The sequence below is a fragment of the Cuculus canorus genome, chromosome 4 (assembly GCF_017976375.1).
Source record: "Cuculus canorus isolate bCucCan1 chromosome 4, bCucCan1.pri, whole genome shotgun sequence".
NCBI classification, from domain to species: domain Eukaryota; kingdom Metazoa; phylum Chordata; class Aves; order Cuculiformes; family Cuculidae; genus Cuculus; species Cuculus canorus.
Window position 1 is genome coordinate 6,581,424 of NC_071404.1, and position 72,089 is coordinate 6,653,512.

A 72,089-nucleotide genomic window follows, 5' to 3' on the forward strand; every position below is an offset into this window, starting at 1 on the left:
GCTTTTAAAATGGTCTAAATAGTGTGGCTTTTAACTCACTGTGTGTATTCCATTATAAAATCACATAGCACAAAGCCTGTGTGTAACAAGTGCATTTGTACAGCCCAGAGCCCCTGGATGCTACCTCAGTACAAGTTATTCAAAGGTAGGCTGACTCAAAGCTCACTTATTATTACTCTTGCATTAAAAAGAGCGGATACAACTTCCTTTACCGTAAATAAACCTCATGCAGAAGCCACCAGGTCACTGGCCACCATTCAGAGCCCCCAAGGGGGAAGACCCAGCAAAGCACCACAAAGGTCTATCCAGCTGAATTTCACATTGACAATAGACAATGGGGACTTGCCTACCAAATATCCCGTTCAGATGTTCAGGGCTTGACACAAAAGAGAAAACAGCAGAGAAGCAAGAACATGAAGGAAACGTCGTAAGTAGATTATACATGAAGTATAACTATACTGATGATAGCTAGAGACGTTATAACAAAGCAGTCCTGGACCAGAACATTAATGTTACAAGAGCCTATCTAAAGAAATCTTCCCAAACAAGAAGCTGGGGGATTAGATTTGAAATGGGAACTCATTAAGAGAAACTTCCCTTATAAAATAAAATAAAAATAGTTAGAGGCTTTCTTTAGAAGTTGGCACTCCTCTGTGTCACAGACACTGAGGAGGTGATTTTTCAGACTAACTGTAGACTTTCGCAATATAGATTTGTACACTTGAATGAGTCTCCACAGATTCCCGTGAAGCCACTGGAGACAAATAGATGCTTCATCTCACTCTAAAGCACGTTGCAAAATATGGCAAATTAATTGTGCCCTAAAAATGTCTCTTTTTCTTCCCATCTACTGTGAAGAGATCCTTGGCTTATTAGCTGAGATGTGAGATGATTAGCTCACATCTACACTGTGAATATCTGATGTTTATGTAACACAAATATTACTTGAACTATTTGCTTATATCAACTGTATATGACAGTGTTTCATCCTATAGAGCTAATACTTTATGTGTCAATACTGCATATAGCTTTTAAGCTCATCTGCAGACATGGGCAGGAATGAGTTTCTGCATCTCATGGCATTGTTTGAGACACAAAAACATTTTCCCCTTAGTGTAATGACACAAAACCAAGATATTTTAAAGTTTTTCATAAGCCTCCAGGAAAATTAATATCAGGTAGTCAGCTGTGTGCCCTTTGGGGAACTTATCAAGGATTTTGGAGATCTATATTTCAATTTCTCCTCAGTTGTCCTAAAGGAGATATGGCTTTCTGATTTGGGGGTCTTTGCCTTTAGATTATTTTTAGTTCACTGGGAGAGGGATTTTTTTACATGAATTTCTCCTATCTGAGATGAATTCTCAGACCCCTCTGCTACTGTGAGCTCCATCATAAGATAACAGGAAAGATGGGAAGGGACACTTAAACAGGGAGTGTAGTGATAGGATGAATTTAGTGGTTTCAAGTTGAAAGAGGGTAGATTTAGATTAGATATTAAGAGGAAATCCTTTACTTTGAGGGTGGTGAGGCAATGAAACAGGTTGCCTGGAGAAGTCCTGGATGCCCCATCCCTGGAGGTGTTCAAGGGCAGACTGAGGCTTTGAGCAACCTGATCCAGTGGGAGGTGTCCCTGCCCATGGCAGGGGGAATTGGAACTGGATGATCATTAAGGTCCAGCCCAAACCATTCTTTGATTCTATGCTTCCATAATAACACTAGTCCTCTTTTCCCCTTTACTGCTGACAGAAAATTTCCGCCTTGAATCTAAGAAAAAGTTTTCAATTGAAATTTTACTGAAACCGGTACAAAAGGGCAAGACATTACAGTGCAGGTAAGTCATCATTTACTTAGGAATAATATCATTTAATCAGACGTAATAGTGAAGAGGCCCTTGTCTACTGATTACAGTGGGAGTAAAACAACTGCCTTAACTCATCTGGTGTTTCGAGTGTAAAGTGGGGCACCTTGTGAATGAAATAACAATAGAAATTTCCTAACCAGTTCACCCATTAAAAAAACAGTGATTTGTTTCTGCAGGAGGGTGTTTTGGTGGGGTCTGGAATCACCACAGGTCTTGGGGCAAGGACAGAAAGGAAGAATTGCTAATAACAAAAAAAAGGTATTCAGCAGCTCAAAGAATGAATGACATTTACTTAATTTTTCCTGGGGAACCTAAAAAGCTCCCTGAAAAACTGCATACTGCATTCCTTCACTTGCTTAGACAATATACTGTTGCTTTTTCAGCTATTTCTTAAATATTTTGAACTCCAGTTGTCTCAGTAGGGTTTACAAGGATGTCACATTGTCATCATGCAGCTGGAGGCAAGGGGAAATTCTGGAATCAGCGCAGAGGGAATTCAAGTTGTGGGGGAGGCTGGGATGATGCCTGCAACAGGACCGGGCATCTTGTGAAGTCTACTAATTTCTCTCATGTTTTTAAAAAGGAATTGCACACGTTATGGAAATTCCTCCTTATGTCTAGTCTGAATCTTCCCCTCTCCAGTTTATTCTCATTGTCCCTAGTCCTGTCACCACAAGCATTGTAAAAAGTCACACCCCAGCTTTCTTGTAGCCCCCTTCAGGTACTGAAAGGTCACTATAAGGTCTCCTTGGAGCCTTCTCTTCTCCAGGCTGAACAAGCCCAACTCTCTCAGCCTGTCCTCATATAAGAGATGCTCCAGCACTCTGATCATGTTTGTAGCCCTCCTCTGGACCCGTTCCAACAGCTCCATATGCTTCTTATGTTGAGGATTCCAGAACTGAACACAATACTCCAGATGCGGTGTCTAGAAGCAGAACAGAAGAGCTGAATTATGGAGAAGCAGCACATTGTGTGCAAAGTGCAAACTGTTCCTATCTAATCCATACACAGTCAGTGTGTGCTAGAAAGTGTACAATAATGTTAACAGACTTCTGTAGTAGACCTTGAGTAGTGCTTAAAATGCTTTCTTTTTTTTTCTCTTTACAGCTCCGCAGTGAGCTTCTTCTTCTATAAAAAACTACTATAGTACTTCTATAGCTTCTTCTTCTATAAAAAACTACTATAAAAAAACTTCTTCTATAAAAACTACACTGCGTAAGTATTTGTATTATTTTTTTTGTATTTCTTAGTTAATATTTCAAATAAACTATTCAAAACTCAGTTGTTTTGTGTTTTCTTTCTTCTCCTGCTGTTCTGAAATTATCTTGAGTTTCCAGCTCTTGGCTGAGGGCCAGCACCAAGAAGAATTGTTCAGCGCTAGGTTCACATACATGGACACTACAGACAGATGGGTTTACTGAGAGATAGTCCATCTTATGCTGCAAGGAAAAGTCCAGACTGAAGAAGGTTCAAGGTATTAATAGAAGCTAGATGTAATTAGAAATCCCTGAAATGTGTTTTCCTGCTAATATCTGGGTGGATTTGTTTGGGAATTACAATCAGAACACGGCAGGGCAATACTTATGTTGAGCAGAGCTTCAAATAGTTTTCTTTAATTACTGCCTGGAATATTTCTTTACCTGTCAGCACAGGCAAGACATTCTCCTTCAAAATATTTGTTAGCATGGTTTCTTGTCCTTATTCTAGAACTTCAGAGTCTTTCCGTTGTGTGTGACAAGAAAAACTGCAAAATAAAGAGTTCATTTTGTTAAGCAGCTGTAAAATTACAATCTGGAAACAAATACAAGAGAATAAAAACAGAAAGGAAAATAATATCAAGAATTACAATCAATGCATCTATTTTAAAAGGGTTGAAGAGCCTTGACACATAGCATAGTTGATATGTGTTAAAGTTTATAATAACTTTCCAGATTTTATGTCACTAGACTAGCAAGTCTTCCAAAAAATTATTTATTGTGAAGTCCACTAACTAAACATTGAAAAGCTGCTGCTCTGAGCTCCTAGACAAGAGCAAAATATAGATCAAGACTGATTTCAGTGCTAATGCTGATACAGTGTCTTATAACAATGAATAAAACTATGGAAACTGGAATATACTCCCAAGAATTTCAAGTACTGGGATGCAAAAGAACTTAATTAATTCTGGGCCTAAAAGGCCTATTCATCATAGTACAAGAACATTCCATTAAAGTATAGAAATACAGAGGACATTTATCAATAAGGAACAGTGAAGTCTAGAAGACTAAACTGTTTCCCCACCTTGTTCCCCCCCCAGGCAAAAAAAAGTCAGACAGATGCTAAACACCAATGCATGTTCAATGAAATGTGATCACATAAAGATGGAGCGCACACTTGAGCGAAGTACCCATCATGTTCATTGAAGTAATTGTCATCACAGGGAACATGACCTTAAACTGGCCTTGAACTCCTCCAGGGATGGGGCAGCCACAGCTTCCCTGGGCAACCTGTGCCAGTGTCTCACCATCCTCATTGTGAAGAAATTCCTCCTAATGTCCAGTCTAAATCTGCCCCTCTCCAGTTTATACCCATTGGTAGCGGAAGGAATAAATGCTTCATTCCACAAACCTTGATATTTTATTTCTGTGACCTAAGAGCAAAGGTCCAATTTTATATTGTTCAGGTTTTGCTTAGAACATTATGCCAATTCCGGATGAAGAAAAGTCTGAAAATTAGTCTATTAGTACAATGTGCTGTACAATAAAACATGGTTGAGATTTTGAAACAAATCTTGCAGTCATTGCTGCAAAGCAATGATTTGGAGGGACTATGCAGCCAGTTCAGTAAATGAGGCAAAATATTTGTGCATCACTCATCAGGTATGATATTTGGCATGGCTTGAGCTGATTATTTCTTCCACTTCTGAAGTGGGGGAGAGACATAGAATGCCCTTTGATCTACAGGAAGAGCTGATCATTAGAAAGGGACTGTGGGTGGAGGGATCACTGTCCTTTCAGAGATGCACAGGTTTAATTTCAGTTCTGAGAGAAGCCCACCTTTTGCTCTCTTTCTTCTCTCTCCTTGTGTTTATTTATTATCTCTCTCCTTGTGCTTATTTTTCAACTTTTAATGAGGGAAACTTCTCTGAGTCAAGAGGTGGCAGTGACTCATGGAGCAGTTGAGTGCACGTGGCAATGTCAGAGCCACCGTGCACTTAACACGGCTTCGGGGCAGCAGGACACCTATTTATTTCCCAGTGGAAAATTAGAGCAATTTCTAATTGCCCTAATAAGAGCAAAGACAGTTCAAATGCCCATGTGCTTCACCTCTGTGCGTGTACAGAAGTTTATTTCTGTGACTTTAGCTGCCGTGTTGGAGGGGAGGGCTGGTATGCAGGCTGTGGGATTTCCTATGCGATGGGAAAGTGCTGAGAAAGGAGAAGTGAAACAAAAAATCTTACCAGACCCATGCAAAACTTCAGCATCTGCCTTCAGTTTATATTACCTGCAAGGTCAAACTTTCCTTCATGCTAGACCCCATTCTCCTGTACAGTGAAAATGTGGCATTAGAGTCAATCTAATCTGCAGAAAACACCAGTTCCTGCATGTCTGCAGTGCGGTAATCTTCCTGTTTCTGTGCTTCAGGACACTAATAGGTCTGGAACCAAACAAAACCGAACAGTTGTTCTTAGTCGGCATAAACCTGTAAAACTCTCCAACAACAAGGAAACCTAAAAGTGTCTGAGTTGAAAGGAAAAAAACAGACTTTTTAAAAAATCTTAATATTTTGACTTCATGATCTAGAGCTGAGACACCAGCTTTCCTTGCCAGAGGTTATTATTTTCCTTATTCCTTGACAATGTGGTTAGGTGTAAAAACTCATGTGGCTACAGGTTGAGGGCCATGAAGCTGTGAAGTGTACCAGACCCCATTGCTGCCCTGGAGGACAACCCACAGAAGGGCTGGAGATATCATCTCTCCCTCTTGTGAAGGTGGTCCCTGATGCAGGACAGAGGAGGCAATCTCAGCAGAAAATGGGGTGCTGTTGTCCCGTGACAGGAAGGATTTTTTGGGGCTATGTTTCACTAGACCATTTCTGTTCCTCGACATGCGCCTGTTACCTTCAAGTCTCTTCAACATAGCAGGAGAAAATCCCTTTCAAAGATGTAATAAGCACACTCGTTTCCCTAATAGCCTCTCTGATGTTGCCACTGCAGCATAAAAATTCTGCACTTGTTTGCAAGGCTTTCATGCATCTTTTTAATGACCTCATTAACCAAATTGAGGCGGGATGGTTTGGTGGGTGTGTTCTTTCAAGTCATTTTTAATACCTTATGATCAGCAGAAAATGTATGTGCAGCTGGAATTAGAAGAAGGTTACTGTGCATATGTCAAGCAGAGAAATCAGCCAGGTATTCTGCTGCTGTCCCCTTCAGCCCTCTCTCTGCAGTGGCTATTGACACTTAAAAATGTCAAGCTATTATTTTTCCATGGCTCAGGAGGAATGTTTCTGGTTTGATATGTGCAGGCTTCTTTCCTTGTTCTTGCAGCTCTAACATCAGTTTGTCAACTCCCAAATTAAAAACGATTGCTGCCTGCCTCAGTCTTGGTGCCTGCTGCAACCCCGTGATGGGGCGGGTGGGATTTTTCATGAGCGCCTGAGGGACTGAATCACTTCTGTCAACCAGAGAGTGAGCAAATTGTATTTTTAGGGACTTTTCAAAACTCTAAGGTGATACCAGCCGCATGCCATCCCTGCACCTGCAGGAGGAGGAGGAGTTGCAGGGCCCTAAAGCTGTGAGCATCGTTTTTGTCTAACATGAACTGAACCAGCCTAACTGAGTCATAAACCTGAATATCCTGAGCCAGCAGCCTCCAAGGACGGATTCTGGTGATGCATTAGCAGGCGCTGTTCTTGGCTATGCAGCTGCTGAAGCTCTTCCAGCACTGCTTGGTATTTACTGCATGCATGACCTGTCATGACAGTATCTCAGTACATGTTCAACGGTGACTTTCCCCCCTTCCTCCCCTTTAAAATACTTGAAAATCAGCAGCAAAACATTCTTGTAAAACTACGCACAATGGTTTGATACATTAGATTAGTTTTGATATAGGCTTTATTCATTACTTACAGAATATTTGGGAAATGCCTTAGTTCCTGCAGATGTGTGATAGAAGCAGAAAGAAATTGTTCCCAATCCGTTATGCTGGTTAGATATCTGTTATTCTGGCAGGAAGGCATGGAGAGCAGACTTCAACTTGAAAGCTGGTGTGCTGCTCGAAGCAAGTTTAAACCGTAAACTTGTGATAACTGGTAACTGGTGATCTCTAAACCATGCATTCAGTAGCTCTGACGACAGGAGTTGTGTTTAGTATGTCTCAGCCTCAAATTTTGGGTCAAATTCATGCTAATTTAAACTGATATGGTTTAACTGAATGTATCGGAGCTGGGACAGTCCAGAATGGTGCAGAATCTGATCCAAATATACAGGTTTTAGTTCATTTTGAGCCAGTGAATTGAATTAGGGATTTGGAAAGAATCATCGGGGAGTTTCCGCTTGTATTGTGTGAAGCATGTGTCAGACAGGCCAGAGCTATTCATCAAAAAAACTTAAATAAAACATTATTTCCCCAGTGGAAAACAAGATTTCATCCTAGCAACTTGCAAAGCAAAAAATATGTCAATTACTGACAGGATTTTTCACCAGGAAAAAAGTGCATAGATGTTTCTCTGCCTTCATCAGCTCAGTTATTCTCAGGAGCTATGGTTCCAGGTTTCTTGTGATCTCCTGAGGACCCAGCCAAGCTACATCTTTCATGATGTTGCATTGCAGTGCCCCAGGAATAGATAGGTCTCAGATCTCGATCTTTCAAACTTTTATTTCTATTATGTTGGTGTGTGTTGCCCCCTGGGATATCTAAAATGTCAAAAAAGATAAGATGCAGAAAGTGAATATATGACAAGCAGCAAGATGAAAGGAAGAGGCAGAGAAGCAGCCAGAGTTTACAAACTTACTTAGATCACATGGAGACACAAGTACATTGTTGTGAATCATAGAAACGTATTTTAATAGAAGAACATGATCTGCTGATCCCTCTCTCTCTCCTCTACCCATTGTCTCTTGGGGATTTTTCTGTAGGTGTTTCAGCAGAACTTTCTTTCCAAAGCTTCAAAGGAAGTTGAAGAGTAGTTAATAACTAAGGAGTTTTGTGAAAGAAGCCTTTCCACCTTCATTGGTGGATGGTTAATGGTTAGTGACTACAAGGATTAGAGAGGAAAGGATTAAAAAGGCCCTTGGAAAACAGTCAACAACATTAAAACTGATGTGGAAGAGGCAGGGAGTTTGCACTGTAATGCTTATGAAAGGACCATCAAGCAATTTCCTATCTGCCACCAACCTAAAGCTGAGGTCCAATGCAGGAGCTGATTCACTCATAGGAATGCAGACTCACATCGAATTGATTCACACCTGTGTGACGTGGGAACATGGCACGAGCATGGCAAGAACACAGCATGAACATGGAGATGTGCTGCAGTGATTTGCTAAGCTGCGATATGTTCCTCCCTCTGAGCTCTTGCATCCTCAGGGGTAGCACAAGCCAAATTGCCTCTGCAGTCAATTCCTGGCTCACAGGGACTGTGTAGGTGTACGGTCCCTAATGAGCACTGGGAAAAAGTGGGTGGAACGAGGGGAGAAGAGCAAGCGCATGGTTAGGATAAGATTGATCTGATCACAGATTAAACACAACTAAACATGGTCCTGTACCGTGCACTGGGTGCCTGAATTCCCATCGCAGACACTAGAGATCAAGGACACAATTTAGTTGCTGAAACAAGTGATTTAAGAGGCTTCAGAGCATGATGTTTGGTCTCCAGCACCTTGTTTAAAAGGGCACAGGTCTCTCATTAATCCTACATCATATTTATTAGCCTGCACAGATGTCTCATCTATGCTGGGCTCTCCCAAATTACGCTAGGCAACACCTATGAACCTGAACAAAGCTTGCATGTCTTTCTCTAAGCCAGATCCTATCCTTATTAACTAACAGAAGTGAACTCATTTCTGATGATTTGCGACCATCAGAAGCTTGCATACTTGGTTTTGCTCCTGTTTATTGCTTCTAAACCACTGTCAATTAATATCAATATCTGCGACTGCAGAAACTCTCTGCAATATGCTGGTTTAGAGGGACAAAAAGGCAAGTTCCTGCTTTGCAGAAATATAGATGATGGTGAAGAACTGGAGTGGAAAGGGGTAATTTGTTTCTAACAGGCAGGACTACTTGAAAGATAATTCCTAGCCTTGGGCATCCAGCAACAATTTAGGACACTTCCAGCAAGAATTAACAGAAATACTTCACGCATAATCAGCCCTTGCAATTAAGCACAGCAATAACTCTGGAGATGCCAGTATCATTTGTCACATGAAGAGAGATATGTGAAGGTATCTAACCACAAAAAATATGTACATGGATGGTGGTTTAGGGGGTTTTGGATTTTAATACCTTATAACTTGGGCCTTTTCACTTACAGGTTGTCAAAGGCTTTATAAAAAGGAATTATTTATCTCCATAAACTCAATTAGACCTAATTCTGAAGCCGATTTCAGTCATTGGCTCTGTCAATTATCTTTTGGACACCAGGAGCAGAGACGGTGAGTGAGATATCCAAGTGCAATGTCAGAAGAACAAACATAGCCTAATCCTCATGGTCTCCCAAATTTTTCACTTTTTAAAATTTAAAATTTTTCCAAACACCTGTTCAGACATCTTAAAAAAAAAAAAAAATCCCAACCCTGGTCTTAAGTGACTTCTTTGATGTCACAGGGAGATGTGTGCTGGAAAACGAAGTGCTGCTAATTCTACAAAGCCATTTCCTTTAACACATCCTCCCACCACCTCCTACCCACTCCACGTGTCTGCTTCATCCATCTGTTTCATCTCATGAAATTCATGGATCATGAGCTCCCTGGAGAACGTCCAATTTTCTTGCTTCTGTAGTTGAACATTCACATTTTTCCTTCCTGTAGACAAGCATAAATATTGTGTAGTGAGCAGTTTGTCTTGTTTCCAATTTCAGCACATCATATTCTGAAGACTATGCATTATTCAGAAAGGTTCATGGGTTTACTTACCAATTAATATATAGCGTTATGATCTTTGAATTTCCCATTGGGTGTATTCTCAATGCACACTTCAATTGGTGTTCCTGTGCTATTTCTATGTAACTACTGAGATACTCATTAATTGCAGTTAAATTGCATCTGCATGACACTGAGGAACCAGTTACATTTAGAGGTATGAAGGCTTTTGCATTGCTGGGGCGTCTGAGCTTGAGTCTTCAGGTGCATCTTTGTTCTCAGCAACTCTTGCAACAACATTCATACATAGTGAGTCTTCCCCGTGATCAACACTAATGCAGGTGGCAGTGTGGTTAGTTTGCCAGTGAAACATGCCCTTCAAATTAAAAATGAGTATTTTGAGGTAAAGTTGATTCATTAGACTGTTCATAGAAAGCAAACAAAAGATTAGAAACAGGTAAATTAACTTCCTTTAAAAATAGAGGTAAATATGTGTGGAATACTTAGGTATTCACCCGGCTTGGCCAAGGGTGTTATAATCATAAATAATTCTTCTGACCTCCACGGAAGGAAAACACTAAATTTTAGATTTTTAGATTTTCCTTCAGATTTTACAAACACCAAAGTCTTGCTCTAAAGTGCAATTTTAACTGGAAGAGGCTCACTCCTCTTGGAAACAGCCTTGGTGCTGGTGGGAGGGTGTGTGCAAGTACACCAGTAATAAATTTCTCAGGCTTTTACCTTGGAATTTTATTTCCCTTATTGTTCATGTTGGCTGATGTACACAGTTGTTGCTAGGGTATACACCCACTGATAACCTTGAGAGAACAGAGCAGAGTCAGATGAAAAACCTGAATATGGAGGTTAAGATCTATGACTTTATTTTAAAAGAAAACCAGAGATATATTCAGCTTAGATCTGTCCATAGCAGTATTGTGATCTGAAGCAGTGACGGTTTCTTCTGATTTGTTTTTTAGATTGTTTATTTCCAGCAATATCTCTGTTTTCTTCCCTTTGCATTAAGAAAATGATCCCACAAACTCACATTTTGCTAATACAATTGATTCTGTAAGACAAGCACTGTGCTTTGCAGCTGGTGGAAGTGCACGGAAAAGCATCATCTTCTCTCCAGGCAATTCATAAGTCACCACAGCCCAGATGAGTTCCAGTTTGCAGGAGCTGCAGAAGATAAGATTATACGCTCATTCCCCATCTCCTAGGAAAATGAAGAAAAAGTCAGGGAGGATTTTGCAGACATGTGGGTCATGTGTTCCCAATAGCGATGACCTGATCCAGGTAGAAAATATTGAAAGTCAGGTAAGCAAATCTCAAAAGAGTCAGCGCAGGTCTTGCTGTTCAATGTCTAACTTCTTTTCAGAAGAATAAGACCTCTGCAGGGAACATGCTGTCAACTCCAGACTGCTGTTTGTCTTTCTGTGTTAATTTGTAGCTATCTCTTTTCTGGATCTTCATGTATTTCCACCCATCTAAATTACATTCACTGTAATCCATAAAGAAAACATCCTGGGGCATCTAATCTTTTTACTCTTATCATTGATGAATATCTACTTGTGACTCAAGAACACTTACTTTGCCAGGCATTCAATTAAAACAGAACAAGGAGCACGCTGATGTGGGCAAATACTTAGAAAAATTAGGAATTCACTCTGAACTACACAAAAGTGTTGTATGTCAAACAGCAATCAATAGAAACCTCAACGCAAGAAAAAAGCAGTGAAATTTAAATGTATTGAAAAGAAACAGATGCTTCTTTTGAGACCTTGAACCTGAAGGTCATATTCTCAACAAATTCCTGTTAACATCAGAAAGAAGGTCATGATCTACTTGATTTTGTACCTGTTACCACATATGAGCAAATAGAATTAAACTTAAGCCTTTAGTTTATCCCTCTGCGTGTTTCCAAGCCTTTCTTTTAAGGAAATCTCACATCCTGACCTAATAAAATCTGTGAGATGAATTAGGGGGAAAAAAGTATCCAATGTCACTCCATCACACTGCTATCACAGGAACTTGGGGAAGCAGAAACTTGGGGAAGGCATCCTGTCAAGTAATTTGTACTGATCTGCTTCAACCACAGAGATATAAATACTGAATTAGACACCTCTACACTTCGATCCCAGAAATGGTGTCAGACCAAGCAGTCAGAGAAACCAGGACTCTGAAAGATAACTGCAGTAAGCAAAGATGTTGGATATACCGAGAAGCTGATAGTAGGAAGTATAAATCACAGGTTAATCTATCACTAATAAAGAATTCCTGAGGTTGCATGAGATAGAACTGTGATTAGCTTCAGTTTGGAAATCCAAGAAAACGTGACATTGTAAGCAAATTCAAAACCAGAACACCAGAAAAGCCTCTTGTCATCACTGAAACCCCTTCCTCACAAGAGCAATCGCCTAAGGAGTTCCAGACGTAAGACTCCCAAGCTGCAAAAGCATCACAGCAGATGAAGAGAAAAGATTAAGGGTGCCTTGTGACGAGAACAGGGAAATGACCAGAAAACACCTTGGGGAGCAGACCATGCCCTGTGTTATAGCAGGAGATGAAAAAAAAACCCACCATAATTGCATTGGTTTGACTGGAATGTCTTGACTCCAGCTTTGCAATGCAGTAAACCTGAATGCATAAGCAGAACTTACTACCTAGGAACCCTGGACATTTTTCAGCACAACTAGGGGCACATGTAAATCCTGTCCACTGTTCCATCTCCAGCTTTCAGGTGTGTTGAAACACAGAAACCACATCCAGCTTAGGCAACCGATCATCACACTTCAGTGTAATATGGCTCTTACTCACAAAGTAACCCCCTCACTAGTAATAGGCTTTTCCAGAGTATGTACAACTTGCCTTCAGAAACAAAACTAAGTGTTTACATGAGCTTTCTGACCACAGAGGGGGATGGCCTCATCCCTTCTATGTCTCAGCTCCCTTGGATCCTGGCCAGGAAATACATCAGTGCGGATCTCAACAGTGACCTCTCCCCAAGGAGAGTGTGGGAGATTTACATTTTGCCATATAAAATTACCCCCTCGTCCCAAAATTCACAGCCTTTTTCTCCCCTCTGGACGTTAAACCTTTTGTTTACTCCCATTAACCCAATTTATTGACTGTATTACGTACGTGTGTCTCAGAGCACACACTAAGAATCAAGCATTTCTGTGTGATGTTTTGCTGCATTTATCTCTTGGCTGCTTTGCGTAGCAGAAGAGGATCCAAGGCATTTCCCCTGATGTTCTTTAGATTTTAGCTTCATGAACTGTGGTCTCATAGTGACACACTTGCACATCTCGGGATATAGCACTGTGGGAGCAGGTGAGAGAAAGATGTCTGCAGCTAATGGTAAAAAATACACAACTTTGGATTATGGAATATGTTTCCATGCTACTGTTAAATGCAAGTTTTCTGTTCTTCCTCAGGCTGGACCTCTGCTAGGAACTCATCAGTGTCTGCTATAGTGAGTCCAAGTGAGGTTGGAAAGCTGACAGAAGTATGGAAATTGGGTTTATAAAGACTTGAGGACCATGAGCTGTCCGAGATCATGCAAGAAAGAAATAGGATTAAAAATTCAAATAAAGTTTGTGGGAAGATTAAACAGATTGAGTTGATTTAGGCAGGACAGGAAATACGGGACACAAAGATGATGATGGGACTAGAGGTTCTTTCTCATGAGGAGAGGCAGTCTATTCAGCCTGCAAAAGGCTGAGAGCTTATAAATATCTAAGGGGTGAGTGTCAAGATCTCCAAACTTTCCAACTCCTACCATTCTGCGATTATGGGATTCTGTGAAAATGAAAAGGAGCACAGATGTGGCAATATGCAATAAAAACAGTAATAACGTAAGTTGTGACCACTCATTTTTTATGACCTCCAGTGTAATCTAGTGCAAGGTGCAATTCAACTGATGTCCACCTGTTGAAGAACAGGAAAACCCTCTGCAGATTGCTGCTAACAGTCTGTGTGCAAATACAGAATTCCTTTCTTAGCAGGTTAAGAATAGATTAGACAAATCAGCTGATCCTTCTACACAGTCTTTTGGGAGTGAATATGGTCTGTACTAGGGAAAAGGGATTCATCTGCCCTGAAAGTAATCACATAAGGTTCTCTTCAGCCGTCAGTGGAGGGAGACTGACACATAAGGCAATAAATATTATCTACATTAAAGGTTCAAAGTATTGTTCCCTTAGGTCATTGACTTATTCTCGTTGAATGCGAGAGTACTGAAGGCAGTCAGCTCTAGCTTAGACATCTACCTTTTGGGTACTTAAAATGGAGCAGATGCCTCCATACCAGTGTGCCTGGAATCCTGGCCTTGTCTTTCTGCTCTTCTTTGATGCCAGCTCCTCTCTGATTAATCTTTGTCCTCTTATTCCCTGCTTTATGATCCTGCCAACTGCAATACACAACATTGTCCCACTTCTAGTGCCACCTTGGTCCCCACAGCATGCTTCCTTTCCAACCCTCTCCAAATCCCATCATGCCAAGCAGAGTTAAATTGATTAATAAATCATTCACTTCATAAAACATTTGGTTGAAAAGCGAGACAAAGCTGGAGAATCCTGGTGGAATTACATACGTTTCGATGTAGGTTAACTTTCCAATGAGAATGTTAGTCTTTTTTTCAAGTTTCATTTACAGTCATTTTTTTCCCCCTTACCTGGATTCTTTTCAATAAATCAAAGTGTGCACATGGAACACAGGCAAGAATTCATCTTATTTCATTTACATATAAGGTTTTCACCTTAGATTCCCTTTCTATTAATAAAAAGAGGTTAGAAAAATAATGCCACTTCTGACCAGGGAAGTGATTCTCCCCCAGTACTCAGCACTGGTGAGGCCACACTTTGAATTCTACCTTCAGTTTTGGGCCCCTCACTACTAGACGGACATTGAGATGGTGGAGCATGTCCAGAGAGGGGAAACAAAGCTCACAAAGGGGCCGGAGAACAAGTCTTACAAGGAGCGGCTGAGGGAACTGGGGTTGTTTTGCCTGGAGAAGAGGAGGCTGAGGGGAGACCTTATCACTGCCTACATCTGCCTGAAAGGAGGTTGTAGAGAGGTAGGTGTTGGTCTCTTTGCCCAAGTGATAGGATGAGAGGGAATGGCCTCACGCTACACCAGGGGAAGTTCAGATTGGACATTAGGAAAAATTTCTTCACCAAAAGGGTTCTCAAGCACTGGAACAGGCTGCCCAGGGAGGTTGTAGAGTCACCATCCCTGGAGGTATTTTATAGATGGGTAGATGAAGTGCTTAAGGATCTGGTTTAGTAGTGGACAGGTACAGTTGGGCTTGATGATCTCAAAGGTCTTTTCCAACAAAGTGATTCTATGATTCTATATAAACGTCTATATTACGTCTAAGTAATCTCTCTGACCTGTTTCCCAAATCCCATATCAGGGCTTATTTCCCAAGTCAGGAAAGTCCTCTGGATACTTATTCAGAACACACTTCAAATGAACTGAAGTTTTATTGACATCCACTGTAGGAACATATGCATATGCCCAATAATTTCACTCTCTGCCTTCCCAATCAAGGCCTATAAAGTAATAGCAATCAATATATTTGGAGTGTCATAACTAGGTTTCAGAGTTAGCAATGTCTGGAAGCTGCACAGTTATCACACTTCTGAGATAACTCTTTACTTGATTAAGAGATCTTCTGGAGAACTGCCCATGTGAGAGAGAAATTAATTCAAGATTTGTGCCCAGCAATCCATCTCTTTATCAATTTATCTGAAAATTTATGTGTCCCTACTATCTGATCATGTGTATAGTATAGTATCCATCATAAGAAAATCCAGATTTTTCTATCATGCTGCTCTGAAAACATAAAAAAACCTGATCTCATTGAAGCTGGAGGAAAGTCCTCAGCCAACTGTCCTTTTGACATTGCAGTATTCAAGTAAGTGTTCAATAAAGCCCTAGGTGTATCTCATATGGATCTTTTTCAGCCAGAGAGGAAGGACTATGCATAATATTGAGCAATCTACGGAAACCAGCTCTAAGCAGATTTTTTTGAAAAAATCACTCTGTATATAGCAGGACCACCTTGATTATGCTTATTTCTGCATGGACTCACAGAGGCAATTTCTAACCACCTAAACCAATATGCAGATACCATGAAAGAGCTGAAAACCTCTGCAGACAACATAGAAAGCAGTAGATGATAAGGTTATTGTGGTGGCAGGACACCTGCCATAGATGCCTTCGGTCCTATTCTGCACTGCTTGGCACAATGTAATGCCCCAAAACCCACTGATCCTCTTCCAAAATATTTAAGAGCATCACAAAATAGTCGCCTCACAACAGGATACTTTATGGTAGAAGTATAACAAAATGTTTAAGGGATGTGAACCGGCAGTGTACTCCCCAGTCTTAATCAGATGAGCAAAACTCACTCCCTACACATTGGAGCCATTTCTGTGCTTTTTGAGTAAATGAGCAGGGAAAGAAACAGTAAGAAATCAGTGTGCTTGGATACAGCCATGTTGTGGTAGGGTTTCTTTGACATTTCGTTCCTGCACATATTCAAAAACTGGAGGGCTATCACACAACAATCGATCCGTGGATGGTTCAGTTGAAGCTCAATTCTTAAATTTTGCATTTGTATAACTGATTTTAAAACTTCATAATTCATGCTAAGTTGATTATTTAAAGATGCCATCCAATCAGGGAATTAAAAAAATAAATAAGTGCAATGCATTTAACTAGCTAGGATAGAGTGAATTACAATCAAATATACAATTAATATAAGAGTAAACCTCATGCAAGCTGAAAATAAGATGTACATATTTAAGGTATGATAATTAACCATTGGAACAAATTACTGAGGCTCACGGTAAATTCTTTTTCATTTGGGAGTTGCTAAATCAAGACTAAATGTCTTTCTAAAAAGATGTGTTGAGCTTGAAGTCATTAGGTGACAAGCAGCATTACTGATGAAAATCCATATTCACCATTTTTTAGAAAGCCCAATTAAATGTTCATTACAATCTTCCCTACCTTAATAAGAATTTGTTTACTTGTCTGTCCCTTTGCAATAGCAAGCAACATGAAAATAACCAGAAAGGTGATAAAAATGCTACTATTTCAATATAACATGCAGTTACATGATCAAAACAATACTGTTTATATGCACCTTTTGAATCACTGAAGTGACACAGCCTGATATTACTGGAAGGAACTATGCCATTAACGTCATTTTCATGTGCTCAAAAAGAAAATTTGAAATGTCGTCTTGCAAAGCATTTTTAGATTGTTTTCATATCAATTTCATCATAAAATTATGACATTTCAGTTGAGGTGGATATTCATTTCCTATCACTAAGCTTTAAATATATTACAGTACATAATGATAATAATAAAGTAGTACAAACACCAAACACTGAGCACTTGCAAACCTGACCTTGGCTATACTTAAGGCATTTATTCTCATGCAGCTATATATTCCTATCAAGTATTAATATTACATTAATTTCTTTTTAGCATACTAGCTTTACAGGTATAGGCACTAGCTTTTGGTCTTAATTTGCCTTATTGCTTTCTTAGTTGCCAAGCTATTAAAGAGCAAGACAAGATCATGGAATAGTAGAACCGTTAAGGTTGGAAAAGACTTCTATAGATAATCAAGTCTGACCATCAACACACCACCAATTAAACCATGCTGCAAAGTGCCACATCCACAAGTTTTTTGAACATCTCCATGGATGGCGACTCCACCTTCCCTGGGTAGCCTCTTTCAAAGCTCCAACACTCTTTCAATAAAGAAATTTTTCCTGATATACAATGGAAGATCAGATAATAGGAGATCTGAAAGACAGTAATTACAATGCAATAACAAAAGAACAAGATGCCCGAGTAAAGAAATACGATGGAAGGGCTAGAGAAAATACAGAAACTGGGAAGCATAAATATTCTACAAAAGCAGAAATTACACTGTCAGGCTTTGTGAAGGTAAGGAAGGAGTAGGGTTTCACTGGAAAGGTAATAACTCCCCACTGGACACACTGGGATAGCCTGGGCTATGGAAGAGAGAGGAATGTTGAAAGGTAAATTCCTACAGAAACCAAAAGACTTTGCTTCATACAATAAATATCTTATCTGTCTTGGGATTATTCTTCCATGCTGCAGTTGTTTCCTACCCAGCCAAGTTCACCCCTGATTTCCAGCCCTGAGCTTCTTGGCAGTTTTTCAGTTTCCACTATGCTAACAATTAGTGAGCTACTATTGGTGCTCTCCTGAGCCAAAAATTGTCGTCTTTATTTATTTTCCAGTGGGTTTAAAATTGCATGGATAGCTTGTGATAAGATTTTACTCAATGGGAGGGAGAAAAATATTGAATTCCACTCTTTAGTTCTGCCCAGAACAAACAGATGTAAGAGCACTCCCAGAGCATATGAGGTAAATTAGTGCCTTCTCTGTCCCAGCACTGGTATTTGTCTGGTTTAGTGACACTTGTTTTAAACAGTCAGAAGGGGGTCCAGGCAGTTCTGGAGCCGGTTCTCAGCTGGATTCATCCTTAAACGGCAGTCTAATAAAATTCCACTTTTACATTCAGTCTGTACTGAGTCACCATCAACTTTGGGTCACCAGAGGAGGCATCCCTTGAGATAAATAGTGCAGGTCACAAACGAGCTGCACAATGTCCTTGTGATGATAAAATACTAAGCAGAGCTGACATTTAAATTAGCATCCCTGCACATTTTCCAGCTAGATAACGATATGGGTAAGACAGCCAACACCTGTGGCACCAGGAGGGATGCAATTCCCAGGGAGCTGTGGCCAAAGGTTTGTCATAATCCCAAACCATTTATGTTGGAACAGTTTGAAAATAGGCTCAGACAGTCAGAACCTGGCTTTTAAACATGGGTTTACATGCCTCGGTTTTATTCTTTGAGCCTCATACCTCCTGGGACTCAGTTGGCTTCACGGCACTGAGGTCTTTGCATTGGCCCTAATGCCCAGGAAAAAGAGGGAAGAAAAGAGGAGAGAGCAAATAAACAAATGCACAAAATCTCTTTGCTTCTAGAACACAGGAGAATAACTAAAAGAAAAGGTCGCTACAAGGGCACAGAGCAATAATTTCTGAGTATTGGCTTTTAGTAGTTCTTTGCTTCACAAAATGGTTCCCCTTATCCTCTGCACCAAAATCAGCCCGAGGGTCCATTTGAGAGCTGAAAGCCAGGGACTCCCCCTGCCATAAATGGTAAAATCAACACTGTTCCAAAGGAATTATTTTTCCCCAAGCATTCTGTGATGGATTATGGCGAGGAGGTGGTGAAGTGGCTGTGTCCAGTTAGAGAGACTGGCCCTGCATAACCCCAGCTCCTGCCCACCCCCTTCCAAGCATCGCGGGTGGATTATCTGCATGCCCTGCTGCAAGGTGAGGCATCGAGGCAGGGTTATGGCACTTCACACTGCACCAATTTAAATGTGTCGTGAACTACAGGAACTGCCTCGCCTTCTCCCAGTGCAGCAAGGCTCATAAATATTATTAGGTATCAAGTTGGACTAAATGAATCTGCACAAATCAGCCAACTTTACCACACTCCAGTATCTACACTATAAAGAGGTGCCTGACCCTTTGACGCTGCCTGATTTAATTTGGAGCATATTGATGTTATTTATGGCCTAGCAGCTTTAACCCTTGTCAGACACTAAAAACAAGAATACCCGTACAGAGAGTTTCACATTTCATCTTCTATTGGCTGTAAATCAACTTGTTCAGCGAGTCAAGAAATCTCCCAGGGATTGTTTCTGATGGCAGGAATCACCTTGTGCAACCCTGCCTGGTAAACAAGGGGTGCCACGTGAAGGGAATCCTTTCAGGGCAATCCATGGGCAAGCCAAAAAGATTTCTTTTCTTTTTTTTTTTCACTTGAACTTGCATTTTGCATCTTTCTGGCTGCGGATCTTTCCCTCCAGCAAACCCCTGAAGCTGAAAACCTGCTTAGCCTTTTCTGCAACAGGCAGGGGGACAGCGGCGGCTGTCCAGTTTGAGAGAAAAAGGCAGATTTCAGTCAATTCAAAGCAAGGATGAATAGTGGAAAATTCTGTCTCCAGAGAGTGCAACCTGGCACCAGGGAAAGCGCAGGAGCATCAAAGTCAACTGGGTCAAAGCACATAGTTCTGAGTCAATTGTCATATATTCTTAGATATAAATCACACTATAGACAGCCTAAGTCCGTTTGAAACTAATGGCACCTGAAATTGTGTCCTCAGGTAATCCGCACCCACGCTGCACTAAGGCAGGCAGAGGGGTTTAGTGCTTGAGGAGCAAGCTGCAGGGGAGCTGTGTCACCCATCGCTCTGCATGCATGTAACCCATAAATAATAGATTTCATTTTAGCAGGCTAGACGTGTGAAAATGTGTTCATTTCCCTCCAACAGCACGATGCTTGGTATTTGAATATCATTATGCTGATTTAGCATCCTGACCCTAAGCTACAGATTTAGGAAAGAGAGTAAACTAAAAAAAGACTGCAATAAACCACTAAGTACAAACTGAATAGCTCAGTTAATCACTGGGTAAATGCAGTTTCATACAGCCGTCTGATTCCCTGTATTGCACTGGAATGAATTTGCAGTGGCAGATTTGATCCTTTGTCTTCTGTGCTTCAGTTCCCTGCCTATAAAAATCCCAGGGGTGTTGTGAAGATACCTAAACTTAAAATGGTGATTCTCACGTATTAGCTTCATAATATGCTACTCAGAAATCAGAAAATGCAAAGAAACACTAAGAAATCACCTCATAGCTTCAAGAGATGCTGCTGCTGAGCTTGAGATGAATGTACAAGGGACTGAGGGCCAAAGCACAACATCTTGTTTTAACTAAATGAAAGAAACTGATTCTCTCTGCTCTGGAGAAATAGTAGGGAATTTTACAGCTCACTGTAGGATGTCAGTCCTAAATGGGAAGCTGCTGTGGGACACAACCTTGCACCTAGAATTCCATTAACACAGCAGAGACGAGTCTGGTTGAGCCCTGGTCTTACCAAGAGTGCCTGTTGGCTTTGTTTCTTTTGAGAGCTGATACTGCAGATGTAAGAAATGAAGAAAATATCCCCTCGTCTTTCTGCATTTAGGGTCTAATATCAAGGTAGAAGTTTCCAGACAAGGCAGACATAGCTGGAAGGTAAGAGCAAGAGGAACTGATAGTGCAGAAAGGAAACAGGGATGATTCTAACAAAACTTCATTGGTGAGTGATCTCAGTGAAATATATCAGTAAGTCTTGCAAAGAAAGTCAGAGTGAAGTCGTGAAGTAAGTCGGTGATACAAAGGTGGAGAACAGCATGAATACAAAGAGAATTGGAAAAATCACACAGGAGTAGCCACATATCTTTGAAGCCTGTCAAAATAATAGAAAAAGGATTATGCTCTGTAGCACAAAATGATCTCATGCATCTTGGGATGAAAAATGGGGATTTCTGTTCAACAGTGTGATTTAGAAATGTCTGAGACACTCCTGGACTGAGCCACTGGTTAGATGCAGCCATAAAATAGGCAAAACCAACCTGTTGCTATGTCAACCTGTAGATATGTCATATCGCTGAGCCTTCGCCTTGTGTGCTGGAGATGACTGAGGTCTTGGATGTCAAAGAAAGAAGAAATCCAACAGGAAAAGGTGAGGAAAACATATTCCAGGGATTCATAGGATATTTTCTTTCATGCAAGTAAAATAAAATAGTTAACTCCTCCTTCTGTTCAATTTAGCAAAATGAAGCTTGAAAGGGATGAAATTGCAAATATCTCCTTCGGGATAAACAGCAGGGGCTAGGAAAGAACTACTTAAGTTAAAGGACAGACTTAGCAAAAGAGAAAGTAGGTGTAAACTGGCCAGAAATACATCCAGTCTGAAAGTTAGAGGGAAAGGCTTCTACCAGCTGTAACAGTGAGGTGCAGAAAGAGCATTCAGTCAGACAAAGAGGGAGGAATACTCAGCTGCTTTTAAAGTAGAGCTTGATGGATAATGAAAAGAGTGGAGCAAGAGACAGTACACTTCTCTTTTTTAAGGGTGAGGAAAGAGGAAAGGAAAGGGAAGGAAGCTGGGGTAACTTCAGTTCTCAGAAAACAGTGAAAATATAGACACTCTCTTCCTTAAACAAATAGTTGAGGAGTGTGTAAATAATAATCAAATAATCTTCCTGGCAAATAACAAAGAAATGGGTGTCAGCCAATACAGGTTTGCTAAGAAGAAATAATGTAAAGCAAATATTACCTCTCATTATGACAGGATAACAGGCCTGTGAGAAGGGACTGACAATGGATGTCTTTTTCACTTAAGACTTTTGACAATACCTCGATTGACTTCCTCATAAACAAGTGATAGAGCAAGACTCAGAAAGAAACAATCATAGAATTGGTGCAAAACTAGTTGAATAATCAGACACAGCAATGTTTGCTGCTAAAGTACTGTATTGAGCAGTTTTCCACAGGGTTTTTACTGGGTCCTGCAGTCTTCAGTGTTTTAATCAGTGAATACCTGTCCCACTTTGTAGCAACTAGAAGAGTGGAAAAACTACTTTGTGAGATGGACAAGCATGAGAAAATTGGTGTGGAGAAGTGCAAAATAACAACCCTCAGCAAAAATCAAGCTAGATATATAAAGGATGGGATCCAACTGCTTAAACCACTGCTCCTCAGCACAGTGTCTGGGAGACTTTGGCAGATTCAACCAGAACAAAAGTTAAACATTCTGCTGCTGCTAAAAAAGCCAAACACTATACCAGACCATAGGAAAGGAGTCACAAAGCCTTCTTAACTACTGGGATTGCCTTAGTTCTCTAGATTTGAGTTACACACTTTAAAGATGTCGAATAAACCTAGACAAGTGGAACTACAAGAACCCATAGAGGTTTGCCGATCATGTCCCATGAGAGAGGGGTTGACAGATCTAGAGCTGTTCCTACTAATGAGGAAAGGAAAGAAAGAGAGAGGGAGACAGCAAAAAAAAGTTCTGCTATAAAGAAGATAATCTATTCTTGGTGCCTCTGACAGGAAAGTGAGAATGAATCTCAAATTATATCAAGAAATACAGGCTAAGCATTAGGATAAATAGTCTAATGATAGGTGAAGGTTTTGAATTCATTATCTGTGTAAGATGTGAAATGCCTCTTACAGTAAAGACATTTAAAAATAGACCAGAACAATGTATGCCAGGAAAAACATGAGAGTGGTTGATCCTGGTGAAAGATCATGGGACAAGATGAACAGCTTCTAAAAATTCATCTTTTTCTCTATTTTCCAGGTTCCTGTTGAAACAGTCTGTGCAATACAACATCATGAGAATACAGGGAACTAAACTTGAGGTCCAAAGACTGAAGTTCACTTTGACATATGCACGTGTCATTCATACATAGCTCTTACATATGTTGCCCTGAAGTAATGCTGCCTCTTACCCTTGGAGGAGAATGCAACCACTGTTCTGAAACCGCAAGTGTGGAGGGTTTATGTCTTTTGCTAAGCTTAATCAATAGTGGTAATTCTTCAGCACTTTATTGTGGAGATTATGCATCAGAAGGAAGTACTTGTCGAAGGATTACGGTATTACAGAAAAATAATTGGTATATGTCTTTGCTTATTAAATTTGCCCAATGAAAGCGTGGACTGTTTTGGAGTATGAAGAAATTTATTTCTTCAGTACAACTTTGTTTCCAATTTAAAGGGTAATTGCTAGAGAACAGCCCATACCAGAGGTTTTGTTGTGGTTTTTTTTCACTCCAGTCTCAAACACCCTGTAAATGGAAATACATAGATAAATGAGTGGCCATACATAATTTAGAACAGTTGCTTTAACACCGACAAATTCCAGGCTCATTTTTCTCCTCTCCTTCTGACTGAACACTGATTGTTTGACCTTTCTCACGCAGACAAGATGTGATAGCTTTTGATCTGCCATAGGAGAAGCTGATTTATCAGAGCACAGCTGCTCATAGTCTCATATCCCTGCCTCACCACCCAGTTTGCTGGTGTTATCAAGATGGGTGTCAACTCTTTGCAGCAGTTGTGGGCAACAGCACTCTTTTGACTATGGGGCTCATTTTGCAATAAACTAGTGCATCTCCAACTATCCAACTTTCAGAAAGGTGAAAAATACTGTCTGATGTTCTGCTGCCTCCTTAGTCCTGCACTGTACCAGCACAGGAAAGGCAATATCTTTTCCGAGCCTACCACTTGAAGGGAAGGATTTGGAGTATCTTCTCCCTCTTTATTTAATTTCCTATCATCATGTCCTCCCCAAATGCAATTCTCCGGTATAATCTAAATAAAGAAACTGAAACCATTCACAGTGTGGCTATAATCTATTTAAATCGTTATAATGGCAGCAGATGTTTTCTAGTCTAAGATTTTTAGCACCGTGTCTTTACAGACCTCTGCTACTCAGCAGGAGGCTCAAAGTAGGCTAGGGGCTGCAGTCAATTAAGACTTAAAACCTTTTGTTAACATTCACCAGGCCACCAGGTCACTCTTCTACGTAACAGCTTCTTCAGTTGCTATTCATCATGGGCAGGTCAGACTGTGATGGACCCTGCTCAAAGCCTTCAGAGCCAGCCAACCATGGCCTGCTGGCAATGGCCACTACTTTTGAGAAGACAGAAAGAAACTACCTGATGCCATTGTTAGCGTAGAGACAAACACATAACCATTCCAGGTAGGTTATATGTGGTGTTTTATTTCGAGGCCCTGGGAACCAGGGGTATTCAAACCCAAATCAGGATCCAAGACCATCCCGGCGCGTCCGCAATTTAACCCTTAAGTGTTTCATAATCTAATGTATATTCAACAGATTACATCATTTCTTCATGCATATGTATTTGAAGATTGTCTCATCATTTGTGTGGACACCTGCATTTCTTTATCTTCAGTTGACTGCCCTTGGTATGCTTCTGGCCTTCACAAATGTAGACTGTGTTCAGATAAGGTTGTTAGTAAAAGCGTAGGCTTCGCTCAGATAAGGTTGTTAGTACATTCTTTCTAAGCACTCCCTAATATCATACTTGTGAAGGTTATATGTGGTCTGTGAGAAAACCGTCACTGTCTACAGAGACAGACACAAAGTCTGCACAAACTTAACTATAAAGATCAACAAAATTAAATGCTAAATACAATATATATAACCTATAATTCTAAACTTACTTAATTGAGCCCTAATTCTTCAGCTAAATTATCGTTTTTCCAACACCATCATTGACCTGTGGATCTGGTAAAACTGGGCAGGGTCTTCTGTTCTAGACCTGAGACAAGCTCCGGAAACTTGCTTCTCTCCAATGCCTATCCAGACCTACCAGTAACGCTGAGAGCATCAGAGGTACTTTGGGCCATACCATCCCCCTCATTTCACAGGTTTCACATGAATCCACACTGCCTTTCTAACATTTCACCTGTAATAAGTTAAAGCACCAACTTTCAGGGTCATTCCTGGCATTTCTTGATGTGTGGGCATGTCTTTCTTGCGATGAGATGTTCAGGCTGGATAAAGGATCGCTTGCTAAGGCCATTCATGAGGATCAGGTCAAGCATTACTGAAGGAGGACTGACTTACTGTGGTCATTTCCCTTGGTGCTGGCGTGCCACAGATAACATTGTCTCACCAGCACAGGATGATATCCTGATTTGAAATGAACTGAAATAAGGAACAGTTTATCCATCCAAACTCAAAATTCAGCTGAAGACAGCCAGCCTCTTGGCTAAAGAGCTTGTTATTTTCCTCATTTTTCCCACATCTGTTTTCTATTGAGTGTCCCTTTCATCTACCTCTGCTGTTGCCTCATTGCAGCATTACAAATTGCCATAACCATAGTCTGGCTTGTGAATTTCTATATATGTCTTGTTGATTTTCTGTGAGTGAAAGAGTTGGTATAAGACAACTTTATACGTGTTATTAAAAATAGACCTGAACTACTGCATTTAGCTATGAAACCTAAATCAAATTTCTACCAACATTAGTATTTGGACATGAGAATTTTCATTTTCTTTTCAACAGTTTTCAGCCTTTCTCAGGTCATCAGAGATCAACCATAGCTCGAAACAGAGAATAAGCCAAATCTATTGGTGGATTTCTAGAACTGAGATCACACACGCACCTCTTTTGTATTTCTCAGCACAAATCTGGGTTAAACAACTGCCCGGTTCAGAGTCTAGAATGGATTTTCTCCATCTGGTGTTGGCCTGGACCACTCATTTGTGTTTGGTTTTTTTTCTTTCTAGAATATTTACTCAGTTAATTACCTCCAGGGTCTTCAGCATCCTCTTGAATGATCCTAGGACATGGCTAGGTTCGGTTCTACCCCATATGCTTATACATTAAAGTTGATTAATTAGATACATTAAACTTGAAGACTGAGATCTAAAGTTTACTGTAGAGGACTAGAAAACTTCTGTAGATCTGATTATAACACTGACATATTTGGTCCATAAAACATGCATTGTGATTATATGGGATGCGTTCAATGCCCAAGATGTCCTTTCAAGCCCTACATTCTTTATTGTCCTATTCATGGGATAAACATTTGCATGAGCTAATAAAAATAAAGCATGGTTCTCAGGCTAAAGATCTTTGGGAATTTTACTTTCTTAATGTTATACTGGAAAATTATAATGCTGACTATTATGAATGCTAGAATGTGCTCTCTCACAGCGAGTCACTATCAAGGCTTGCAGTGTAGATGTGCATAACTATGGAAATAAAAGGAAGGAATAAAATGAACTTTGAATCTGTTCTGGGCAGTTTTAGCACTATGAACACCCAATTTTTCCATTATCATAGAATCACCAAATGATTCTGAAAGAAGCCTCTGGAGGTCATCTTGTCCAGCTCCCCTGCTCAAGCAGGACCACTCAGAGCCAGGTGCCCATCATCCTGGGAGTATTTTCTGATGTAGTGTTCTCTGGTTTTAGGATTTTTAACAGGAACATGCAGTGAGTCAGGTACAAATAACAGTTCAGCCAGATCAACGACATCACACAGTGATCTGCAAATCAGTTCCTGGAGTTCAAGGAGATGCAAAACACTGATTGACTTTAAGGATGACTTCAAAATGTAGATAGAGAAGAATAATCCTGTCTTAAATGTTACTGGCTTCAGTATGTTGCCCACATGCAGAGAACAGCAAAGTAGATGCTTTTGTTTGCCACGCCGTATTTAATGTAAATAACAAATACTACCTGTTTCAGTATTTCCTAGTACTCTGCAACTATTTCAATCTGTAATTTTATGTTCTAAACCAACTGATTCAGAATTTATGAGTAGGTTTTTAGTAATGATCTGCCAAGCATGAAATGATTGCTATGGTTGTTTAAATTAAAAAGGAGCGACTATTGTGACCCTGTTCTTCATGCTTTAACTCAGGCTCCTGCATTGCCTTTTCAATAGAGGAAGGAAGCACGTAATGGAGTGCAGAGAGCAGTGATGCTGTCTGTAATTTCTCCCCCAGGCTCCCCCCTGGTATTTGGATTTCAGTCCCTTGGTTTTAAAAGGTCACTTGGCAAAAAGAGAATGCCACATTATTCACTCCTCCCCACCTCCCTGCCCCATCCTGTCTCGCCTTTTGGGGAGAAACAGAAAATAGCAGCCAATGCCTGTTTAAAAACAATGCCTGAATCTAAAGTGGAACTATTGACTCCCCTTTTTCATTCACCGCGGTCTTCTCTTGTGTTAGAGGGAGATTACTCCTAAATAGCACCTATTATCACCCCATCCCTCTCAGCCCTTTCCCAGGCATCTTCTGTATATTGCTGCCCCCAATCCTGTCTGCAATGACACTTGCACAGGGGCCTACTGAACTTTCCAAGGTCCACCAGCAAAATAACTCCCTTGGTTATGGTCCTTATTTTCCTGCTTATTCTAGGAAAAATGTCCGGGTTATCAATAGCCCTGCCCAATATATGAGAGAGGCGGCCAAAGTATGGTGAGATAACTAGATAGGTTGGAGAAAAATGCTGAGTCTTCTAAAGTCCTTCATTTCAGTATGGTTCCCAGACCAAATCATGGGATCATAGAACCATAGAATAGTCAGGGTTAGAAGGAACCTGAAAGATCATCCAGTTCCAACTCCCCTGCCATGTGTAGGGACATCCCACTGGATCAGGCTGCCCAAGGCCTCATCCAACCTGGCCTTGAATACCTCCAGGGATGGGGCAGCCACAACCTCCCTTGGCAACCTGTGCCAGTGTCTCACCACTGTCATGGGGAAGATATTCTTCCTTATATCAAACCTAAATCTGCCCCTCTCCAGTTTATACCCATTTCCCCTGGTCCTATCCCCACAAGCCTTTATGAATAGACTCTCTCCAAATTTCTTGTAGCCCCTTCAGGTACTGGAATTTGATAGCCTTATAGGTACATCCTTATTCCCTTTGAATCACACAAGAGAATGGACCCTGGCTCCTGACTTAACTGAGGTTGACTGTTGGCTAAGTCCACCCTTCATCTGGATCTCTTCAGAGCCCTGTGTGGTGTCCCTGTAGTACTGATCGATAATTACTATTTGCCTTTCACCTCAAAATGCCCAAAATAACAGGAAGCCTGGGTTCACGTAGCATGAATTCAGCCAAGATTGCAGGTTCCCACTCGGGACAGGACAGCAGCGTGTGTCTGGAAAAGGAACAAGGCCATGCTGGGATAGCAGTGGTGGATTGCCTAGGGCAGGAGGAGCCGAACGGATATGATCTGTGCCTACACTGCCTGTGTGGTAGTCACAGGATGTTGTGCTCATCCTTAAATAGTGTTTTAGTTAATATACTGCAGTCAGGAAATACGGGAGAGACAAAATTGTATGGTCCTGCAATTATTTATACTCTGTACTCTCCAACAATAGAATTAGCACACGTATATAACTAAGAGCCAACATATCTGTGGCAGCACATCTATACAGTTTTGTTCATCTTCTGATCTTGTGCTTCAAGGCTATTAGCTTATTTAAGTATCTTTTAGCAACCAGTATCATTCAGCAAGCAAGAATGCCCGTATTTTAATCTGGTTTCTTTATTTCTTTGCTATATAGTCTAAGCTCTAATATGCTCACTCGGAAAGACTCTGGCTGGAGATAAATCAGGTTATGCTTCCAGAAAAAAACCTGTCGTTTCTGCTTTCTTGTCATTGGTTCTTTATTGTAATCCTTATTTGTTGCAGTTCCTTGCAGCAATTTCTTTACCAGGATTGCTTTCTGGTGAGCTTTTTCTAAAGAACTTTAGCTGCCACTGAAATCTCTCATCACATCTGCATCCCTGTCTCATCTGCACTGTTCTCTCACAAAGCCGGTGGAAGAGTGAGGGCTCTAAATCTGGTTTTAGTCCATTCCTGTTCTCTTGTCTATACAGTGCAGAGGAATGCACCAATTGTACATTCCTCACAAATAATGTGGTGCCCAGTCCAAAACTTGCTAACCTAATGGAATGTCTGATCAGTTTTAATGGACCTGTTCCTTATTTCACCAACAAAATGCTTTGATCTTCACTAATGCTGACTCCAGTGGAAATAAATCGATGTGCAACAGCCGAGGATCTAAATTATAAAGAAAATGGCTTGTGAGCAGGGCACTGCCTCTGTCTGTCCACAGCATCTAACTCGACCAGGATGCTGCCGGTGCCTTGTGCCTGCTGTTTCCAAAAGCAAAAAGGAGAGCTGCACTGCAGCCACAATGGACAAACAGCAAACGGAAGGCGGTGACTATGCCAACACATTCCAGATGGATAGAGCTGCAGCACCTCCATCCACAGCAGTTATTGGTGTTCGCTCAGAGCAATAGGTGCATATAACCTGCCTTTTCAAGCTGGGTTTTGGGCTAAAGGGATGTCAGCCTCTTCATAAGTGGAGATCTTCTAAGGTCATTCGGTGTATGAGACGTGCCTCCAAAGAGAGATTCATATTCTCTAAACGTGTAATTCCACGGTTGCTTTGTTCCTCCCAAGGTGCTAGGGAGGGGAAAGGGTTTGTTTCAATAGCCATCCACCTTCACCAAGTTATTCCTTTCTCTTTCTTTTTGTCATTGCTAGATTTTCTTTCGCTGTTCAGTGCCAGTGAAAAAAGGCCACCGGGGTAATTCACCAATTCTCCACCATCTCTGTCCAGGTTCTCCGTGAAAATGATCTTTAGCACATGGAGCAGGCAGGATCGTACAGCCAAGGGGAGAACAGGATAGTTTAATTTCTGCAGTAGCTGAGACTGATGTATTAAGGAGACTGTAAAACAGCATCCTGGAGCAGATGAGATAAATGCCTCTCTGGAAACACTTTCCCTTTAAGACTACGGAGAAAGCCCACACAGACTGTTTCAGCTTGAACAATTGTTTGTAATGAAGTGGATCCCACACACAAGAAAGGAGATTTCCAGGGCACAGAAACACACACACCTCAGAGCTGTGCAAAGCTACTGCTTCCAATTGCATGTAACACAGAAAACTAAACCAGCTGATCCCCTTCAGTCTGTTTCATAATTCTGGGGTTTGGACCAGCTAGAACCAGCGAGCTTCCTCCTGAAAATATAACAGCCCTTATAACTGCAATAGCTCCAGTTGGAAATGAAGGAGGGCTAAGCAACCTGTCCCATTTCATTTCTCAGGAAAAGTTAGTGTGAAAAGACAGGCTTTATTAGTGTGGCAGAAAACCAGACAAAAATAGGCCTTTTTTTTTTTTCTTTTTTAAAGCTTTTTTTCTCTTGAGTTTTTCCCTTCTCACTGGACTTTATGTAAGGAGCTGCTCACTCTGAACCAGAGGCAAAGCTCAGCCTGCCACAAGACCTTCTGCCTGTTAAGTCCATGGAGACATAGAAGAGGCATCACCAGAATAACAATGATATTTCTATAAAGGCTTTCAGCTTTACCTTCTAAAGTAAGAGCATGCCTGCTTTTTGAAGCCAGTAGAAAAGTACAAAAGTGTTTTAGGAGTCTTGTATGAACAAGCAGAGGCTGGGAACTTTGATATCAGCAAAGAGAGCTCCTAAGAGATCAGAGAGATATTCAGAGTCCAGAGATGCAACTCCCTCTCCCCACCCCCCAGACTGAAATTCGCATGGGTGCTGCCTTGGGGATACAACTAACAGTTGGTCTGGCAGTCTATTAGGTAGCTTAAAGGATTAAATCCGACAGAGTTTAGTGATCTGGGTCAGGATGATGCAGTTCTCTAACTGCAACAGTTCATAGTGTGTGGTTTTTTGCAGGTAACATTATGTCCAGATGATGGTTCAAGGGTTGCACCATTATCCATGAAACCTTGGTGATCACCCAGGCTTCAAAATCCTACGCATGAATCAAGGTCCATAGACACACATCTCAGCCTTGACCCAGTATGGGTTCACAGGGACTAAAGCACATACAAAATGCACAGAACAAGGGAACAGACCCTCAGCAATTTCCTTATATTTTCTTTTTCTTGACCTCTAAATCCTTTCCCTACTGAAAAGCAGTTTAAGCCCCTTGCCTTGTCTTGAAACAAAGACTTTGGTTATCAGCTGGAGGCCCCCCGAGGTATGCATGACATCCTTTCACTCCCCTTAGCCAAAACTGTTTCATTTTCTAGGATGTCTAGAGTTGGTTATGAGTACTTCAAAAAGAAATAGAAAAGAAGGAGAAAATAAGAAAGTTACTTAGTCTTTTTCCCGGAAAATTTCTCCATAGTAATTTTTAGGGTGAAAAACACTAGAAGAGAATACTAGAAATCATGAAAGAAGCCTGGACACAGAAATAGGCACTTTTAATCACGAGATCTAAATTTAAGGATTGATTTAGAAGTGTCTGACTTAAAAAAGGTCCTTATAAGGACATATGCTCAAGGATGAGGCGGCATAAGGTATTTCTTAATAACTTGGGGTTATCGTAGGACAGCTTGAGGAAATTCAGAGTGAATCCAGTCAGGGCTAGATACTCTGAGCACAGCAAGTTAGCTCCATCCTAACAGATGGCATCGCTGTAAATGAGCTAAAGAGGAAGGTGGCACAATAAAGAAAGGGAGCTGGGACAAGGAGTGGGGGAAATGGCTTTTTTAATAGTGAATTCAGCTAAACTTTGGTGTTGAAAATGAGGGGAGACTGGATTCGATGGAGAAGAATGACTGACATCACCCTGGACCATTTGCCCTCTCTTTTGGCCGGAGGATGGAGGGAATGGTTAATTTTTTTGTCCATGGAAGACCTCAGGAGAAATTAATTGCTTAACAAAATTATCCTCAGCACAGACAGCTGGTGGATTCCTGTCAGACTTGTTTTATGAGGATATCAAGAGTATTTACAATGTTGCAGGGAAGAAATTGGTCCCAAGGCTGACTCTTCCTGCTGCTGGGCAGCAGTACCCCAGAAACAGTGGCTGGTGGCAAACGGCAGCAGGGGACTCTCCTAGGAGAAGCATGGGCTTGTTAACAAAAGTTATTTCAGGAAGAATCTAAAAAAAGACAGTTAATGCTTTTCTGTTAAAGTGGGGAAAAAAAACTCAGTAATATTTTTTTTAAAGTATACTCAGGTTGCATCTGAAGGTCAACCCTTCTGAAAGGACTGGAACCATCTATAAAGAAATGTTTTGGAGAGAAATTTGTGAATTATATCATAGGAGTTCATTTCCTGAGGACAAACATCATTCATAACCCAGATATCTAGCCCTAATGTTTCTTGGTCTAACTCCACCTTCAGTGAAAACTTGAGTCCAGTAGAATTATTAATATGTTGGCAGAGGAAAGGGGATGCAGACTAACAGCTCTTCTACTGTTAAATGATAGAGGCAGAAATATTTTGCTTTTTCCATCTTTTTCAAAACTGCCTGACCCAGAACTGGCAGAAATCAACAGGGAGTTTTTCCATGGACTTCAGCAGATGTTATATCATAACATCCCTGGGAACTAGAGCACTTCACTCATTTACTAGCCACTTTCTTATGACAGATAAAGGAACTGCAAATGGCTGAATTTATGGTAAAAGTCCTCACCAGCCATAAAATGCAGGTAACTGAAAAGCTGCAGCAGCTCCTTAAAGTTACTACAGCCAAAGTTAAGATTGTTGTTTTGGGGTAAATAGTCTTCGTGTTGTTTTTAGCCATTTCAGGTTCTAAAATTATGGTAATATTTCCTCTTTTTCTTCCATAAACAAGAGAGCAGTTGTTCTGTAATAGGCTTTCTAACAAGTAATGAGATCAAGGTAAAATGAAAGTTAAATATTGTTCCATTCCCTTGGCACAGTTATTGGAATGTTCCCAATATTATTAATGTCAAAATACCTTGGAGTGAAATAAAAGCAGCTTACCTAATATCAAGAGGGGTTGTTTTCCTTGCTTCCTTCACTTAACTGTGGATTGAACAAGGAAATGTGGGACAATAAAGGATAGGTCCTGCTAAGTGGAGATTCCTTATAGTCCAGGGACAGAAAACCAGCTCAGAGCAAGAACAAGGGCTCAGAGAGAAGCTACGCAAGGTGGTACTGCAGTTCACATGATTTGGCTCAGTCCTCTGAATGAATTCACATCCTCAAGAGAAAGTTTAAGGGTTAGGTATGTAAAAGGCCCATCTAAAGCATTTTTCAGCTCAAGATAAGGTATAGAAGAGGGCAACAGATGGTGCTGACCATCTACCAGCTAGGACAGCACAAATCACTCATCTCCTTTCTCTGTGAATTGTGAAAGCATACAGAGGAAAGGAAACACAACCCTAAATCCATTTATATCTAAGATATGTCTGTGATAGGAAACAGCTGGAGAACAAGTCTTACGAGGAGCGGCTGAGAGAGCTGGGGTTGTTTAGCCTGGAGAAGAGGAGGCTGAGGGGAGACCTTATTACTCTCTACAACTACCTGAAAGGAGGTTGTGGAGAGGAGGGAGCTGGGCTCTTCTCCCAAGTGACTGAGGACAGGACAAGGGGGAATGGCCTCAAGCTCTGCCAGGGGAGGTTCAGGTTGGATATCAGAAAAAAATTCTTCACAGAAAGAGTCATTGGGTACTGGAACAGCTGCCCAGGGAGGGGGTCGAGTCGCCTTCCCTGGAGGTGTTTAAGGAACGGGTTGATGAAGTGCTTAGGGACATGGTTTAAGGGAGTGTTAGGAATGGTTGGACTCGATGATCCAGTGGGTCCTTTCCAACCTGGTGATTCTATGATTCTGTGATTGATTTTCAAGTCCATCTCTGCCTAACTTAAAAGGGAGAAATGACTGTGTCTTCCACCCCTCCCAGCAGCTGTTCAGCAGGCTGCTGTCACAGCCTGGAACAAGAATTCTTTTGTCTCCCCTGTTCTGATTGTCCCAGAGAGTATAAGAATTAAATATTAATTGAACGAGAGAGAGAGAGAAAGCATAATCAATGCTATTTGGAACAGCTCCATGAGGAAGGGGTGAGGGAGGGCTCGCAGGCGCTGGTGATGCAGGAGCAGACCTGGGACTACATCCCTGCTTCTGCAGGTGAGCATTCCCACAGTGAGGTGCCGGGATACGCCCCTGCAAAAATAAAATATGCAAGGGCTAACAAAGCAAAAACTTTGCCACCTACCAGCCGGAAGAAACAGTGAAATCACGTCTAGGGAAAATGCTCGAAGGCAGGAGAGGATGTTGGTCAGCACAGCTTCTGGACTTACAGATAGAGCTTACTGTGAGATGCTGCCTGCTCTCTGCAGGGCTGACCTGCTTCTGGCTGGGGCTGTCTGAAATGCAGTGCCCTCCGCAGTGAAATACTGCGGCTGTGCAACTGCCAGATGCTTTTGCAAAGCATTTTAGGACTGGAAGTTAAGAAAAGAGAGGAGAAAAACAGCTTGATCTAACTGAAGTATCAAAGTAAAAATATCAAAGCGTCCAAGACTTATTAGCACTGGAATAAGGGAGTGTTTTCCTTCTAGAAGGCAGTGCCATTATTTGGCAAGGATTTTTGGACAGCCTATGAAATGGTACACTCATGACTACAGGCGAGGAAATGTTTTGGAGTTCATCGAGCACCTGGGCAGCAAAATAAAGGCTTGTTTACAGTAAAATAGATCTGAATTCCACGCCACAGGTAACAGAGTTGCTATCACATGCCAGTTCCTTGGGTAAAAAGGCAAGCGAGGCAATTAGCTCATATTGTATGCATAGCTCTTTGGCAATTAGTTCACACTGCTGCGTCTCCAGTCCAGTATTAAACATGAGCTGGATTGCAGGTTTGTCTGTAGGGGATGGAGACAGATTTTTTTATACAAGTAAAGATATACCTGGCTATACCTTCCAGGGTGAAATAGAAAGGGTATTTAGGGGCAGTCTCTTTTTCACCAAAGATTATTTTCATCCTGATTGAGAAATCGCTACTACAAAGGGACTTCGGTATTTGTTGCTTATACAGCAAAGTCTTACTGTTCATCAGGGACTTATCAGAGTTTCATTAAATGAGAGCTGAGAGTAACTTGATATCAGTATTTTTGCATTTAATATGTGTATTTTGACTGTAGAAGAGCAAGCAGTAGCGTTGCCAGTAGCATGAAAACTCACAGGCTCGTAACTACAGGAGTTACTGCCTTTACCACAGCACTCACAGCAGAAAGGAAATTATGTGCACAGAAGTTAAAAATGCAATAAGAAAGTTGATTTTACTTCTGCAGAGTTTGGAGCTACAGCTGAAGAAATTTAGGGGATGTTTGGCTGTACCAACTGTTATTTATGAGGGCTGTGAATGAATGAAATATCCTCTGCATTAATCCCTTCTGGAAATACAAGGCTTTCCTATGCCTTATGTCTTTTTAAAACTTATAATACAAAACAGAGCCTGTAGAAAAATATATGGGCAAACATAAATATGAAGGGTTTTTTTTTCCTTCAATGCATCCATGCAGCATGAGTATCTGTAAATTGATATCATAGTTCTACTGCCATCAAGTGATAGAAAGATTTTTTAGTGGAGAGATCAAAAAAAGAAGAGTCTTTGTAAGTTACAGGAGCTACAGAGCTCTTACACAGAAATGAGGCATATTTAATATTCCTCCTTGTCCCTTCCCCATGCATGGTATCTATGGTTACCCACGGAAAACCAAAAAACTTGCAAACTGCAACTTGAGAAAAGGCAAGGAGCCTAATTAAAGCACCCGTCAAGATTTAATTATTGTTTGTGGGTAGCACAGATGAAAAAAAATTCAAGTGCATGACCTTTCTTAACTCTTGCCTTGCATAACACGCAGGGACCAATAAAAGCAATTGCTTGTTGCTACCAGCAAAGTTGTTACAGCTCCAGAGCCTGCTGTCTACCCTTTTCCTTTGTTTGGCTGGTTGCTAGCAACCGTCTACTCCAGAATATGGGCTGTTTCAGCAGAATATAAGGAGAAAGCTTAAGAGCAGTCTGATGAAGCCTTTCATAACTTAAAAGGGTCTTATAAGAAAGATTGAGACAGTCTTTTTAGTATGCTCTGTTGTGATAGGAAAAGGGGTAATGATTTTAAACTAAAAGAGGGTAAATTCAGGCCAGATATTTAAAGTGATAGTGGTGAAACACTGGAACAGGTTTCCCCGGGAAGGTGGTAGATGTCCATCACTGGAGACCTTCAACATCATGTTGGATGGGGCTCTGAGCAACCTGATGCAGTTGAGGATGTCCCTGCTTATTGCAGAGGAGTTGGATTAGATGACTTTTAAGTCCCTTCCAACCCAAACTGTTCTATGATTCTATGAATCATAGAATAGAATTATAAATTCATGGAATGCTTTGGGTTGGAAGGGACCTTGGTTCTGAATAGGTTATGCCTAGTGCAGTTCCCTTAAAAACTCCAAGACATCATTACAAAACCTAAGGAACATTAAGAATCACATCTAGCAGGGTTTTCTGGTGTGGTCCCACAGAATTTGGGGGTTTCTCTTGAGAGAGACACCACTGAGGAAAGCAGGCTCTCTGGGACCTTTCCCACAAGGATGGTACCTGTGCCACAGTCCCAATCATTCCAGTTTACTGTATGGCTCACTTTCTCTTCGGTGACTCCAAAACAGCTGCCAGAAGAGCTACCTGACATGAACTCTCCAACCTCCAGAGTGATTTTGGCATCTGCCAGCGACAGGGAGGGGAAAGTGTTAACTCCTAATGCACCACCTCATTGCACACATTGAAAATCTTGCCAAAAGGAGCTTCCATAGGTTACCAAAAGGCATCGTTGTCTTAGAAGCCTCCTTTCTCCTTTTTAACCTGATTAACAGCAGATCACTAGTTAATGTTTTGCTGTTTCTTGCTGTTGTAAATCTGTAGGATCTGTACTAGAAATACTGTGCAAAAGAGTCTGAGGGGTTAAACTAGCGGTGACTCCACTGCTCTCAGAGAAGCTACAGGAGAATGAGCTGGAATCAAGCAGTTTGTGATGGGATTAATAGTCTTGATCTCCATAACAGCAGTAGTTCATATCTGGCATGTCTGATTTGGATTAAAAACTATCAGGGTCAGTTCTGCCTCTTGCACTTTTCCGCAAAAGAGCTTTTCAAGGCTCAGCCTATTTTTTTTTTAACACATTCAGCTGACAACTCTGCTTTGTCCTATTTCTGGAAACTGTAAGAAACAACAAATATCTCCTCTTAATACATATAAAATACAAATCAGAGACTGCTTGAAGATGAGTACCCCAAAATAGCCTTTTTACAGCTGTAACCTCAAGCTTGAATGGGACATAAAACAGGATGTATTTTACAAACTCTTTCTACTTATTTGTGAATACCTAGCATTTTATGAAAACTCAGTTCAGCGCAGGTTACATTGTGTGGAAAGGAAATGGAGGCTATTTACAGAGCCACATAAAAACCTTTGGTTCAGGGTTCAGTTCCTAAATAGTCGGGATTAGGTTATTTCTTTGTAAGGTGTTTTGAATTCCTGTGGAATGAAGGACACAATACAAAGAGCCTTGACAGTCAGTGAGACTGTACAGCAGAAATAATACAGAGGATGTTTTAAAGGCTCGGAGTCCTTTGGGTGATTAATGGCAAAAACATCATTCGCCATTCAGTAGACCAGTAGACACCTGAAGCCAAAGCAGATCTGACAAGAACTGAACTAACCACTTTGGGATACATAAAGGGGAAAAAAAATGTCCTAATAAAGCAGAAGGACTAATAATGGACTCGGGATATTTGTTCCAATTGCCCTGAATTTTGTTTGAAACATAGCATCATCCAAAGAGACATTTATGGACTAAGGCAGCTGAATAGTAGGTCTGCCTATCATGTCTCGATCAAAATAGATGGAGAAGGGAAACAATGTGAACAAAGGATAAAAAAGAAGGATGGAGACAGCACAAGGCAGCAAACAAGACTGTTATTTCATACTTTTTCTTTCCTATTTTTATTTATTTTCTGTGGGCTCCTATCACAAGACAACAGTATGCTTCATGAGCTGTCAGATGCTATAAGCCTGAGTGAAACTGAAAGGTATATTCAAACACTTGGAGATCTATCTTTTATTTGTATATATATATATATCAGGAAACACAAAGTCTATGAACATATAAAAATCTATGTGCTTACATAAACATATGTAATCATCAAAGGAAGGTTGGAATGAGGAGATAAAAATATACATATCTATGTCATTTTCAGGCAATTTACTGTTAACATTCAATGACTTCCAAAAGGCCATTTCCGTGCCAGCACTGTAGCCTTTTCTTTGGAGCATCTAGTTAGAAGGGAGAATAAAGCTCAATTAAGAGCCTTCTTGCCTGTGACTGATAATGGTTTTGACATTTGCGATGTCTCCTGACAAGGACTGAGCAAGGTAGGAAAAAGGAAATCAAAATCCAGTTCTTTGCAGGTGGCAATGAGAGGGTTTAAACACCTGAGATTTTGCACTTATGGCCTCAGAAACAATCCTTCCCCATCTGCAAGACTGTGTAAAATGTTTTAACTATCCAAGGAGCTGTGCCATCCTTTCTCAATAAAATCAGCAGCTTTGAGGGAGCTTATCTGGGAAGGGTTAAATAAAGGTAAATGTGGGTTTTTTCTCTTAAGCAAGAGCCCTGATCACCCCCATTAGCACCAACAGGGAGGGAGAAAAAAAAGAAAAGCTTTACTTTTGATCCTGTCAATTAAAGTAACATTCTTCTAATCTGAGGAAGATCCAGAAGGTAAATTCCCATCAGGCCAGGCTGAGGATCTCATTGCATTGTGCATAAAAGCTCTCTCAATCCCAGCTCTTGACTGAGGTTTCTGGGGCAGAGAATGTCGTTTGCTCTCTTCTGTGAGGTTATGGTTGTATTTTCAGGCACGGTTAAGATTAAATAAAGTTCAGTGGCACTACCTGCCTGGGATAAAACCGGTGTCTCTCTGGATCTGACTGCCCTATTGCTTTTGCAAATGCCTTGACTGAAAATGTGCATACTTACCAGAGAACATCCAAGCCTCAGCCACTGGCCGTTTAAAAAAAAAAACTGAGTTTTTAGTGCCTCCTTTGCACATCCATAGAAAGAGTTGACATGAAATGCACTCCTATTTGCACTGACAACCTTAGGGAGGGGAGAGAAAAGAACGCTTAATTTTTAAAATCAGCTTAATAGATCATAATTAGCCAGAATTAGTGTCCTTTCCCTATTTAGGCTCCTGAGCAAACAAGAGCTAATTACCCCAGCTGATAGCCTCTGAGGTAGGCACAGTGGAAGACTGCATAGGAAGAGCAATTAAATGACCTGCTAAAGCACAGAAAGATGTCCTAATGCATCATGTCAGCAGTCCGGCTAGTTTAAGGTGACCACTATAATAGGATCATAGGTAGGTACAAGCACATGCACTGTGATATGTGCCTTTCCCTGGGGATGTCTCGCCTTTGTCTGGCAACATTTAGCCGTATTCTATCAGTGCATCTACATGTCCCTCCTATGCCTCAAAGCCATGAGCTCCTCATAGCTTGTAATGCCCTTCTGCTCAGAGAGCCCCATGGGGTAGCAAAGCTCCTCTCTTTCCACGATGGAAAGCTGAAGCAGAGAAGAAATCATAGAGATCTGCAAAGGTTACTGGTCTCTCAAGCTGTATTTTAGCAGGGTGACTATCCTCACATTGCAGTTTATACATCCAGGCAGCAGGGTTTATATTGCCTTTGAAACTTTATGGGAGTTTCTGACTTCTACCATGATGTTTCCCTCCAGTGTGATGTGGCTGATAAGCAAGGAGAGGAGATCTGCTGCTGCAACGTGGCAGAGAGATTTGCCATTAGCTGAAGAGCTTCAGGCTGGTGGTTTCAAATGTGAAGAGCCAGGCTTCCATGATTATATTGCTGTTTATAGCTCATTAATTTATTGCTCTAGGCCTGTATGGCGGGTACTTTTCCACGTCTGTCTTTCATATGACATTTTACAACTTGACATAAAGGAGCAATTTTGAGAAAAAGAAAGTAGAGCCATCAACTTGTCAGGTCTTTTTTAGCCAGTGGATGGATTTTGCATCAACAAAACATGAGTGTATCGGTAGGCACACACAACGCATACGTGAACCCTCACGCATGTATCAGTGGCACATCAATGGGCTTCACCTTCTGTTCTTAAACTTAAGAATCAGCCTAATTTCCGCTCAGCACTCAGCTGTAATAATTCCGTTTTCTAACACAGAGGAGAAAGGAGAGTTTTGAACAAAACTATGGCTCAATCAGCTCACAGAGCTACGTTGTTTTGACCTATTTGCTTCCCATTCTGTCATCCAAGACTGTCTAGAAAGCACTTGAAGAAGACATAAAAAGAGTGAAGATGGGAGTCCTTAAACGTGTGAGCGTTGCTCTGTTGCCACTAAAAATATTTATTTGGGAATATTGAGGTGTCCAGTAAGATGAAGGGTTTTTTTGCTTTGTGAAGAGGAGCTCTGCTTCCCAAGGGCTGATAAAAAGGATAAATAAGACTTCAAAAATTCAGTATCGGCACTACACATCCTGATAGAATCTTACTTTCTCACTAGATTTCCTCAAAAGAATCGTTTTCTCCTGCAAATGAAATACAGACTATCAACAACCCTGACTATCACAGACAGATCCATGAAGCAGTTAGACAAGGTCCATGCTTGAAAGGAAACATGCTAAAGCCACAGCAGAAGCCAAGATAGGCAAGTCCCAGCTCACTACACAAGCAGAAACGTGACACCAATCTGCCCAAATTCTATCCACAGATCCCCCTTGAGTAGAAGGAAGATGTTATATTTGTGAGTGTGACTGTATACATTTGTTTTTTATTTTAACTGTAATTCTCATGTACTATTGCCAAAGTAAAAATCCATGTCTTTTGTAACAGCAGGTAGAACTTCTATTTTAGCACAATTTTAGCTCAGTGGAGGGAAAAAAAGCTAAAAGGAGTCCAGCCTGAAGTTGTACAGAAGAAAAATTGAAGAAGCAAACAGGAAGAGTGGACTAATATTTTCTTGTATCCAAGCAGAGGGAAGCTGTTTTAAGAACAAGGTAAGGGATCAGAGCATAAGGACAACTCTTCTGTGTCTGCATCTTGATTCCATGTTAGTCAGTGGCTATTACAGGTACAGCAATCGGATGTAAGAGCAAGGCATGTAGGTAGTTATCCTGCCCTGACCATGCTCTTCTAGCTTCCATGACCTTGTGGATTTCTGCATTATAGCAATATCTTTGCACCTTAGGGTCCTCAAGTTTTCTCCATTACTTTGTCCACTTATTTTTTGAGCCAATCAGAAAGTTTGCTATCCAAGCCATCTAAACATCAGACAATGAGCTCCATAGTTTAACAAAGTTTTTTTATGGAATGACACTACCGATTGCCATCATCTGATATCTTAGTTGGGCCGCTCATACAAGAAAGATATTGAGGTTCTAGAGTGTGTCCAAAGAAGGGCAATAAGGCTGGTGAAGGGTTTGGAACATAAGTCTTATGAGGAGTAGCTGAGAAAGCTGGGGTTGTTTAGTCTGGAGAAAAGGAAGCTGAGGGGAGACCTTATTGCTCTCTACTACTACCTGAAAGGAGGTTGTAATGAGGTGGTGGCTGGTCTCTCCTCCCAAGTAATGAGTAATAGGATGAGAGGAAATGGGCTCAAGTTGCTCCAGAAAAGGTTTAGGTTGGATAGTAGGAAAAAATTCTTCACCAAAAGGGTTATCAAGCATTGGATCAGGCTGCCCAGGGAAGCAGTTGAGCCACCATCCCTGGAAGTATTTAAAGGAAGCATAGATGTGGTGCTTAGAGGGATGGTTTAGTGGTGGATTTGGCAGTGTTAGTTTTACGGTTGGGCTCAATGAGTGTAAGGGTCTTTTCCAGCCTAAATTATTCTATGATTCTATGTTTCATATTATTCATATTATAGAAGGAAAACAACAACAACAAGAGAGGGTATCCAAAGGTGATTAGGAAGGAATTCTGCAAAGAACAAAATCAAAGAGAACAGGAAGAGACAAATGTAGAGCTCTAGAATAAGACAGGTTGCCAAAGTTACAATATACTTCCAGTACAGATGTACAGGAGCAATAAACAGAGGTCTGACTTTTTAGCTGTATGCAACACAAGAGAATGGTTGCATGTTTGGTTTCCCATTAGGTTTAAGAATCAGCATGAGAGACTTCAATGTTCAGCGAAAAACACTGAATACAGTGCTGAAGACAAAGTGGACATAATATAAAAAGGTGTGTATAAACTGATCATAAACAAGGGAAAAAACATCCCTGGAGCACAGTGATCATGGAAATCATTATCCCCGTGTAGAGGCGACACAACGTGCTCCACAGAGACAAAGTGCAGAGCACTGTGCTGCAGCAGACAGAAGGTCATGTCTCATCCCTCCCTCTTAAGCATTGCACCCACAGCCCAAGCGCTGCCCTGGGCGTCACCTGCATGGTTGCGAAGCATAGAGACTTTTCTGCACTGCTGAGTAGAGCTGGAAGTGCAGCGAAAGCGGATCAAGTTATGGACTTCTTATGCCTATTAATTACACTTTATAAACTAGAAAACATATGGCATTGCATATTGGTAAAGCTATGCCCCAAACTGTGTTCATTAAAAATTTATAGATATGTCATCGTTGTGTATATTACTGCTCTGAATAGTGTAAGGTGGGTCCTACATCACCGACAAAGTTTTCCATGGGAGGTTTCAGAGTATTTGAGAGTTACTGTCCTTTTTACATATTCCTATAGTTAGATAACAGTGACATTAACTATTCTTCACTCTCACATTGAACTGCTGAAAAGGATTTGTTTTTCAAAAGGTTTCATATTCTTCTGGGAGCTGGATAAACAAATCTGCTGACTTGTTACAGCAAATACTATGCACTTATTGGGGTGTTCATCTTTCACAAGGTAACAACAAAATGACAGAGCAAGATGAGATGATTTTTTGCAACTGTACCTGTCCTGGGGAATGAAAAGAAGAGGAGGAAAGAAGAAGGTTTAGATTTCTTGAGGTTTAGCTTCATAGCAAAAACGAAATTCCATGGGCAACATAAAGGATGACATAGAGACAGCTGCAAGGGAACTGCAGCTATCTTCAGATTTCTTGGGACAAATGCGTAGACTTTTTAAAAATGACAAATGATTTACTTCTATCGGAAAAATATCATCAGGCAGAAATAATGGGGGCCAAGGATTTGTCAGATTATATCTTATCACTAGTCCATCAAGTTAGGACTTTGCCTACAGAAGCGATCAGCACCTGATGCTGCAAAGGAAAGGAGAAAAAAAGAAAACGCTTGCTATGCATCTGATGGTGCTGAAAAGACATAATTGGAGGGAAAGCTACACAGGGTGTGCAGACTGCCACGACTGACAGCAACAGAGAAAATATTCAGAAATCCAGTTCAGATTCCATTTGCTGAGGTGGAAGGAGAGACGAGTGTCAAACACAGGGGTTTAGTTCAGCACAGCATGTTTGAAAATTGTTAGATCTAGCAGGTAGCACCCACCACTTTCCCTGCTGTACTGTGAATAAAGTGCCGCATCAAGCTGCAAAGGGCTTTTCCAGCTTCCTGGTGAAGGAGCTCACTAAAGCATTACTGATTTCTCATATGTATATGAGAAATATGTATATTTGTATATATGTATATTTGAGAAATATGTATGCTCGTATATGTAGCATATACGGTTGGAAAGAAACATCCACTGGACTCCATCACCAGCTAATGCAACCACGTAAAAAACATTTTCTATGCTGCTGTGTTTGGGTTCCCAAAACCACTATTCAAATTTACATATTTCCTTTAGTGTTAGTTATCTTCAGGATCTCCGACTTGCACCTTCTTTGGCCCACAACTCTTGGAAACCTTCTTCTTTCACACTAAAGTCGACACCCTGGAAAGCCAGCATAAGTCTACAGCTACTGAGCGTATCTTTGAATGACTCCAGAGATAGCTCACAGACAAATCCAAGATAATCCAACAAAACATGGTGTTTGGCACAGTGAGTAAAGCACCACTATAATTTACATAAGTGAGGTTGGAAAGATGTTGACACCTCCTATTACTCCTAAATCAACACTTCATAGGAGGCCAGGTGCAACACTGCCCCAGAAGTGAGGGATGGAGGGCAGGAGGACAGAAAGAGCACACACCCATGTAGCCCCTGATTCAGAACATAACGTCGTACCAGCCAGAGATAATAAGGGCTATAATGATTTTATTTGTTTCTTTTCTCCTACTTCTTCAGCTTGCCAAGTCTTCCTAAACGTTTGTTAAAACAAAAAGCACAAATTCACTGGAGCTGTGTTACAAAGCCAGCTAGTGATTTTCTGCGGATTTCCTGCTGGTTTCGTGTCCACCATAAATGGGAAATTCAGAAAAGCAAATCTTAAAAGCCAGTAAAATTCTGTGCACAATAGAAAACATCACTGAATAATTTTGAATAATAAGCAAAATAACTTTAAAAAAACCTAAAGAAGCAAAACTTGCTTGCAAATAAATGCAGTAAACCTGAGATAAATCCCTGCAAACAACTTTTCAAGGTTGAGTGGAGTCGCTAATGGCTACATTTGTCCAGCTTTTAAAAATTTTGCTTAAGCATCATTCATATTAGATGACCTCTTACAGTAAGCATACAGAAAACTCCCAAAATGCTCCTCAAATCATTTTCATCCATCTCTGGTATTAACTACGTGAGGCTCTTCCTCTTCCCTGCCCTGCTTTCTGCCACCTTTGAGAAATTGTTTTGATACTTCTTCCTTTCCCTTGGAAATTATTTCACAGCAAACAAAATGCAAAACGATAACAAACCCCTAACTTGGTACCCTCTAAAATATGCGCTTCCAACTGCAGTAGCAATCTCACTCTTGGGCGTTTTCTGTGAGAGGCTAACTGCCTTAATGCCTTGCACTCTTGCTTCAAGCCACCAATCCTGCTAGTCAGTCATTAAACCCCCCCAAAATCCCCAGGTCTTGGCATTACTGCTTAAATATAAAATCCGTTAGCATTAAGGTTTATGGTGTCATTCACAGGATAAAACTTGAGATCACTCTTCTGGTTTCTTCATAATGTCATGGAAATGCCAGCCAGAGGACATCTCTAGAGATCTCTAGTGGTATTTCATGCTCAAAGCAAGACCACCAGCAACACAGATCCACTCAGTCACGCCTTCATCTTAGCAGAGTCTTCAAACCTTCTCAAAGAGATTTCACTGCAACTCTGGGCACATTTCCCAGGGCTACAACACCTGCCCAGTGAAGAAGAGTCTACTTAAAACACAGCCTGAGCCTCCCAGCACACTTTACGTCCCTTCTTCTTCTTCTGCCCTTGCCGAGAAAGACCTCAGCACTCTCATCTTTGTTTTTCCCTTTTGAGCAGTTATAGGCTGCTGTTGGTTTACCAGCCCTGTCAATCCCACCTCCTCCAACCACCCCTGCAGCACAGCTGCTCCAGCTCAGGCTGGAAGGTGGCCCTTTGTTTGATCATCTCCATCTGTGGAAAGTTTTCCAGGTAGAGCTTCAGTAGCACAAGCTATGGGGAATAAATTTCCCCTGCTTGCTGGCCATGCAGGACATGACTCGTCACAGCAGGAGTGCATTTCTGGGTCATATTTTACTGGGCACATCCCAGTTACCTCCAGGTCTCCTCCAGTGGGGCTGCTTTGCAGGCAGTTAGATCCCAGCTGGTTTCTCCACCCAAGAGCAGGGCTTTGTGCTTCCCGTTGCTAGTCCCATGGGGTTTCTTTCAGCCCTATATTCCAATTAATCCAAGTCTCTTAAGCAACCACTCTGTCACACCAGACTCTCCCTCTAGTTCTGTAAACTACTTTGTTTATGCTACTGGTTTTGGTAACACAGATAGAATGAAGAGACCATTTAAATATCATCCCTGGTGTGTTTGCTCATGGTAGATAGTTTGTGTAAATTAGAGTCTCCTGCTCTCCTCACCGTGCTGCCTGCTGACCCCGTCCTGCAGCTGAATTAGCTCTGCCTTAATAGATTTTCCCCGAGTATTTCAATGCTGCAGTATAAAGCCTCATTCCATAGAGAATCCTGAAACGAAAGTACCCCACACCCACCAATCTGAATCACCTGTGGGACTGAGCTACTCTGCAAGCTTCCAGAGCCACAAAACATTTGCTGCGCAGGCTGAGAGCAGCCATGGGCTTATCCTGTGGACATCTTTCTGCTGGAAGGACCAAGCAATCTGCACACCTCTGAATGGAAGGGTTTACTAAAAAGTTTACCTTTTTGGCTTCTTTGCCTGTGAACAACAAGAGTTTCCCAGTTTTCTTTCCTTTTCTCTTTGCAAAATGAGCTTTGTTGTTCACAAATACACAAGAACAATTCTTCTGCCTTTTCCTTCCCACCCACCATGTCTCTTTGTCAAAGAAATAATCTCCCTCCCAGGCATAGAACACCGGCCTGAATAGGCTGCTGCTATGCTAGAAACAGGAAAATTATAACACTGCCCTTTACTTTGTCTCATAAAGTCAAGTGTAACTCCTTCCTCTCTTTTGCTTTCTGCCTTTTAAAATTCATCTCTAAGTAGCTTAAAGGAAGAGCTGTTCCTAATCCAGTTTCAGCAGAGAATACACTCTCTAAAAAACAAAATAAAACTCAGAAATATGTTCAAAAAGCATCATTGCTATGTTGGGAAAACTGCCAAAATTTTGTGAGTGATACATAAAAGATAATACTTCTAACAAAATCCTCCAGTGCTCTAGCTAACAGTTCAAAAAAAGGCATCAGAGTCTAATTACCTGCCCACGGAGCGTAGTGGTTGAATACTGCAGACCAGTGAACGTGGAAACATCAACTTTTTGGCCACTCATGGTTCCATGCAGGTGCTAATAGTGATGGGCTTGTTGTGGTAAGAGACACGTTCATTTGCTTTATCCTGCTTCCCCTGGTCCCTATGGGCTCACTAATGGCACCTGTGAGACCGGATACAGTGGCAAGTCCACTCGGAGCAACGTGCCCAGGGAAGCAGGTGAAAGCAAATTTATACCATCTTTCTCCAGCCCTTGATCAGTTTTGCACCATTTTCTACCTAAAGCATCATTTTGTTTCTGATCTGCACCAGAATGCTGCCACCCTGAACTTTATGGCCTAAAAGACAGATTAAACCTTTATTTATTTCAAACCAAATTATCGATTAATATTTTTTTCACCACCACTATCAGTCCTGTTTTTCTGGGATATCGCCCTTCTCATTGTCCTCTCCTTACACCCTGTTGCCAAAGCACTTTCGTACAGGCTTTTCTCTCAGCTGCGTCTCCTGACTCTCTTCTACACTGCAACATAGAATCAAGAATGGGGAGAAAAACAGCATAAAACCTAGGTGCATGAGCCCAAAGCAAACCCTCATTTGACAATTTACCTTGAGTTCCTCGTCTGACTAGAGTTTCCCTGCTGCCTGCTTGCATACTGAGGCAGATTGCATCTCAGGTGGATGTCCAATGTTTCCTTCTTTCTACAATTCTAGCAGGATTTCAGTTCCAGAACTTCATACTATCAGGTGGATGTCCAGTGTTTCCTCCTTCCTACAATTCTAGCAGGATTTCAGTTCCAGAACTTCATACAATATGGATTTGCAAACAATACTTAAAATAATCCTCTCCCCGGCCTTTCTTGATTCGGCATGACCTTTGCTTTCTGAACACACGTTGAGTGAGTCAGAGGAGCCATTGATCCAAGCTCTGTGCAGACCTGAACCAACTACTGATGTTTCATAATGCCAGTGAATAACAACAAGTTCTGTAGATTTTACTTTACTTTCTAGGCAATTACTGTATTTATCCTTTTTGGGTTACATTCCAGGCAGAGATTAAAAATGGGGCCAACTGACTTTTCTGTTTTCCTTGCCGTGGATCTGACATGTGTGTATCTCTTGTCTTCATTTTCTCTCTAATCATCAAACTTCTGAAAAGAAAGGTCAGTGACTTTTTTTGTGGTGTTTCTAAACAATGAATCTCAGACCTCATCAAGCTTGCATTAAAATACTCCTTTAATGACAAACAAGCTATCTGCCCCTGTCTTTGAGTAAATCTAGGATTCAACATAAACTATTTCTATTGACAGCTATAAAAATGAGCAGAGGCCAAAAACTTTCACATTTCTGCCTTTGTCCTCCCTCCAAATTACTGATTGAATGTCCCCTATTTTGAGCGAAAGCTGAAATATGGATTTTCTTTTCATCATCACCACTTGCACAGCTGCATCCGTCATTAAGCTGTCCTAAAGATCTGTTACCCAGGAACTAGATGCCAGGTATATATCGTATCCCGAGGTGAGTTGTGGCAAGGCATAAATTGATCATGTGGTTCATGCCTTTGAAACCCAAATGAAAGAACATCAATTGCCATCAACTCCAGGAATATAAATAGAAAAGACCAAATCAATTCTGGCCTAAATGTGTTGTGGAATGAAAAGATGTTTAAAAAAAAAAAAAAAAGGCAAACAAATCACAAGTTAGTTTGATCAGAGACAGAAAATTCCACTTTTGAATTTAGGACATAAAATCAAGGGAAATTTTTGCAGGCAACCAGCCCATTCCCCAAATATTTTAAGCAACTGCATGCTAGAATTACAACCCCAAATGCATTAGGCTCCATATTAAACTATGTTTTTACTCCTAGTGTCTCTGCTGAAAAATCATTTCACAACCACAAGCCTCTGCAGGTTAACCTCCTTCAAACATTCAAGTGCAATGTAGCCATGGTCTTTTTAAAGCTATTTGCACTTATGTCAGGATAGGTGTTTATCTGAAACATCTTCTCTTAAAGCTCCTGATGCAGCTGCAAAGTCTTTCTTTTACACAATTGTGTCTATATAGTTTCATTCCACACTAAATTACAGGTTTCTGGGCTAATAAGAAAAGCTTTTACTTTTTCTTCTTTTAATAAGGTACTTTCTCCATCTATTTCAAGTTAAAGTTCATATTTCTTGAATATGTGTGAATAGTGTTGTATGTTATCAATCTATATAAGGTGTTACAGGACCATATAATTCCCAGTTTTTTGGGAATTTGCAACAGTTTCTGCTGCAAATACCTTCTGTGAGAAAAAATCACCCCACATTTTCTTTTCTCACTACTATCTTGAAGGCCCATAGCCATCCTAAAGTCAACAAATACAACCAGTTCTTCCTTCTTCCCTGTTGGTGGTTTTCAAGCCTACAGCCAGAATTCTTGTTAAGCATTCCTGAATGAATGATATTGCATTTTGTAGCACTGAAATTCATTCTGCTGATGTTGCTCCAGCCTTTGCTATCACCCAGATCCTCCCTCATGTTACCTTGTCCTTCTCCTTGTTCAGTGTCATCAGCAAATTTCATCCCCATCATTACTTTTTAAGCTACAGACAACAATTGAAAGATAAATACCCTTGATCTAAAGATGTGTCTTTGTAGTAACATCCCTCTTGCTTGATCATAGAATCATAGAATAGTTTGGGTTGGAAGGAACCTTAAAGATCATCTAGTTCCAACCTCCCTGCCATGGGCAGGGACATCCCACTAGATTAGGCTGCCCAAGGCCCCATCCAACCTGGCCTTGAACACCTCCAGGGATGGGGCAGCCACAGCTTCTCTGGGAAACTTCAGTGCATCATCACTGCAGCCCAGGCTGCCTCCAATCCTAATGTCACTGATGAGTGATAGTTCAGTTTTCACCTAAACACACTATTATTTCTCTTCAATGCAGTTCCTTATCTCCTGTGTGATTTCTGTACTAATCCTAAGCTTCCCCATGTGGTAGTTATGAATGTTCACTGAAGTCTAGACACATTAAAAATGTTATCATTCTTATGTCCAAAAATATATGCCAAAAATAATAAGTTATATAACAGTGAATTATGTAGTAAATCCCTGTTTTCATTTTGTTCCATTTCTCTCCACATTTTTACTTATTCTACCCCTCTGGAAAAGTCTTTCTTACTATAACGGCCATGCTAGAAAGTCTTTATATAGCCAATCCTATTTATAAGCATTGTCATTTGACAAGTGTATAGCATTACCTTTTTAAGGCTTGCACTAGACTTGCAAGTTCATGTGTGAGTTTTGTAAGAATTCTGGGATGGAGACTAATTAGTCACCTAATTTAATTCCTTTCATCCTGCAGACCTGTGTTTACATACCCAATTAATGTGTTATACAAAAGAATATCAAATACCACGTGTGTGTTATTTGCTAAGAAAACTCCCACCATTTACATGATATATCTATAATATGGGTCTTAGAGCACTAATCTAAAGCAGTATTCAGTTGTCTAATTACCTCCCTTGGAGAAGGGAGGCTTCAAGATAGCTTTCAGCAATCTGCTGACTTCTTCCAAGCTTAAAAATTGTGATCTCCCTGGTTGTCTTTTTTAGTCTATGCTGAGGGAAGAATGTTATTGTCTGAACACTCATTATACTGGCAGATTTTATGACAGGAATTCAGAGGTCCAGCTACTCCAAATGCCAGAGAGAAACCTTCTTCCATGCTCTGCTGGCCAAATATACTCAGGCTTTCTTGTTTTCTCATACTAACCAGCGTTATCAGCAGACCTCAGGGACCAGAGCTCAGCAATAAGCTTCTGGAGATTGATGCCTGGGAGAAAACTTTCCTTTCAGTTGTACCATCCTGGATTTTCAGAGCCGTTGGGTTGTTTTATTTCATTTCAATTTTGGCTTCCTCTGGAGCACGGGGACAGAGAATCAGATGCTCATCTGGTCAGAGATAGCATTATGAGGTAGTACTTTGCCATTGCAGAAGCCTCAGATATTAATTTTATTTCCATTTCTCCCGTTCCCTGCTTCTATTTCCCAACCAGTTTGGTTGACTGAGGAGACAAATACTTGAGTTCAAAAATCACTGGGAGAATCTAAGTAGGATGCAATGACTTGCAAGTCACAGCAAGTAAGATTAGATGATCTAATCGCCCCTTCTGGCCTCGAAGTCTATGAAACCATATGAAAATTATAGAAAAAGGACTCAGTTGGCACGAACGTGAACAAAAATGAATACTTGTCATTCAATTGCAGGTAATGCTTTTGACATGGTCTCTGAAGATCTGGCCAGAAGCTTAACAACTTGAGGAAGTTTTGATCTCTGATTCCAGCTTTTATCTGTGGGCATAGGAGGGAAGGAAACATTAAGTGCAAAATTGCCAGAAAACGGCTCCTTGAATCAGCAACTTTTAGCTCTTCCTGTGTGATTGTAATTGATTTCAAGTCGCAGCTTAACAGAAGTAAAACACCACATCAAGACCAAACTGCCAGCTAACCTTGGACTTTGCATGAGGTTAGGAGGCCTGTTGCCTCCAAGTTTTCGAGTAGGTTCTTCAGTGGAGGAAAAATGGTATAAGAAACCACTTGGTTTAATAACTGTGCAGCAAGAGAAGATTATTAATTGCAGCAGATATTACAAATGTGCTATCTCAACAGTACATGTAAAAATTAATCAAATGGTAACATAATTGCTCTAGCTTTTCCTTTATTTCAATTAATTTTGCTTTCATGTTCACTGATGCTATTGTCATGCTGTAGTGTTGTGCTTTGAATATGTTCCTGCCCGGCTCCAGGAGGTCTACTGGGGTAATGTCTCTGGCACAGAAGTCAACCCTCTAAATTGATTGCTCCTTTCATTCCTTAATTAGAACTATGCTAATTTCCTTTAACATCATTATTATATAAAAAGCCACGCCTTCAGCTCTTTATTGCTCTAGTACATTGGTGCGGGAGATAGAAACCATAAGAGTACCAGTAGAAGGGAGGCATCACGGGTAGCAATGAGACTATCTTACTAGACAGCATCCAAGCCAACAGAGGATCATTTTCTTGGGCTTTACGCAATAGGATTTTCCACAAAATCCTGCACAATTAGCCCCTTTCCAGTGGAAGCCTAGACCAGCAGCTAATAAACCTCAGTAGTGGGAATTTCTTCCTCAGCTGACCTCCATCACTAGGTGCTATAAGAACTATCTGCCAGAAGAGAAATGAAAATAATCAAAGGCACACGCAGGATAAGACATCGAGTCTTCTTTATAATAGTTAATTTTTGATACTGCATGCTAAAGAAAAGACAATAGCGTATTTCCAAAACTGACATTCATTTCTGCCCAAAGATGCGATTGTTAGGTGGCCTTGCAGGGTTTTTTTCCAATACATGGATGTTTTTGTTTGTTCTGAATCTGAAATAGTTATTTTAAGATCAGATCCACCTCAAATGTTGGAATGTGTAAGGTCATAGAGGAGGTCAAACATGGAGGTTCAGGAACTAAATCTGACTATTTAGAAGTTAAAGACCAAAACATGCTCTAAGGCAAATGACTTTTTGAGACAAAATACAGTTTAGTCTTTACTTATTTTCATATTTCTTTACAGTTGCCATGAGAATAATTTAATAACCTATGTAGGGTTTAAAATTATGCAGGTAATTGCTTTAAGTAATTCTAGTGCTATTAAAGATAACAAACCTCTTGAGTGTAATACTTTGCTCAGCAATGATCAGCAGAAAAGGAGTAAAGATCTTTTTAGTACAAATTTGAGTTCTTTTTATAGGTGAGCTGAAGTGAGAATATAATTACATTATCTATAAAATAAAAGGTGTACAGGTATTCAAGCACCTACGATCTCAGTCTTGCATTGACATGTGTAGAAAACACATCAGAATTTTAACTAGCTCTGTTTCTAGTATTCAAAAGCCTGTATGTGATCCCTGAACCCACCTCCAGGTTGCACTGATGATGTTTAAATTGCAGAGTTATTTATTACAGCACATTTATAATACCTGAAGCTGAATTTCTCCCAAATTAGTTAGAAGACACTCAGAGGAACAAGTGAGTATAAATCTTGCACACTTTGCTTTCATTTCTTTTCCTGGCCTTCATGATTACAGCTACAAAATAATTTCCTTCTTTTTGGCTTTACTTCACAAAAAAATATGTCAGAAAAGTTAGATTCTTAGAGAAGTTTGGAACATTTTAAAAGTAAGTCACACAAAAGCCTGAAATTCCCAAGTGAATCATGATATAACTTGTTTCATCCAGACACTATGTCCTGCTAATGAATTATGGGAATCCTTACTGCCTGAACACACAGAACTTCTATTTTTTTCTTCTCTTTTAAGCTTTTTAAGGGAAGCAAGTGACCAAGGCCCAGAGTAATCTCACTAATTTTTAACCAGCTAAAAGTTAGATGTGTTAATTGGGTGTGTAATCTATAGGACAAACCACACAGAAATAAAATAGATCCAATAGAGCGTTCTGCAGAGATGTTGACCTCTCCCCATTGGTGAGAAGGATGCATATCACTGCCAAGAATACATTTCCACCAAGATGTTAAATTAAATGTTAGAAGATGCAGACTGATGCACTATCTCTTCAACAGGGCTGCACAACACTGTCCAAAATCTCACTATTTCATGCCTTTGTGGCATCCTTGTAATCTGTGCCCAAGGCAGGTCAGTCCCCAGTAAGTGGCTCTTAATTAAGCAAATTCCAGTTTAAACAAAAGCTGGATCTTTTAGGGCTTTGACTTTAAAACCTGAAGGAAACCAGAGGTCACTTTCCTCCCTTTCTTTGATATAGGTATTACTCAGGTCTGGGGACTGTTGGCCCTAAATCCAAAAGGGATCTTCTAGTGCTACCCAGCTCAAAGGAATATGTGAAACAAGCTGGGTGACAGTTGCCAAAGTAGCTTGGAAAAGGAAAAGAGAGGAGAAAAAAGCATCAGTTTAGCTAGAAAAAACATCACATCCATGTGACTATTAAACTTCTGCTGCCACCTGGGACATGCTTGAGGTGAGTAGTCCTGGCCCAGCTAGTCTGCAGTACTCATTTCTTGCCGAACCAAAAGGTTAGAGAAAGCCTGTTCCACTTTTTTTGACTGTGAAACCCTCCTCTGTGGTCAAACAGACGAGAAAGCATTTCAAAGCCTGCCGCTCACAGCTTACAATAGGAATTCATTCCTTTGCTTCTCTTTACCTTTTGCCCCCTTTATTTATTTTCTTCACCCTTCTGGACAATGTTTCAAGGTAGAAACAACTCTCTTCCAAAGAGCTTGAGGGAAAAAAAGTCTTTCCTTCCCATTCTCCTCATCTAACAGCATTGATTTTTTAGCCATTAGCTTGTGTGAGTTGAATGTTAATGAGCCTGCACGATATAAGTAATGATGATGGATGCTTTCCAGGTGCACTTACAGATAGCCAAGCACTATTTCTTTCCATAGGTTAGTTGTAATGGCTCCCACCCACAGGGAACCACCACTTGGCATGGATACATCTATTACTGTGCTATCCTTTCACTGCTCAATGTATGGGGTAGCCTCAGTTCACAGAATTAATGCCTAATCACTCTGATTTGGGGAATTCCCTTCCTTATTTATTTTTGACATAGGAAGAACTGTATTCTTGTAGCTCTCTCTCCTGGTCTGCTTTCATTGAACTCAATAACCAAAATACCTTTTTGGTTGCTTTGTCTTGTTTGGGTTTTTTTTCCCCCCCACTAAAAAGCTTCATCCCTGAATGTTTGCCACTTATAAGTGTTCCTTAAGGAACTTGTTAGGCAAGGTTAGGCAAGCAACACCTAGGAAGGTCATGGAGCCATTTATATTGAACAAGGGGGGGAAAGTTAATTGAAATTTTTCAAGATGTTCCTTCACTCCTTTCTCCAGCAAAATTCTCAGCCCTAGACAAGAGCTGAATAAGATATGCAAGTAATGACCCAATAGCTTCTTCAGTAGCAGAGTTGCTGCAGAATAACGCGCTGGTAGAATAAGCTGAGCATCCTCCTAAAGCATTGCTCGGTCTCATTTGAGAATTAATAAGGCTGAGCTGCAAAGTGTTATCCTAGACAGCAATGAATGGTAAGTAATCTGACCAAACTCTGTTAGATGATACTTTCAAATGCAGATCTACTTCCCAAAAGAACAGCTTTTCTTGAATTTAATACAAGCTGCTCCTGTTGCAAGTATTTTCCAGAGAGACTTTTGAGTGAGTGCTGAGACATATCAGAAACAGCAAGTTTGGGTATGGACATAACAAAATTGTCACCAATATGAAAAATGTAATTATGTGTGGGTTGGTTACTTGGGAGAGAGTGAGGATTAAAAAAAGAGGGAAAAACAGGGAGAGAAAATCACGTTATCAGAGTTGTCTCGGGTCCCAGTTCCTGATCACAGTCGTGTGGAGCACGACAATAAACTTGGTGTTTCCATTGTACCCACGCCTTTCTTCCATTATCAGAGGGAACCTGGGGTGTCTAAGGGAACATCAGTGGGAGCCCTAGGGAGTTCCCTTCCTAGTAGTGATGGGGAAACATGGAGATGGTGCCACCTAACAACTCTACCACCACCCCCTACCCCTTCGGTGGGCAACAGAGAGCACTAGTTTGGTTTGCATAAATTCATCAGATGGCAATCTTTAGAAAATAAAAACATTTTTACTAGTTATATTTTCAACTGTGTCCCTCTTTGCTCAGTCTATCCACTCTCCTCTTCCCAAAAGGACAACATCCTTGAGGAAATCTGATGCTGAGCATATTTGAAATTTACTGCCACATCTCAGTGGAAGTCAGGTTTTTCAGAGCAGGAGTGACAATATTTTCCCCCTCTTTTGGCCCTGATACAATTCCTGCTTTCTACTAACCAATGCAGCCACAAGTAAGGCAAAACCAGCAGCAGCTGGTTCCAGCTTCCAGCTTTACGGCAGCCATAATTTACTTTACAAAGAAGCAACTCCATAGTCATTTTGAGACTCCTCTTTCTCTACTTTTCATAGGGAAAAAAGTCATTCTACCCAACTGGCTTGTATTTCCAAGTCACAGTATTCCTTCTTTTTTATTATTATTTTTTTATTATTAGTTTCTTCTAATTTTCAGTTTAAAAAAGAATAACCAAGCTGAGGGGTGCCGCACTATAAACAGTGAATAATAACTCTCAGTTTATAGCCACATGAAAGCACTGGTAATTGTCCTCTGCTTACTCTGGAAATAAGGCATGGAAACAATAAAGTATGGAGGTAAGATTGTAAGTACCAATTTTTGGTTTCTATCCACTGAGATTTTAGTTTGGACCTGACAGTCACCATTGACTTATGTGCCACTTGAGTGGGTATTCTGGTCTCATTTGCAGGGACATGTGGCTTGATGGGCTTTTTATAAAGAATTACACAACGGTATAATTTACAGCATTAGCCTGGCTTACTCAGCGTGTAACAGGATACACACAGCAGTAAGGCACAGCCCAGAGAGAAGGAAATCAGAAAAATACAACACTACCCGGGAAGGGTCTCCGTAAAGTTAGCAGCTGAGAAGCTTGGTCTGCAAACCACAAGATCCCCTCTGGCAGCGGAGGAAAGCTATTCTCATCTTAGAAGTTTATTTTAGTGCTCATAGCCATATTAAGACTAGGCACTTTTCCTTCAAAAGGCAGAACTTCAGCATTTATGAAACTACAATAAGTTTATCGACATATAAGTTCTTCAAGTCTATCCATTAAATCTTTCCACCTAAAGCCACAATGATGATGGCTGTCATTATTATTATTTGTCGTCACAGTAGAAGCATTTTCCAAGCACCCAGGAGCCCAGTCAATTGTACCGCAATGTTTAGCCCTAACTTCTATTGATCCTTCAGCTCCAAGTCTCAAATTAAAAGCCATATCTGAAAGTTTTAGCTTGTGTGACTCAAAGGCAGGAGAGAACTGTGGGCTGCATTAGAGTCACCGTTCCGTAGTGAAACTGTGAAGGCTGGTTTCAAACTTACAGTTTATGGATTGACTTGAGACATCTTCCAGAGCTTACTCTGTCAGCCAGGTCAGAGACTCCACGTCTCTTAACAGACTCTATCCATAGAGCACCTGAAGCTGAGAGAAGGTCTCACAGAGGTTGCTGCTGCACACACTGGCCATGCACCAGCTACAGGCTACAGGATACAAAGAAGAGGAAAGACATGGCAAACATGAAAACTGGCCAGCCTGTCTCCTCTGGTGCACCAGGACCCAGGTGATGTGGCTACACACCACACTACACGATGAACGTGGAGCAGAGCAGTTCAAACTCCCTCTCCCAAAAAGTGTATGTTGGACTCAACACCCTGGGCTGCTGTCATGCTCTGTAGGAGACTGCTGCTAGATAGCAAACAAAGGTGGAGCAGGGACAGCAAGACACAGATCTCTTCTAGAAAGCCATTACTAACATGCAGGCTCTGCTGGTCACCTGAGAGGTGTATGCGATGTCCCATAGATGGAATATTTTTTTATGTATCTCACCATTTACCGCAGTAATCTCCATTTGGGAGCCACCTGCACCACAGACTCTATAGGAGGTTTTTCTAGTCTCTTGTGCCACTCTACTAAAAGCATTGAGAACTGTAGGTGTGAGCCAGAGTTGAATTTGTTCTACCTCTTCACAGAGTGCCCGGACCATGGATGGCCATGCATGTCCAAGGATGAAGTTATGCGGCCAGTACAGTCAAGACAGCTGTCACCAAGAGGAACTCCGCCCAAGCACTCGATTGTTTGTGTCTAATATCAACTCTAAAATTTCATTCCACAACATTTAGCTATTTAAAGGGTAGATAGCTTAGCAAAAGTGGTCATTCCTCATGGTCAATGAAAGAGATGGGTATTTCAACAAGGAACATAATTTGTTCATACTCCATCAAATGTATCTTTAGAAGATATCTTCCATTGTACTTGGGAGATACCCATCTCTCTTTACTGACTAGGTAAAACACTGAGACTGGAGACACAGTTATTAAATGCCTGCATTTAGATGAGCTGTACCCCTCTCCAAGATCCACCTGTAGGCTGTTTGGTAAGAATGGATGACTACTTGAGTCTTTTCTCATAACTTCAGGTAGACAGACACATATTTCCAGGCAGAGTTAAATACATTGTAAAGACATTGTACAAAGGAATGAGGATGAAATGGGAAAAGTGGTAGAAAATCCTTCTGAGGATCAGATGGGAATGCAGAACCCTTCCAAAAAGAGGTTTGCCATGTCAGGCAAAGAGGGAGTTGAGGGGATCTTATTCCTCTCGGTTTGTACAGAGAAACAGAAAAAAGTACTCAGAAGCTAAAGGAAAACACTGACAAAAAGAAAAATTGGTATAAAATTGCCCATTAATATATTTAAGCGGGCAATTAGAAACAAGTTCTATTATATCAAGTCTCAACTGGGACTTAAAGAAGAGGAAAAAATGAGTCTTTAAGACAAAGCTTGATACCGTCTGAGAGGAGGGTATGAGTGCTGGTTTTGATTACAGGCAACGATGTACTGACCCACAAGACCCATTTCAGCCTTCTGCTACTGTGTTCTCCAATACTGTCATTGCCTTCATCATCACAAGTGGAAATTGAGGGCATTCCACGGTGCCTGGTCCTAGGTCCCAGTGCAGCGGAGAGTTCTAAAGCTCAAATTTGCTCTTCTCAATTGCTGAAAGTATTGGCTCAAAAGAATTTGAAAAGTGCCAGCTGGGCACAGCATCCTCTGGCCCTGTTCATTTCTTCAGAAATAATTTCTCAGAAAACATGTTTCCATTTTACAATGGACTCCCAGGAAAATCCTGGATTAGACATTTTATATTTTTCACCTGCTCGTGCAAACACATTTTAGCAGATAATGACTCAGGCAGCAGTGGCTCCCTTTGGAAGGATTACGATGACAGCAAAAGAGGCTGATGAAAACTGTGACAATTCCCTCTTCCCCCAGCTGACTTGGAGTAGTGAATGCTAATGTTAAAATGTACAAATGGCTCTGCATGCAATTTTAATATGATTATCATATGAGAAAAAGGAAGACCATCTGTGGAAGCTAGAAGATCTTAATGGGAGATTTAATTGAATTCATTTATCTGAGGGAGATACATGTGTCTCAGGACCTCCAAACCGGTTAGGTAGACATCTTTGCTGTGCTAGAATTAATGGTTTGCTCAACGAAGGGTGCAGTATACCTGAGAGATTGTAGCTGTCGTACCCCACTCTGAGCAGGAAAAAGCAAAGTTATAAATCACCTTTATCACCAAGACGACGATTAAGGACAGAAAGTAGCAGTTTAGCTGAAGAAATGGATGAATGACTGCTGCAGGACCCAAAGGCTTCAGACTGTAAAAGAAATAACTGTGATTAAGCAGATCCAAAGTCTTTAACTTATCCAGGGCCATAAGGACCAAATTAAACCCTAAACCACTTAGGAAATGGCTTTCATAACATTTCGTATTATAAGCATCTTGGCAGATGTTCAGGAAGTTCATTAGGAAACTCGAGCAACAAATCCATGTTATTGAGTCAAAAAGATCAGGTTGCTTTGAATTTAATATGTCAGATGAAAATTCAGTAGCACAGAAGACGAGGGGTTTAAGTGAGCATAATCCAAACAGGCACAGATGGTTGTACAGAAAGGGTTCTCTTTGCCCAGGTGATAGGATGAGAAGGAAAGGCCTCAAGCTGCACCAGGGAAGGTTCAGATTGGACATTAGGAAAAATTTCTTCACTGACAGGGTTATCAAGCACAGAACAGGCTGCCCGGGGAGGTGACTGAGTCACCATCCCTGCAGGTGTTTAAAAGACAAGTAGATGAAATACTTAGGGATATGAATTAGTAGGTGGACAGGTACAGTTGGACTTGATGATCTCAAAGGTCTTTTCCGACCTAGGGATTCTATGATTCTAAGGTGTGTCTGTGTAAGGGAGATAAAGGTTATTACCAAGATTTTCTTTTCTGAACTTTTTAAATTAACATTCAAACTCTCCAATTTGAAATAGTGTTTTCTTCAGAAAACTCACTTCTGTTTACTAAAGATTAAGAAAATGAATGAAAGAATGACTGAAACTTAAGATTTTTCTTTCCAGAGTGACCAAGAGAAACATTTCAACTGAAATATCTTGTCCTCCTTCTGTCTGAAACAGAAAGTTGCCCATTTATCCCACAGCTCCCCAGCTGGATATGGATAGGCAGCTCTTGATGGCAATAGTGTAGCTTAGGGCACCCACTTGTAAAGTGATATGGAGATGGAAAGCGCAAAAGGCAGTCCTTCAGCCCAAGAGGAGTCTAGCATCTCCTTCAGCCTCCAGGAGAGTGCTGTAAAAGCTGCTTACAATAAAAAAAAGAGTCACTAACCTCTCACCTAGCTGTTTGCAGTCTAAATCAGTGTAGAAGTGCAGCTACCTCTCTGCCTATGTCTGGGCTATGTTTTAGATGTCTACCAGATGAAGCTTTGTCGCTTTGTACAGGACTTTGTGGTTCTGATGGGTGGAGATGCAGTTACCTACAGGCACCTTCAGCAGCAGACACAGTTGCTGGTGGGTCAGTATAAGCTGAAAGAGAAGTAAAGGAACCAGGAAGGTCAAGAACAGCTTGTTCATTGACCTCATTTGTCTAAAAAGGAGATGCAGGAAAAACCACCTTGCTTAGGGACATCTTCCAGTGTGATATTTACATGATGCATCAATCGAGAGGAAAAAGCAGGTGATGAGGCATCTTCCCAGCTTCCTTAAGAAGTTCTCTGTGCCCTTGCCTAGATTATTACAGTCCATTTAGTGTTTGTTATACAGGGATTTCCTTGCAAAATAAACCGCCACAAGTAAAATTCTCACTTTTAAGAATATCTGTAAACATTAATGTGCAAATATGCATGTGTTATCTCAAAGAGCACAACTGTTCTCTAACAACTTCTATCAGCACCAGTTACCAAATTTCATTCTCTTGTGCTATAAGAAAGGAGGAGAAATTTTGTAATCACTGATGAGCTGTTTAGAGATGTCCTTTCCAGAGCCATTGAGATGACAAGGTGAGACATTCTCTGCTGAGACTACTACTATTTATTCTGAGCTGCAAAAGGTGAAACAGCAATACAAAGCAGACTTATACACATCTTTAATTCTTCAACCACTCTTTCAAAAGCAAGAGCAGCTTGGGAAGGTACAGATTTGCTCTTCAATGCCAGAGCACATCATCTCACCATAGAAGTAAGGAGGGAAGAGGAGAGTAAATTGATAGTCCTCACAGTATTTAACCCAGACTATATCCAGCCATCCATATTTTCTGAATCCCCATATGATTGGCCTGTTTAAAACTACCTATATATCGAGCAGCAGCTGCAGTTTTGGGAGAGTCCTACAGCTCGGTCTGTGGTGATCCAGGCTGGGGGCCCCCTAAGTGGGCTGTGGTACCCCTTCCAAGGTAATTAGTGTAGTATGTATGAGAGGAGGATGGGGCACATTCAGATCTCTCCCCCAGTATGAAGGGGACACAGCTGAGCTGCACAAGAGGCAGGACTCTGGAAAAACTTGGTCTGAGCATGTGCTTTGCCTCAACACCTGGAAATCAAAATTCATGTACAGCATCACACCTCAGTACAATGCAGAATTTTTGAGCATTTAATCACAGAAAAATGTTCTTCTGCACCCAAACATATATTGCTTCTTAATCATCTTTAAACAATGCGGCACACAGCAAACCCTGCCACGCATGGATTGCAGCAGGGAAGGGCCGAATCTGCTTTCAATTTAAATGATTGCTATCAATCCGGTTTTCTGAAAAAGCACTCTCAAAAATAGTTTCTGCTACCCTGGTGGAAGATTTTTCTGTGTAATACACTACCCTCTGCTGCTCATAGATGCTAATTACAATGCAGTGTCAATATTTCTGTGCCTCTGAGCTCTACAGGAGAGATCTGGTGTTTAGGGTTTATCCTGGCATTAAACTCAAAGAGTGCGATTTATTAATTACTGCAACCTAAAGGAAGTGGTGGCTTGTTTGTTTGTAATAATTGGATTTATTTAAAAGGCATATTTTGATCCAATCTGAACTTTAAGATTTTTTATTTTCTATATCTACACTAAATGGGAATTTGTTCTGCACAGAAATTAAAGCAAAAGATTTTCTGCAGCAGAGTTTTACTGGGAGGGTAATGGAGCTTTAAACAGCAATACAGCAAAATGTGTTTCCAAAGCGGTTGTTCAGTCAGTCCAGCACTTTTGCAGCAGTACAAGTATTGAAGATCTTCGCATCTAACACACACAAAAAAAAAGCAGCTTTATTCCAGCAAATAGCAGTGTGATGATATTTTAAAGTCCCTCAGCAACTGGCAGTTCCAGATCACAACCTCATAGATTTACTTTATTTAATTTGCCCAAGAAGAAGCACACAGACTCACCCATCCCAGGAACCTTCCTTCTCCCCTCTGTGCCCTGCACACTTTGGGAAGGCCGGAAGGACTCCTGGCTCTACCCATGCGCCAGGGTGATGGCAAAGAAAAGAGAAAGATGGGATCATTGCTTTTTCAGGGATGAAGGAGAGATCGCATGCACATCTGCACATCCTTTCTGTGTTAGGACCTCTGCAGAGCTTTCCACATTAGCCACTTTCACTTGAAAAATGATCCAGTCAGAGCAGCCGTAAACAAAGGGATATTTCTGTGGCAATTAATTGATGGAATTGCTTTTCCATATTCCCTAATGCTGCCTCTAAACCAAAAGGCATCAAATTCTCTCAGAAATCATCCCCAAGCTTTTGACAGGGATGCGACAGAATAAAAATAAACCCTAATGTTGAGTCTAGACCACAAGTCTACCTGCAAGGCTCAGCTTTGATAATACAGAGAATGAAACCAATGTATCAAAATCTTTTTGGTTGCAAAGTCCCTCTACAGTCATTGCCCCCAACTACACCGGTACAGATCATACAAAGAGACTGAGGGAACTTGCTTGATTCGGTACATTGAACAGTTCTTTAGCAGATGTTTCTGGTTTTTCAGATCCATAAAAACTTAATGACCTTCTTTCTTACTGCTTTACCTCCCACTACAGAGCCAGAATCAATTCCCAGCAAAGCATTTTACTGTCATCTCTTTACTGGAAGGAGAAAGAGAACCCTTGCTGGACTGGACAGCTATGCTAGAAGGTGAGATGTATACTTCTGCTTCTCTAACAATCCTCTAAAGTTTCCCCAGAAGCACAGAAGAGCTGACTGAGAAGGAGGACCTGAAAGGAGGGGGGATTTCAGCTTCACATATTCAGAGACACTGTCTCTGCAATTTTGATTCCTCTTGGCTACCGCAGCCACCTTTAGTTAGACCTATTTTTGCAAACCTTCAGTGACATGTGATTAACTTTATGCTCTGGGCAAAGTCTCCCGGATGGCAAATGTGCTTTCGATGCACAGGCAGCGAAAATTTATTCTGTTTGCAAAGCCAGGTACGTGCATAAGTCTGTTGATTCAGGAACACGTTCACAAGAATAATAGCAACTGAACAACTGCTGTTTGTGTCACCCTGCTCGGAAGAACTTGTGAGATATTTGCTTCCAAATTTCTTGAATTGTGCAATCAACTTTCATTTCATCCAACTGTTTTATCCTGATTTCTGCATAACAGCCCAACACCCTGTACATAATGTGAATAGAAACTGCAAAGTTCCTCGTGCACTGAGTGTCTGATATGTATTACTTGTGGGAATTGATTTCTTCTTGGTGCAATATTGAGTCTTATGAGGATTTTCTCCTTGCAAGAGGTAGGAAATATTGAGTGTTGGTGTCTAATTGGTTACAGTGTCATTCTTTTACATAACTGTCTCTTCCTCTTACAAGATAAAATTACTTAATGCATGTAAGAAAGCAAGAGAAAATCTTTCTTTTAATGACTCAGTAGGTATCAAACACAATACACTGATCAGAAATTATGAGCTACAGAAGCAGGAGGAGCATTTTCAACTAGATCTTAGCTCTCAACCTCCACTGCAGGCACAGCAGGAATAGCAGCGTCATGTAGAGGAAATGAGAACTGAGGAAACCTACAGAAAAGCACTGGAAAGGACCTCCCCAGGTCATCTTGTGCATCTTCTGGGGAGAATCTGGATCACACAAAATCTTCCTAACACACTCCCAAAGATTTTTGGCCCCAGACATAGTGGAGGTCAGGGCATAGGTGCAGTGAATATGAAGTGAAAGAGGATGATACGTGGGAGGCATGAAATGTTTGCTATGACAAGGATCAACAGTATTCAGCCCACAAGAGAAAAGGCTCATGAAAAGGCCTAAAACAGAGCAGGAAATGGTGCAAGATCAAGGGTGGGGCTCTCTGGTGGGTTGGAGCACTTGAGCAATATGCTGCCCTGTGGATTTGCCCAGGGACATTCAAAGAATTCCTCACATTACTGTTTTTCTTCCCTTTCAGAGACTAGAAATCAGTTCTCATCTCTAACCGGACACTTCTTATGCCTCTTTGGGTACCATTCCTACTCAAATTTTAGTTAAAAATAACTATAGCAAGCGAAATGCACACAGCTAGCAGGTTTTGTTTCCTTAGGAAATCAGGCTAAAAATTCAATTAACAAATTCAATAGCATCAAACTCTACCTTGAAACTTCAGTTTCTTATTAGCTTTGCCTTTGCAGGTGCTGAAGACAATAGAATTTCCAGCACTGAATCCCTAGTGAGATATTGAAAAGCATCCAAACTCATAAGGCTGGGACACTGGAAATAATCTGTTACCCTGCCAAAACCAGAAGAAAGTTAACAAGCAATTTAAGTTTCAAGGCAATCCATTTTCATGTGTGTTGTTCATGTATTTGACTTTGTTATACAGGTTTTTCTTCCTTTTGGTCCTTAACTTTTAACTGTACAAGGTTGCCAGGAAGAAGGAGGATGATATGTTATGAGGGGGAATTGGAAGGAGACTCAGAAAACATAAAAGTGTTTGTTTTAGAGGCAGAGACAAGAGAGGCTGAATCAGGTCAACTCTGCTAGTTCACAGTAGCCGGATACATGCATAGGACTAAGATGACACTGTAAAGAAAGTCCTCAGCCCACCTAACCCAGAGACAAGCCACAACATAAATCAGGCTGCTAAGGTTCACTGGTGATGTTGTGTTGATTGTGTCTCGTGGTTTCACTGCCCCAGAAGAAATTCAGATTTAGCTGCGTCAGCTCTCCCACCCTTGGTCGTCTAAGCCACAGGCTCCTGCACTGGAAAATCCATCCATAAAGGGAAAAACAAGATGCAAGCTCTCAGCAGACTTCCCTGTAAAGGTCTAGTGAACAAGCCTGCTATAGCCATGATTGCTCCCCTAACAACATTCTGCTTAAGGTAAAAAAACCTGTTATAAACATTTAACCTGGTAAGAGCCCTGGAAGGCTGACAACCTTCCCAGCCTTCCCAGTCCCCATGAAAGTCTTTAACTTGGTCCCAGGGAGTGATTATTCAAGTCCTTCTTTCAGTCCCTATAGATCAGGTACTGCTGCTTTTTCTTACAGGTGGGCTGTGAGCCACCGCTGACGGATTCTGCTATTCAGCTATCCAAGCAGACTCCAAAGGAGGGGTTGTGGATGCCTTCTTGGTGCTAAATCCACCCCAGCTAAGCTCCTCAGAGCAAAGTACACTTTAGAGTGATTAAAAAGTGAATCATTAGTCATTTGCACTTCAGCCCATAGGACTTTTTTCTGACTAATAATTAATGACTAATTTCAACCACAGGATTAATTCCAGACATGCATGCCCATGTATTCCCCCCACCCTTCCTTCCAACACAGTTTTTGAACCCTCTTGGATCTCAAAACTTAGATTATTATTACTTTCCAATCATGGTAGAGCACATCTTGGGACTAAGGCATAAGAGCAGGGCAAGAAGAAATAAGACTGGAAACATTAAGAGCAGACCCAGGTGTTTCAAGGCCACTAAGTCTCGGCAGAGGGCAAGGACTTAAAAGATCTGTAGAGAAACCCTTTGAAGATGCATGGACAGCAGTCTGAGGAATGTACCAGAAGGAAAGACAAATTCATTTCTGTACCAGCCTAGTTCTGCTGCCAAAGGTAGCAGAAAATCACCTGTGGCTTATTGGATGCTGATTAATCATCAAAGCACTATGCTTTCACACAAGCTTTCCTTCCTACTCAAGCCCACATCCTTGTCTTATCTTCAGCTGTCTCCTCTTGTTCTTCTTCCTTCCGTTCCCACAGAGTCCTATAAGCCACACACTAACAGGTGGCAGCTTTGCCAACCAGTGAGCCAAACGCTGATTCCGGAGTCAGGGTAGATGGCAGAACAACCCAGAAGCAAAAATCACTTAATCCTTTGGAAGAGGAACAAACAGGAAAAGAGCATCAAAGGCACCAGGACTGCAAAAGTCACACAGAGTTGAGGTGGGGAGACCTAATGTGTCTCACACACCCGATGGGCTGAAGGAACAAGTGGATGTTGAGGCTTTTTTGGCAGGGAAGGGGATGGCTGTCAACAAAGGGCTCAGATGCACCAGGTAGCCATCTGTGGTGGTCCCAGAAGGTATCGTCCACACTTTTCTGTTCCTCTGCCAAAGGGATGGGGTGAATAGACAGAAGTAGCCACATTTTGGATCATGTGCTTTAAGTTAAAAATCTCACTTGTTGGAACCTCGTGGTTCAGTTTTACACCTAACCCACCAACTCTGTCATCAGGCCAAATAAAATTTGGAAAATTTGGAAAATCTGATCAGTTTTTGCAGATCATGGAAGTTTGTAACCTTGGGTTTTATTTTTTTTTCTGAAGAAGTACTTCTAACTGGGATGGGATTTCTCAAAAATTCAATTCTTTCCAGCTGTGCAGTCTGTGATCATGTCATTGTGCTTCAATACCAGCATATGTCTGTGGAACATCTCTAATTAATATTAAGTGTCTGGGTGTTGTTTATTTACATAGCTCAGGATCATGATGACAGACACACTTAACTGCAGAACCACCAGTCAGCAAGTATATTCTTCATAATTAAAAGCCTTTTCCCATTCCAAACACCTGTTTTTAATTATTTAATTTGAATCTACGTGCCAAACACTGTCGTCCTGAAAAACAGTGATACAGCACTAGAGAGTCATCTCCTCATTGGTCCTTCCATAAAAGCAACTCCCTGTCTCAAAGGTCACCTTGGGGAAATAAGCCCCAACACAGGTCATGTGCCATGTAAGAAGAAGAAGCCGGTCTGCAAGATCTGGTGGCAGAGAAAGGCCAGTGCAATGAGAGTTGAAGCAGTTCCTCGGAGTGGTTTTTCATTCTCTGTTGAGAACCCTTTTGAACATGAAGCTATATGAAACCTCTGACCAGCAGCAAGCAGCTTTCCAAGGTTTCACAGACAACCAGCAGTTCACAGACTTTGATTCGGGTCCTTCTGCCTTGTACATTTACATAGTTGTGCACATCTCCAGAAAAATCAACTACATTTGGAAGAAAAATAACTTTCCCTTGCTGAGTGTCTAGCTGCAACAGCCTTATCTGCACTGATTAACCTCTTTTGGCCTTTCATCCTTTACTGCATTGCTCCAGTGACAATTTTAGAAGATGACTTAAACTTCAAGGGACTGTGACAATCTTGCCCACAGGGAACTGAGTTGATGATGCCTCAAAACGCTTGTTCTATTAGTAGCTACGAAGTTGTCACAGCTACAAGGCACTCGAAGGGTATAAGATTTTAGGCGCTGACTTTGTAGACTCGCGGGCGTATTAGTTCCAGATTTTCTGTGCATTAAATTGGGCCATGAAAGTACTTAGACCTCAAAGGAAAATCACCATAAACACAGAAAAGTACCTGAGCATTGATAATTAGCAGGGAAATCGCAAATCCCCTTGTAGCCAAAGTCTTGGGCAAGTTAACAGGGGCTGACTGTAGTCTGGAATATTCCACATGTAAGGACCACAGACTTGAAGGTTTACCGTTTCATACAACAGCTTTTACCATCACTCTTCACTGTGGTGAGTAGCTAGCACATGTTATCGTAGTTCATGCTCCATAATAAGCAAGGCTGGGATCAGATGTGCCTCAGGAACCCACATTAGAATCATAGAATCACCAGGTTGGAAAGGACCCACTGGATCATCGAGTCCAACCATTCCTAACACTCCCTTAAACCATGTCCCTAAGCACTTCATCAACCCGTTCCTTAAACACCTCCAGGGAAGGTGACTCGACCACCTCCCTGGGCAGCTGTTCCAGTGCCTGATGACTCTTTCCGTGAAGAATCTTTTTCTGATATCCAGCCTGAACCTCCCCTGGCGGAGCTTCAGGCCATTCCCCCTTGTCCTGTCCTCAGTCCCTTGGGAGAAGAGCCCAGCTCCCTCCTCTCCACAACCTCCTTTCAGGTAGTGGTAGAGAGTAATAAGGTCTCCCCTCAGCCTCCTCTTCTCCAGGCTAAACAACCCCAGCTCTTTCAGCCGCTCCTCGTAAGACTTGTTCTCCAGCCCCTTCACCAGCTTCGTTGCTCTTCTCTGGACACGCTCCAGAGCAGATGATTTGGCCCTCCTGAGGGACACGAATTACCCTTGCAGTCTCCAAGGGCCCAGGTACAAGGGGACATCAGTTATTAACTTCAGGCAGAATTCATCTGACTAAACACAGAAGTCTATACCAAAGGCATCTCCACCTTGTCCAACCTCCCCAGGGCATTCATTAGCAGTGGAGCGAAAACACTTCAGCTGTAATGTCCCAAATAGATGTGGTGAATTAGCCATCATTTAAACACCTCTGTTTCTCTCCACTGTATAAGCACGGTCCCAGGAGGGGTTAAATCAGCAGACATTCTCACTGCAGACACTGTGTTCCCAGGAGATGAAGCCTGAGAAGGCTGAGGTGATGTTAACCCAGTCTCGGGGCAGTGAAGATGAATATGATGATCTCTTAAGCACTTTTCCAGCCTTGCTTTCTATGACCACAATCTTAAACCATCCACAGCAGTATTATCCTGCTTTAACTACCCATGCATTGGTACCCTAAGGGACAACTGTCCTGCAAGACAAATGCTTGAATTTTGCTAAACTCAGAGTTATTATAAACATACTGGGATTTCTCAGGATGTAAAGGCTATGTTTAGTTCCTGTTTACAAGGTGACAAGAGGCAAGATTCAGCAAACTGAAAGAGTTATTTAAACTAAAGGTACACCTGTCAAGCTATATGTATTGCTTTGTGCATATGTAAGTACTGTAAGTGAGGTGCGGCCAGATAACAGAGCACCTATTCATTAGGAGCAGTGGATGAAAAAAGATGTGTTTGAATTTAAAACAGGGTGGGTTTCCGAAGGGATTAACTGGTTCAGATAGCTATGAAAGCAGAGAGCTGACTTCACAGCTTGGGCAATCCCTTCCCACACGACATACCTGGGAGCAGCTACAACATTCAAGCACTTTCCATGAGCAGGTGGCTATAGCGTCTTAAAAAAGTCCCTGCTCCTGCCCAGCATTCCTGCAGAGATTGATCTCCTTGCTGCAAGATAAATGCTCTCTCTGCAGCTTTCGCCACTGCATTAAAAGACCGATTAGGTCATTAAGCCTATCTCAGGGCCAATGCAAGATTTTCCCTAACGTATATTTTCCAGTTCTTTGTCCAGGCTGATTTTAATGACTTCTCCACTACTCAGTTTGGCTGGGTGGCATAAAAACACCTTGAAATTATGAGGATAACAATGTTTCTGCCAAGGGAAGCTGCTGCTTGCAATTTTTTTTTCCCTGACTCCTTCAGATTTTACAACATTTTTCAGGGTCTGGAAACAGCTGAAACACTGTCATTAGCAGTAAGCAGCCAAAGCAAAGGAAGGAGAAAAAAATGGATCTATTCTTCTAACCATATGTCTGTTCCCCTTGTCTGTCTAGAGAGTGCAATTAGCAATAGATAATCACTCAGTTTAGAAATGCTAGACCCTGTAGGCAGCTTTTGTGACTGAACACAAGGGATAGGCAGTATTAAGTAGTTACTCTGCCTCAAGAGATAATTCTCAGTAGCACTTAGTGGGTCAGAAATCATGACTGCAATCGAATTTAACTTTTACGTCTTGGTCCAATCAGAATATATCAGGTGCAATTTAGAAATAGAAGAAGGAACTTGCATACAAGCAAATATAAAATAATAACTTTCCTCTCACATTTCCCTGCCCATCTTTATTTTTTTATATATATATTTATATATAAAATAAATTTATATATATATTTTTATATGTTTGCTGTCCATTAGACAAACAGGAGGCCAAGACTTTGTGCCTCCTTGCCACATGGAATTCTTGCAAGCTGTGTCTTCCTCTCAGCTCAACCAGCTGGCGAGTTCCTTGGGCACAGGAGAGGGGAAAAGGAGCTCAAGGTTACCCTTGGAAGCTTTCTCTACCTGCAGAGATGTGCCCTGCTTTTTTCCCAAGCACTTCCTTCTTCTCCTCCTCTTATTGTTTCTTGGATGGAGTTACTGCAGCTGGCGTGGAGCTATAGAGAGACACATTGTTGGGAGTTCCTGGCAGTGAATACAGAGGGGAAAAAAGCTGCAAGGCTGGCGCTGCAGCTGAGCCCAAGAAACTCATTATACATACGAATATTCTATTGAGAAATGTGAGCTGCAGAGGTCAGAGAGTCGGTTTTTGTTTCCAGTCTGCTAAGACAGACTGTGACCAAGAGCAACTCTTCTCTTTCTTGCCCCACTGCTCTGTACCTTTGAGGTAGGACCAGCACTAGATGCCCAAACCTTGGCCACTGCAAGGGGATCTTTATGCCAATTTATTTCTTTAAGTGCTGCTACAACACAAGATCACTAATCCTTTCCTGGCTGTAAGAGTAAGCAGGATGGATTTTTCCAAAGTGCTGGAAGAAGCTTCTGCAAACCAACTCAGTTTCTTGAGACAGGAAGATACAAAACTGCAAGGAAAAGCAGTTTCCCTTGCCCTTATTCAGGCAGCTTTATTTTCGTTCTTGATGGTTTTGTAACAATACCCTTGACACAAGCACAAAGTAGTCAGTGACCGGATAACAAAGTACCCAGTGTACAAAACTAAAGAAAACAAATATGAGTTTTAGCAGCTAACAATAGAATCCCAGATCCATCATTACTGCTGCTTCTGAGGACAAAAGTGGGCTGGCTACAAAAGTAAAGGTAGAGCAAGGGCCAGCTCCCCTAAAACCACAAAAATAATCCCACCCCTCCATTTTCCACCAAGAAGAAGTTCAAATGAAAAAGCTTAGGGTCAGGAAGCAAAGGCAGAGTTGGGTAAAGCTTGGGAGCACCACGGACCATTCCCAGGAAGCTCCTACCTTGACCTTACAGACAACCAACTTGCTTTGCCCTACATAAATCCCACTGAAGTGCTCGCACTGGTATCGCATTAGTAATAGCCCTTTGATTTGAGCAGCATTTCACAATCTCACTCCTGCTATCAATGGTCCTGCAGTATCTGGAGTGCTCCAGACAGAGTCGGGGGACTGCACACACATTTCTCCTGCTCTGTGCCCTCCACCTTCTTCCAAAGGCCAAGGCAGATGGATCTATTTCAACTCTCACATATTTTAGAATGGTGTGTTGCCTGCCTGGGAAGGCTTTCATTTGAGGAGTTTTATTAGAAGTCATATGAGAAGTAAGCTTTGATGGTAAGTACAGATAGCAGTGTACGAATGACTTGCCTTCAAGAAATGTTATTTGCTCTCTTTTTAACAAGGCAATAGGGTAAAAAGCCTTGAGATGTATTTATCAGTTAAGCCTACGATAAGTTTTTATCAAGGAAACTATTCGACAACTACAACTCTTAGCTAGTTCATAAGACAACCTGTTTCAATTTGATATTGTTAGAAATCAATGTGCAAGGTTATATATGACATTATAACTCAATGTTTTTGTGCCATAAATGTGACTGTAGTTATGCTAAATCAATAGAATATGGTAGCCCAAATTTACTGCAGAGTCACTGCATAAATAGTTAATACATGGATATTGCTTTACCTGGTTTAGAGGTAAAAGGGTTGTTAAGAACAACACTCTGGAGCTGTTTCCCAAGGCTGTATTGCAATGGCTGTCATTCATCTTCCACCCAGCCTGCCAGGCTTCTGAGCATGTTGAACGAGACTTTGATTTCAGCAATAAAAATAGGTAGCTCGAATCTTGCTTGCTTTGTTGCTGTGCAAGCATAACTCCCCTAGAATAA

General features: G+C 41.2%; 1 long non-coding RNA gene across 1 annotated transcript; it reads right to left on the minus strand.

Moving 5' to 3' along the window:
* Positions 1-9,756: 9,756 nt before the first annotated feature.
* LOC128852188 (uncharacterized) lies at positions 9,757-34,509 on the minus strand. Its single transcript, XR_008449895.1, has 3 exons — positions 34,392-34,509; positions 9,975-11,099; positions 9,757-9,863 (listed from the first exon to the last, which is right to left on the minus strand). It is a non-coding gene; the product is annotated as an uncharacterized LOC128852188 (long non-coding RNA).
* Positions 34,510-72,089: the final 37,580 nt, after the last annotated feature.